Here is a 72,089-nt window from a genome sequence, read left to right as displayed (position 1 = left end):
CAGGTGATAAGAAGGCTTGTTAGCTCTCATGCATTGAAGGAGGTATGAGCTCGGCTCTGGGCTCTCCCGAGGCTGGCAGAGGGAGTGTAGCGCCCAGGATTACTTAAGACAATTGGCTCCGGGTGAAAAAAAAGACTGGGGTTGCAAAATCGTGGGATAAAAATTGAAAATAAAATAATGAAAAAAGATTAGTTACTGGTCTTTCTGTCTCCATTAGAATAGTTTACTAGTCTGTCTGTTTGCCAACTACAATCTCCATTTACAACCAGTTATATTAGTTACTGGTCCGCCTGTCTCCATTATTCACCTTATTCTTGGCCCTTATTCTTGGCCCTTCTTCAGGGGGCGGCGCCATTTATAACCAGTTAGATTAGTTACTGGTCTGTCTCCATTCTAACCAGTTAGATTAGTTACTGGTCTGTCTCCATTCTAACCAGTTAGATTAGCTCATGTGGGATAGGGCCAAACGGCCACGGGGCACTTTTTTCTATTTACTATTATCAGAGAGAGAATGTAAAAAAAAAAACTAGTTACATAGTTTTGTTACAGTAACACATTACTTTCACACTGTTCATTCTGCAGGAGTACTTTTACGTTTGGTACTTTAAATTCATTTTGATGCCAACACTTTGTACTCAAGTCAAATGTGTAACATTTAGTTGTAAGATATTATTTTTGCATTGTGGTGTTGCTACTTTTACTCTTTTTTAAGTAACAAAAGAAAAGAAAAGTTGAGGTACTTCTTTGGCCTACTGGGAACTTTGCACTGTTTGTTCCAGTGGTTTGAGAGATTAGCTCCGGAAATAAACTAACAGACAGACAGACAGACAGACCCTCTTATAGACGGCTAGCCTCCAACACAGCCACGCCATTAAAAAAAAGGTCATCGTCATTTATTTAACTCGGGTATGGAGCACAGAATCATACATTGACATTGCATGATGACAATATCAGTACAAACGTTGCAAAAGTCATGGCTCATGACTTGTGTGAACTCATATGGAGATGAGTGATGTCATATGGATGACGTCATCACCTGTGAATGGTGGGTCCTGCATTAGTTTAGTGATGAACGCACCAGCAGTGATACTGATTTGTCTCTTTGTCTATTTGTCTGTTTTGTGGGCTATCTTATTTATTTCTGTTGTTGGCAGTTCATGGCTGCTAGTTCCCACCTGATGTCGTGTGGGAGTTCAGACTGCTCCAGACCATACTGCATGACTGATAGCTTGCATAATGTCTTCAGTGTAGGACTTAAATCTAAGATGTAGAGGTCATCAGGTGTATCCCATCCTCCAAAGACGATAAAATGATCTCCCACCATGCAGCAACCCATCCAAGACATGCTACTTGGGCCTTTCCCCTTGGGATCAACTTTCTTCCAGGAGAAGGTCTCAGGATTGAATTTCCACCCATCATTGAAGGTCTGGCCACCAATTATGTACAGCTCTCCATTGAAGGCAAAGGCTGAATGACCCCAACGTCCTCCTGGAAGAAGCTGTGCAGAAGGTGTGCTCAGCCAGCAGTTGGTCTCTGTGTCAAACACTCTGATCTTGTCCTGGTGTCCCCGACCGCCAAATACAAACATCTTTGTCCCAATGATGGTGGCAGAGTGACTTGATGAAGCAGGTGCTGGCGAGCCTCTGGCGTTAATTAAGGACCAGACCATTGTGGTGGTGACCAACTTGTAGATGTCATTAGTGCGTTCACACAGCTGGGTTACTCCTCCATGGATATACATGACCTTCTCCAAAACACAGGCTGAATGGTAACTCCTCTCCTCTGGAGCAGACCCAGAAATCTGGGGCTTGAACCATCTGTGGGTGTCGACATCAAATGCATAAAGCACGTTGCAGTAAGGATCCCCTCCCCAGATGTAGATGATATCTTCTACCAGCACAGCTGTGTGGCCATGCACTTGGGGGGGAACCTCAAGGGGACGTTCTCCTCTTCCGGTTGTCACTTGGGGCAACTTCATCCAGCTTAAAGGCACTGTGTTGAAGACGTGCACATCAATGTGATCCGTGATATTTATGTTCACGTCCCTTCCGAATGAGTACACCTTGTTCCCGACTACCACAGCAGCATGGCGGTACCTCTTATGTGCTCCTTTCAAATGTACCGTCCAGTGAAACATTTCACACACCAGCACCACTGTGAATCAGCGCAACTAATCAGCAGCGGTTGTTTGAAGGCAGGTCAATGCGTTTGGTACAAATTGCCAAATGATGTTTGGTTTATTGGAAAATCCATTTTAAAGAACTAATTGTCCTTTTGTGATGACAATTTTGCGATGTCATTGTGTAGAATAGTTAACTGACGTCATCTATAGACATAATGTGGCCCTCGGGGAAAACTAATTGGGGAACCCTGCCCTACTTGATCATACTACAGCGTCACACAAAAGCATCAAAAGTAGCAGATCTACAAGCTGGAAACGCGGCGCGAAGCGACGCGTTTCGAGCTTGTAGATCTGCTACTTTTACTATTTTTGAATTTGAATCCTGAAAAGTAACAGTTTAGGACTTTCCACGATATACAATGTTTCGGCCTCAGCCGTCTTTGTCAGGTACAGTTCATCCAGATAAACCTTCTTTTCATGTTTAACTAAAAACTTCTCCTCACACAGGGTCAAGGCCCTCATGGAAATCAGGTGACCTCCTCCCACTGCCACTAGAGGGCACTGCAACGAACGTTCCCCTTGTCTCGTGGCAGATGGAAGGTAATGTCATGCCGCATTAGGTGGCTGTTAAACTTCCAGCTCCGAATTAATAGCTTAATGGACTCTCACTAGTGCCCGGGGAAAACATGCCTTCGCTCTCCCGCACGCACGCACGCACGCACACACACACACACACACACACACACACACACACACACACACACACACACACACACACACACACACACACACACACACACACACACAATATCTCTCTTGCTTTAGCCCCTTAGTCTCCAGGCTGTCGGCAAACCGGTCACAAATGGTGCATTTGTTCCCGGAGGTTTGTGCGACGCCGTAGACAATGACTTTGAGGCGTAGCTCATGGATGCTATAACCTGCCGCGCTGCAGACAGTCCACTGCAGTCTGGACAGATCGTCATGGTTACAGGGATAGTAATGAGCAACGGTGGGTGTACACCGGGGTCAAACACAAAAGTTGACTTCTTGGTGGCAGTTTCACCCAAGTATAGCGTAATGGGATTTAACCCATTCAATCCGGGAACACATCTGGTTTCTGTGTCATTGTAGATTTCTTTGAGCTATTCAAAAATAGCAGATGTACAAGCTCATAGCTATGAACTTGTATATCTGCCATTCTTGAATACATATATGTTTTAAAGCGTACATTTTTTACTCCGATCTGTGCTTCTGGGGGTCCCTGGAACAACATATTTTGAGATTCAGGTCCGCGGCCAAATACATCATCATTTTGGGGGTCCTTGACATGGAGAAGTTGGAGCACCACTGCATATAGCAACATACTGTTATGATTTAGAAAAATATTTTTAGATACAGTATGTATTTGGCCGCGGACCCCCATTGTTCCAAGGACCCCCCTCCCCCCAGAAGCAAAGATTTGAGTTTCAAATGTTCGCTTTAAAAAAAAATATATATATATTCAAAAATGTGCACACATTTTCACGTTTTATCAAAAAATAGCAGATCTGCAAGCTCATAGCGCTATGAGCTTGTAGATCTGTTATTTTTTTATAGACAAAGACATTTAAAATGACACAGATGCGTTCCCGGTTTTAACGGGTTAACAGGCACATGTAGCCTGAAGGTTAGGAGAAGCAGCCCAGCTCCAAGGCGTGAAGGTTGACAGTATTAATCCAGAGATCAGGTGTGAGTATTATCTCTGGTCAGGGAATGTGAATAAGTCACGCTCTCCACCGTGTAACAGCTTATTATGTCAAAGAGCATAGCCTGCTACTACCCAACGGCTGCTGCCAGGCTAACATTGGAACACATGCACAGTCATACTGGGTCTGGGCCCAGTTGACTAGTATAGAAATTCTCAACTTGTGGGCAGAGGTGGAAAAAGTACTCACATTTTTGACTTAAGTAAAAGTATCAATACTGTAAAATGGAAATACTCTGTTACAAGTAAAAGTCCGGAACTCACAATGTACTTACTTAAAGTATTGGCATCTAAATGTACTTAAAGTACCAAAAGTAAAAGTACTCATTGTGAATAATGTCCCGTTTCAAGTTTTCAAATGTATAACAAATCTTTTGAAAATAGCAGATCTACAAGCTCACAATGCGTCGCATTGCATCATAAATTAATGCCCTACTTGATCATACTACATTGCCACACAAAAGCATCAAAAATAGCAGATCTACAAGCTCAAGTTTTGAGCTTGTAGATCTGCTACTTTAGCTACATAATGAGGTTTCCACCCGACAGAGACAATTTACTCAAGTACTGTATTTAAGTATAATTAAATTACTTAACTTGAGTATTTCCATGTTTTGGTACCTTAAACTTCTCCACTACATCTCAGAGGGAAATACTGTTTTACTCCACAACGATCACTTGACAGCTCAGATACTTTGCAGATTTAGATTATTAATGCAAGACATACATTAACTGATAATTGATGATGTATTATTATAGGTTAAGCTACCCAGCAGCACATGAAGTCATTAAAATCATCCCCACTTTTACCAGCTGCAATTAAAGTTATGAACACTTGAATGCATTACTAATTACAATCCAATGATAGATTGTGAAATGGGCCCTTCTGCACTTTTTACGTTCTGCACAGCGAGTATATTTTCATGCCAATATTTGTGTACTTTTACTCAAGTAAAATGTTGGACGCATGATCATTTTTTTTTACGTTTGATTGAGCTTTTCTAAATTGTGTTTACTTAAAGCTAGGGTAAGTGATATTTTCGTTTAGTTTATTAAAATAGCTCTATATTCTGATACTCATTACTATAGAGTGTTTGTTCAGTAACAGGATCGAGGCTCCCTGTCTCTCCAACTCTTTAGGAAACTAAAAGTACATTTTCAGGTCAGGATACCAATATTATCCAATCAGGAGTCTGAACATAAGAGGTTTCTGCCCAACAGGAACAATAGTATTCATCCTCAGTGGAGGAATCAAGTATGTTTTTGAGTGTCTTTACTTTAGTGTTGTTGTAAGATTGTAGATCTGCTAGTTTAAGCATTATTGATTTATGTTTTGGCTTTGTCTTTGAAAAATCGTTGAATTTTTGGGGGAAAATATAAAATTTTCATTGCATTGATATATTAAAAGATAAAATATGTGTAATTTGTAGGCTACTTTTGAATACTAACTTGTATTGCCGGCGGAAAGATGCTAATGTCTCCGGTAGGAGACTCTATAGACCATATTCACACGGCGGCCATATTGCCATTAAGTCAATGAAATGCCACCCCAGTTGCCACCCCAGTTGCCACAGCAACGCAATGCTAAATTCCAAAATGGCCGCCATGTGAATATGGACTATGGAGACTATGGAGACTCTTTGAGTCTCCTACCGGAGACATTAGCATCTTTCTGCCTTCAAATTATTGGCTTAGGAATGCGACAAAAACAAAAACATCTCCATGAATTCAATGCTTCGTGGGGTGAGTAATTGATAGAAAATAAGGGATTTTTTTGGTTGAACTACTCCTTTAATCCAAGTACCCATTTGACAGAGGCAACGTTCATTCGTAGTTGAGTAATATTTGAAGAAGAGTACTTGCCCATACGACTGGTGTTCATCCTGTTCAAAAAAAGAACAAGTCTTTTATCTGTAATAACTACAATGTCAAGTGGCCGACAGTACATTTTGGTAATTGCGGCTGAATCGTGGTTGAGTGTTGGCGGAGTGTGACTCCTCTTCACTTCCTGCTAGGACGACATACTGACTGACAGAAAGGTGCTGACAGTTATTATTCACAGGAATCTTTTTTTAAATACGCATAATACATAACACACAATGTTGAGGAGACAACTGTAAGGCTAGATTGTCTTTTAGTATAACCATGGATCCTTTCGACATGTTACAAAAGAAGTAAACTCCAGGCTCTCCTAAAAAACTGGCGAATAAAAAATCGAGTTCACAATCAAATCCTCAGCGTTCCTCTAACCCATTAAGACCGGGAACACATCTGTGTCATTTTAGATTTATTTGGCTATTCAAAAATAGCAGATCTACAAGCTCATAGTGCGGCACCGAGTGCCGCGCTATGAGCTTGTAGATCTGCTATTTTTGAAAAATCGTGAAAGTTTGTGCAAATCTTTGAATATACATATTTTTTAAAGCGAACATTTGTAACTCAAATCTTCACTTCTGGGGATCCCTGGAACAGAATATTTGACAAATGTTTGCTTTAAAAAAAAACACACACACACACACACACACACACACACACACACACACACACACACACACACACACACACACACACACACACACACACACACACACACACACACACACACACACACACACAGTTATAATATGGAGATGGGTGGTTTCTGCCCGACAGCAACGATAATACTGTATAATATATACGTAAAGTTAAAGCTCTATAAAGTCACTTTAAGGGCGCGCTCCCACCAAGAGTTGGCTGGCCGCTGTTAAACGCAGGTTGTGCGCGGCCACAGTTTTTTGCAGCCAGCGGATTCTAAAAAACGGGAGTCTCCGTAGCCCCGTAGCCCGCACCGCCTGTGCCTGCTGCCTTGAGCACCATGTTGCTTCCTGAGTCTTGAGACAGTCCGCCTTCGACTCACCCGATTGGACAGAGGGAGAAAATCAGCGCCTACCTCCAGCAGTTTTATGCTTAGTCGCGGAGAGCAGATAAACGCAAGGTCTGCGCGACTAGCGGAAAAATCTGCTCTTGCGTGAATCAACGCATTTGCATTGACAATGCATTGGCAGATTCTGCAAACAGCGGCCAGCCAACTCTTGGTGGGAGCGCGCCCTAAAGCTCACTTTAAAGTCTTTCCCGTCATAATTCAAAGAAAAGAAAAAAAAACAGTGGCCTTTCATTTGGTGAGTCGTGTATCTTTGAATCCTCACGGTGTTTACAACCAGCATACAAATGTGTTTATCAAGGCCAGTGACCATGAATGATTGCACCTCTAAGTCGTCAATGTCAACACATTCATTGTCTGAATATGATGATAAGGACCATGTGAATGGTTGTAATATGCTTTGTGTATTCCGCAAGCCTCGTAAAGATTTCCCCTCACTTCAGTGCAGTTCAAAAACCCATCGTTCTGAGGATTTCCACGGTTCTCTGTAGCTTACATTTTCCAGCGGTATAGATTTCCCACTCACCATCAGAATAGGACATTAACTCGAACTATTAAACACGATCAATACATTTGATACCATATATTCACTGAAGGCTGCATCAGAGGGAAGATCATGGAAGGGGTAATCAATATCTCTCTGCCAGCTGCCTGTTAAGATTATGAGATAGCTTGTGTGTGTAAAGTTGCTATTTTGGCCTGAGGGTGGCGCAAGAGGCAAGGCCGTGGGGTCAGTCAAATGGTCAGGGGTTCATCCTCCAGGGGGCATGAAGAGTAATCTAGCCAGTAGTTTAAGAATCGCATTATTTGGAAACAAAGTCCTCGACTAATGTTGATTTCATAATGGTTATAGGTGCAAACAACACAGGTATCAGCATGGAGTTTGTGATATACAGTGATTGATTTTTATGTCCTAGTGCAAAACTATGGCCTATATGCAGGATGAAAAATGAGGATTTGATGTCCAAATATTAGTCGTTTTTTTAAGCAACAGAGCCACAAAAAAAGAGCCAAATCCATGCAAGAACCACCTTTGTTTGCACGTCCAACACACTCACATGACATCCATTCCCTTCCCCTACTTGCACATTCTCGGGTGTGATGTCATTGTATCTCGAGATATAAATGCATGGAAAACACATTAAAATTCCTGTTTAATCAACTAACAACGTCTTGGTCAACTATAAGGCCAAACCAATCAATGAATCGATTGCTAAGGGACAGCCGCAAGTCCAAAGATTTGGATAGACAGACTGTGCGGACCAATACGTCCTCAGAGGCACATTAAAGAAATATACTTGTGTTAATTAAGTAATTACTTGTAAATGATGTACTCCTCATCCCTTTCAGTGTGTAGTGTATGCGAGTGTTAAGACAAAGCAGACAGGAACAAGAACCAGCTGGTCTGGTCTGGCCGCTTGAAACATTAATGTCTAAAGTTGGTAACAAATTACACCACTTTCTCTGTGAATAATTGACAAGCAGAGCGAGCTGCAGCATATTTGAGGTGCTCACATGTTGACCTTAAACATGGCATGAGGTTTTTGGAGGACAGGTTCTAGACATATGGTCTGGGGACCCTCGGGGGTACTTTAGGGGTTGGTCCAGGGGGTCCCCCCATCTAAATGATTGATACGTCAGGAACCAAATGGACCCTTATTCTGTAGCGGGCCGTCCACAGCAAGCACGTATAACTATGTTTTTTTAATTCCTTTTACTCAAGTGTGATGGCACAGTCCAGACCACAACTACAATGCCTGAACAAAATAGTTAGTGCTTGGTGTGGGTGTCCCTTAAAGGGATAGTTCACCCCCAAAATGTCATTTTTTTCTATCAATTACACACCCAGGAGAATTTATGGATATTTTTTTATTTGATGACCGCATTTACATCTTTCCGCCGGTCATCAAATTATTAGCTTCGGAATGCGACAAAAGCTAAATGATCTCCATGAATTCAAGGCTTCATGGGGTGTGTAATTGATAGAAAATAAGACATTTTTGGGGTGAACTATCCCTTTAACATTGAGAGAGTACACATGTGTACGCTCTCAAAGTCAATCGAAATTGGGGTCCCAGTGATAAAAAATAAGAAATTGTATTAAATGGGGGGTCCGTGGCCTCATTAATGCATATTAACACATTGAGTGCCAAAACCGTACCGGTACGGTTTTGCAAATCCACCCGTGGAGTGCCAACTTTCCTAAAAAACGTATAAATATGTGAGTTTTATCTTTTTGTTTTTTTCGTTTATTTCCATGCGGGAGGGGCTAGAGCAGCTCTGGGATCCCCCTAGGCGATTCTGAGAAGGATAGGCCAGATGCATCACCGTGTCAAAAACATGGCTCCCCATCCGCTTCCGGTCTATTTACTTCTCTAAAACGCCTATAACTCCGAAACTTTTTTCTATGGGGAAAACAACTCATTTTGCATCCGCGATCGCTCCGCCATTGTTACTCGCGTGAGCCGTTAGCCAGCACCATCGGGTAAAATGGAGGCATGCTTTTTTTTTCATGGATTGCTCGTCATGGAGTCTACAGCTTTAAACAGCACAATGGAGGTTAACGGTGAGATTCCCGGCACCGAACGTATTCTGTTATTATAAAATTCTGGCACCCAATGTGTTAAAGTGGGGGTCCTAGAATGTAAAAAGATAGTGAATCATTTTGACTGCTTTTGGGTGATATCAGCAAAGCATTTATAACCCGAGAGATACCAGACATGAGGTTCAAGACCTTACTAAGTTGCTAAGTTGCGAAATGATATCGATCAATAATTCATATTATGGAATTACCATTAATTTGAATCACATAATACTTATTGAGCCAATTTGCTACGTTGATATGCTGAGCAATATCCCATTTCCATGGCATTTTGTGCCAAAGTTCTTTCAGCGCATGGAGGTCCAGAGGGAATATTTAATGTGTGTGGAACATTTTCTAGGAATCTCTGAGCAAAAAAACAATGGGTAGAGTAGCCAAAAACTGTACTCAAGTAAAACTGTTACTTTAGAATAATGACTCAAGTAGAAGCTAAAGTACAGTAGTCATCCAAACAATAGAAAGAGTAAGAAAGTATCTTGGCCTGGCCGCTGCAGCGTGTCGCGGGTTCGACTCCCGATCCCGAAAGTATCTAGTGAAATATAGTACTGAATTACTTCAGGGTGTCCTTTATTGTTTGAATAATAAGAATGTAATTGCAATGTGTAAAATATAACATTATAAATTAGTGTCCAATAGAAATAAAATAATTATTTTTTAAAAGCCATGTGTAAACTATATACAGTATGAACCATAACATTTCGGAGCGATCATTCGGCTCGCAATCTGACACGTTGTGTGCTTGTAGGTCGGACATTTTCGGTGCATTGATTTATTTGGTGTAGGGAAAAAGGAGGGAAAATGAGCCTTGGGGCAAGGGATACAAAAAAGAAAAAAGCTTGTTGATGATTCGATTTATCGAACGAGTAATCAATAGAATAAACGATAAGAAAACAATCTATATTTGCAGCACTAATTTAATTCATAATATCAATGCTGAGATATCTTTCTCCACATACACAGCATGCATCCCCATGGGGGCCACGGGGTATGCGTTTCCGCTTGGACTTGCCGTGCCCTTTGCGTGAACTTACTGTTAGCTCGCTCTCACCTCCAAATAAATAAATAAATGCGGGTATTTCCCCTGCACTGAACAAAGGATTTTCTCACCCGTAGCCTAATCCCACGAGTGAGACCCATTGGACACAGGCCGTATTGTTTGTACTTTTCTGCAGAGTACAGCGGGGGGTGCTGGCACGGGTTCGAAGGCACTCCACATTACCAGCCTCTCTCTCAAGCCCATAAGACACTGCAAAGAGTCTGTGTGAGCTGGCACGGCCGGCTGGCTTTGATGTGCCTCTGGGCTTATGTAAACCTGGGCGCTTTGGCCAGAACGCAGGTAAACAGCCTTATCACCTTCCCCACTGGCAGGTTTTTGCAGGTGTGCACGGGGTCTCTTTTTCCCCTCTCGCTTCAATCCCCACGAGTGGCACGGGAGCGATCGCGCTAGCCCTTTCAACACCCCCATCAACCCCCCCCCCCCGCAGGCTCCGAGGGGAAAATTATGCAATTTTGCGGCGCATGTTTTATTTATCAGCACACACCGACTGCTTGTAACGGGAGAGAGGTAAAGCGAGAAGCTGCTGAAGTAGGGGAATTCAGATGTACCGACTGTGGCGGCGTTTGTCACATGTGATTAAGTGTGATACGTTTGACTTGTAGCATGACACAATTATCACACACACACCGTCAGGATGTGACATATTAGGAGAGTGCAGGTCTGCTCGGGGACCCAACAGGCCTGCATTAAAATGCTGATAAAGTACTTTTAGAGATTATCATTTGGGAGGTTTGTGTGGAACTGTATTTTAAATCTGAGGGTTTCAACTCTAAATGTGTACTTGCAAACCCATTAGTGAAATGCAAAAAAAGTATTCGGTATTAGTAATGTGTTAGTATATTGATGCATTGTTCCTGTTTTATCACAGAAAGTTATTATCTCTTAATCAAGGTTCAAGGTTGAGTTTTGTGTACGGGAACATAAGAGTAAAACTTTTTTTCCCCGGCTTACAATGCAGCAACATAGTAATAATAATAATAATAATAATAATAATAATAATAATAATAATAATAATAATAACAATAATAATAATAATAATGTAATGTATATAGCAGTAACACACTAGAATAATAATAATAATAATAATAATAATAATAATAATAATAATAATAATAATAATAATAATAATAATAATAATAGTAAATTAAGAACCAAAACAAGAGTGCAAAAAAAAGCAAAAAAATAAACATCAGACAATCTCAAAGTGCTACAATAAGCAAATGCATTAAAAAACTGAACAAAACATTTATAACATGAGGGCATAAAGCCTGGAGGTAACACCAGAGTATAGCTAAAAAAAAATGCTTTGTTAAAAAGGTAGGTCTTTAGTCCTCTCTCTTTATGTAAACAACTTCACAGTATCATCTATATACAGCAGTTTAGGTATAGGAACAGTTCAAGCTTATATTGAAGTGCAAGAAAAACACAGGAGAGGGAGGAGGTGTGAGGGATGGGATGTTGATGTTATCTATTATATAATGTTATCTCTGAAGGGGGAGGAGAGTGTGGACATCTGACATGGGAGATGACCTCAAGAGGCGGCTGTCCGTGGCTACAGTAGAATCAGTACTGCTGTACAGGGCCCAGACATGGACACTCACACTAGTATAACAGGAAAAAAAGGCCCGTGATGGCGTCTACACAAGAATGCTATAGGGCATAGCAATGGCGGCCATTTTCTGGTTCCACTTCAAAATACTCAATGCATTTTTCCCATTGACATTTCCAAAAATATTTATATCAATTAATTGAAGTCTAGAATCAAGCCATCCAGGGTCCTGGTGAATCATGACCATAAAACGTTTGATTCTGTGAAAAAACTTTTTTGAAAACGGCAAAACAAAGGGTATTTATTAAATATAGTATATCATATAATTAAATATAAAATAAAATCACAGAAAAACATGTTTTATGGTCATGATTCACCCTGGATGGCTTGATTCTAGGCTTAAATGAATTGAATATAAATATTTTTGGAACTGCTCTGCCCTATAGGAGCAGTGTTGGAAAGTAAATAAGTACATTTACTTAAATACTGTACTTACAGGTAAGTACAATTTTGAGGTATTTGTACTTGAGTATTTTTACTTACTAGTTACTAGTTACATTGTAGATTTAGCTGACAAAACATACACACAACTTCAGCCCTTAAGCTCTGGCTATTCGAAAGCCGATCTACAAACTCACAACGCGTCGCATTGTGAGTTTGTAGATCTGCTATTTTCAAAGGATTTGTGTACATTGTATACTCTAGAAAACTTGTGAAATGGGACATTCTGCATAATGAGTACTTTCTACTTTTGGTACTTTAAGTACATTTTGATACCAATACTTTTGTACTTTTACTCGAGTACATTTTGAATTCCGGACTTTTACTTGTAACAGAGTACTTCTACATTGCAGTATTGATACTTTTACTTCAGTAAAACATGTACTTTTTCCGCCACTGGCTGCTGGATAGGAAGGAGGGCAGTTGGCGTTGACTAGTCCGCACTCTCGCATTGCGTCATCGCATTATCTCTTGTGAACATATCACATGTTTTGTAATCTTCAACTACCAGTAAAAATTCCAGTCAGCCCGCAAATTAACGACTTTTCCCACAGCTAATTATAACCTTTTGTTGTTTTCCTTTGCATTGATTTCAACCAAAAAAAAACGAAACAAAACACTAGAACTCAAAGGAAGTCTACTGTACGAGTTGACAAATGACCCTTGTTATCCATCAGAGAACTTGCTTGCTTTAATCGAGCAGCTGCCCCAGAATTAGAACATTGTCAGCATTAGGCACGGCAGCGATTCATGGCGTGGTTCATACAGTGGAATGGCGTTACAAAGAACCAGACATGTGTGACTAACGAGAAAATTAGCAAACTTCAAGTCTAAACATATGCCTCTCTCAACGAACGTTTGCCCAATTAATAACAGTCTCTGTCATCATGCCCATTAGGATGTCAGTGGTGCAGTAGGACTGTACGCATGAATAAAATACATACATCCACGTCTTTGTAGTGTCTGTCTGATACTTACTCGCAGAGGTGGAAAGGAACTACTGTAAGTACATTTAGTCAAGTACAATTACTGTACATCAGGGCGTTTTAGGTCCTTTCGCTTTTCTTGGGTAAGTCAAATTTTCAATTTATACTTATATGCTCCACAACATCTCCGAGGCAAATATTGTACTTTTTCCTCCACTACAATTATTTGAAAACTTTAGTTACTTTGTAGATTTGGATTATTATTACAGAACATGCAGTAACCACTTCAGCCCCTATATACATTTCAGCCATTTGAAAAAAGGCGATCTGCAAGCTCACAATCGCGACGCATTGTGAGCTTGTAGATCTTCTATTTTCAAAAGATTTTTATCACAACGGGACATTCTGCATAAAGAGTACTTTCTACTTTTGGTACTTTAAGTACATTTTGGAGCCAATACTTTTGTACTTCTACTCAAGTAAATTTAGAATTCCGGGACTTTTACTTAACAGAGTATTTCTACATTGCAGTATAGATACTTTTACTTAAGTAAAACATTTGAGTACTTTTTTTTTCCACCATTGCCGCTTATTATCTGTGTAATTGATGGGAACTGGGATGGGCTACTTTCCATCAGACACGTGGTCCATGTTGTTTGATGCGGGGGACACGCTGTGTGCCAATGAGAATAGATGATCACGGCTCGCCGTGAAATATACTTCCAGATCATTGATCCGAGCCTGGCACCCCGAGAGGGGGAGAAATCTTTATGTTTTCAAAGCTGTCAAGACGGCATTGAAATTTATGGCAGACGCCGGTGCCGTGTGCGATATTGAAATGTTTGAACGGAGACTCTGAGAATGAATGAATGTGCCATTGTGTCCCTCGTCCGTCTTTAGAAATCAATCAAGATGGATCATTAATGTATTATAGCGCTGGGCCAATGGAAAAGTGTGACCCCTTGTAATCCCTTGGCCACAAAGTAATGGGAAAAAAAGAACTTTACCTGATTTTGATCAGCACATATAGGGCCATATTTTCGCCAAAACTTATCTATTTTTTACTATTTTTAATAACATTTTCAAATAGTTCAACTAGCCGATCTACATCGACACACTGTGAGCTTGTAGATTGGCTATTTGAACTATTTGAAAATGTTTTTAAAAATAGTAAAACATGGCAAAGAAGTGTAGGGATAATGGGTAAGGCACCGGCAAAAATAGGGTCCAAAGTACTCAACCCCAGTACTTGAGTCAAAGTATAGATAGATACTCCTGGTCAAATATTTCTCAACTACAAGTGAAAGTTGCCCGGTCAAATGTGTACTTGTACTCTGTAACTGTTCACCGCTGATTATGAAGCATTGTGTGGAGGGAGACTTTGATCGCCTGTTGATCAGCGAGTTATGCCAGTTCTAACACTGAGATTACACATCATGTCTGTGGCCCTGGACAGTCCAATCAATATCTCATAAATAGCATTCTCCTGTCAAGTGAGAAACCGACAGGTAAGATCACAATAGTTATACACATTCGGGAACAGCTTTTACTTCACAGATAATACATTCAGATTGATTTTGTGGACTCGTATGATGTTCACTCCGACATGAAGGGCACGGTATCCCACAGCTAAGGAGCCTGTCAGAGATAGTTTATTTAACTTTTTTGATGACATTGGTATATCAGCAGTAATGTAGCCGATGTGTCCAGATTTTTTTACCCGTTGTCCCTATTTTGGGCATGTCATTAAAAGGCCTTACAGGTTCAAAGGTTTTTAAAATTTTTTCAAAAACAGCCGATCCCGGTTCGATCCCCGCAGCTCCTCCTGTGCTGGGTGTTGGAAGTGTCCTTGAGCAAGACACTGAACCACTAACTGCTCCCGATTGAGCAGGTTGGTGTGTTGCATGGTTTCCTCTGCTGTGTGCGTGTGTGTGTGAGAATGGGAGAAATGCAGATCATTTATCTCTCTAATGAAAACAGGGTGTGTATCTAGGAGGGATACTTAACGTGAAGAGGAACGGGCAGATCCAGATTAATCTGTGCAACATGGCCGTGTCATTTTCTTTCACTTTTAGCCTCTGTTCTAAAGGAGTAAACAAGACATTCAGTGGCTAATTAATATCAAAGAATGGGTTTGTTATCATATAGGTGAAAAGGACAAAAAAAGACCAAAATATCAATTCATGACTTGGGCTTCTTGCTTAACAATTATAGCAATTATAGTATCACGGTGCATGACAGTAACCTCTCATTTCTCCACAATGTTTACAAGTATCCTTTTTAATAAACTGGGTTACACTTGCAGTATGCACTTACTGCTAATAGAACGTTGACTATCCACTATCAGGTTTGTATTTCTATTTAGAACATGTGAGTGATATTGAATTCTATATTGTGATGCATGTCTATGTATGTGATTACCAGTGGCGGAAAAAGTATCGACATTTTTTACGTAAGTAAAAGTATCAATACCACAATGTAGAAGTACTCTGTTACAAGTGAACCTGTGTTCAAAATGTTACTTGAGTAAAAGTACAAAAGTATTGGCATCAAAATATACTTAAAGTACCAAAAGTTAAAGTACTAACATGTTTGAAAATAGCAGATCTACAAGCTCACAACGCGTCACGACACGTTGTGAGCTTGTAGATCGGCTAATTTCAAATAGCCTGTGTAGAAGTGAAGTGGTTAATGTATGTTTTGTAATGTAATAATTTATATATGCAAAGTAACTAGTAACTAAAGTTTTCAAATAATTGTAGTGGAGTAAAAGTACAATATTTGCCTCTGAGATGTAGTGGAGTAGAAGTAAAAGTATTGAAAATTGGAAATACTCCAGTAAAGTAAAAAATCCTCAAATGTGTACTTAAGTACAGTACTTGAGTAAATTAGTTTAGTACTTAGTTACTTTACACCACTGGTGATTACCTTGCTTATAGTTGAACTAAATGTATAAGAGTGTCTGCTAAATGCCCACATTGTAACTGTAAGATGTACATTTATTCAACATTCCTCATCACTGTTACCAATATGCAGTGGTGGACAGCAACAAAGTAAATTTACTTGAGTTTCTGTACTGGTGTATTTCTATTTTTGGACACTTATGACGTCAAATCCACAACATTTCAAAGACAGATATTGCACTTTTAAAGACGGGTGCCGTGATTCCCCCCCCCCCCCTAAAACATAATCATCAGGTATTATGGTTATACTAGGAGGAAGATTTTTTTTTTTAAGTGTACAGAAAGTGTTAAAATTATGTTTTTATGTGAACACGCCTCCAGTTCATTAAGTATACCTGGTTCTCACCTTAGCACCTCCTCCACCACCTTAGCACCACCCACCTGTCCTAGTCCCTCCTCCTCCTCATGCCCACACCTGTTGTGTTATGATAATGAGGGGGAGGATATCATTTGACTGTGTCATTAAAGTTCTGTTTTTCTATTGGCACGTTTGACCCTCAAGGTTTCAGCCTCCAGGAAGAAACTCAGAATAGTCAGAGAAGACATAAAACACCATAAAAACACCACCAGGGGGCTTAATGAAGTTCTATCAACCTCATAGACACATGAAAAACAGAAAAAGTGCAAAACCATGGCACCGCCTCTTTAACTTCACTACATTTCTAATAAGGGGAAAAAAAGTACATCATGAATTAAGCACTTAAGCCCTATTTCAAATCTACAAGCTCACAACACGTCGCTTTTGTGCAATCCAGCGGCACCTTTTGTGCCCTTGAAAAATCTAATGCGATGCTATTGCAAATGCTCTCTATACCAACCACGCAGGAGAGAACATGAATTGAAGCGGCCTGTCAACCCTGTCAATGTTCAGGTTTAAGTTGTCTGGTGTCAGCATGCAGAGGTACAGCATATAGGAAGGGAATAATCATAATTCATATTTGCATATTTTCTAATGTAAGCCTGTGTGAGACCCCTTCATGTTGTGAACTGCTGGAGGCGGCGTTGAGTCACAATTTTCAAGGTCAACAAGTATGTAACAACGCTGCTGTATGTCTGGCGTCATTACACAGTCAAATCCAGTGGTGGAAATTAACTAAGTACATTAATACTCAAGTACTGTACTTAAGTACAGTGTTGAGGTATTTTTACTTTACTTGAGTATTTCCAATTTTCAATACTTTTACTTCTATTCCACTACATCTTAGAGGCAAATATTGTACTTGTACTCCATACAATTATTTGAGAACTTTGTAGAACTTTTAGATTGTAGATTGTAGATTATTATTACAAAACATACATTAACCACTTCAGCCCTATATATACATTTCGGCCATTTGAAAATAGCAGATCTACAAGCTCACAATGCATTGTGAGCTTTTGTTACTTTAAGTACATTTTGATGCCAATACTTTTGTATTTTTACTCAAGGAGATTTTGAATTCCGGACTTTTACTTTCTATATTGCAGTATTGATATTTTTACTTAAGTAAAACCTTTGAGTACTTTTTCCACCACTGGTCAAAATCCTGAGTGTTAATTTAACTCAGAGCATGTACAAATAAGTGATAGTTAGGAACCAAATGGACTCCTTTGGGTCTGTAACTCTGAGAGTCAGTGTGTATATACTCTCAGAGGTAAATTAACACTCAGGATTGCGTATGCAGCAGGTTTTGCTGAAGCCAACAGAGGAATTTTCAAATTGCATTCAACAAGGACATGGTATTTCACAGACAGACAACCCCGGCAACCTTCCACATACTGTCAGTAAATGAGTTTGTTAATATTTCATTAACAAATCATCGCTAGACTCTCCCTCCTTGCCTCAGTGTGCGTGTGTGCGTGTGTGCGTGTGTGCGTGTGTGTGTGTGTGTGCGTGCGTGCGTGCGTGCGTGCGTGCGTGCGTGCGTGCGTGCGTGCGTGCGTGCGTGTGTGTGTGTGTGTGTGTGTGCGCGCGCGCGTGTGCGTGGTGTATGAGCACATAATGGAAGAGGGTATTTGGGTCCATTTGTCTACTTGTCCAAAAGTGCTGATGGAATTTTAAAACAGTTGCCCCCCCCCTCCGCCAGCGAGTTTGAGAGCCATGTCAGTCAATAGGCAATATCTTCTCTTGACATGTGAAATGTGGGAAGGTCACACAAGCTGTTGATGGAAATCAATTCTCATTCCTGAAGTCTGGGAGCCACACAGTTATACCCAGACAGGGGGACGCGACGTTTAACGGAAAGGGATGGAGCGAGGCGAGGGTTAAGACACAACTCAAAGTTGGGGAGGAGGATGATTGCGCGGTATCGACGCCAGGCACGAGCTTTAACAGCGAATAATCCTCAGCCTTGTAAAGGGCACGGCAATTGGCTTCATGTTGAAAGGCCCTGCCATTTTAAGCTATAACTTATCGATACAGTAATCCGTTGTTAATTGGCAGCTTTGGCCAATTTGGTGAGCGGAGAAAATGTGGCCTTAAATTCTCAGAATGCCTACAGTAGATAATAATAATAATAATAATAATACATTTTATTTGTATTGCACTTTACATTTGAAACAAACCTCAAAGTGCTACAGTACATAATAAAACAAGATGTGCTTTAAGTAATGTTCTCATTACATTATACATTGCTATTTAGATGCTATATTATTATTATTATTATTATTATCGTTATAGTTGTTATTATTATCTTTCAATGCCTTTAACTCTTTCACTGCCACTTTTTTTTCCCAAAGGCTCAGACCGCCAGAGACGACTTTTAAGACTAGTTTTTTTTGGGGTTTTTCCACTAGATGGCGCTTTTCTCTAACACATGAGTGACCATTTCATCCCCAGATACAAACAGATCCAGGAGATCACGTGATCCCAAGATTTACTGCTCCATTGACTTCCTGTTTAACGTCTTTGGGAAACCGTCTGTATCTCGCCTCCTGTGTTTTTACTATGCATTTTGGACGAGTGAATATAGTATCAAAATCAGTTTAACCACTTTAACCACATTTTATACGTTGGCTATTTAAAAAACGGCAAATCTACAAGCTTGGGCCAAATACATATCCATGTGTGAGTCTGTGAGATGAAAAGTGTTTAAGAACCATTGCTTTAAACAGCCAGATGTAGAAAACATTGTTTATTTCATAGAGTATACTATCTCCACACACCTCCGTGTAAACAGCCGCCTTTCTTTCTCTTTCTTTCTTTCGTTCTCATTTCGCACCCGTTGGAGCGTGTTCAATAGCTCTCAGCGTTCGTCTAATAACGCGGCGGCTTCGATTGTAATTATCTACCGGCAGGAGGTTATTAGAGCGGGAGGCCTGCGTGATTGACTGGATTCCTTCCAGGTCTGACCCGGTGCGTGTGAGATTCCATATCTGCAAACATGTTGAATTAAAGGATCATATATTGGATTGGGGGGATTTCACAGAGCGCTGCCCCTGTAATCAGAGAACAGATTGAAGATTTCCTATCAATCTCAGATGTTGAATTAACCCTTTTAGACCGGGAACGCATCTCTGTGTGTCATTGTTACATTTCTTTGACTAGCAGATCTACAAGCAGATTTAAAGCCAACATGTTTTACTCAAATCTTTGCTTCTGGGGATTCTACAATTGTCATTGTAACAGTTTTTTATTTTATTTTTTTACTTATGTTGCTATATCAGTGGTTCTAACGTTTTTCATGTCAACCCCCAAAATGATATGTATTTGTCCGCCCCCCCCCCCCACCATCTCAAAAATATTTTGTTCCTGGGACTCCCAGAAGCAAATATTTGAGTTAAAAATGTATATATTCAAAGATTTGCAAAAATGTTCACTATTTTTTTTTAAATAGCAGATCTACAAGCTCATAGCACGGCACTCGGTGCCACGCTATGAGCTTGTAGATCTGCAATTTTTGAATAGCCACAGATGCGTTCTCGGATTGAATGGGTTAATGTATGTAGAGAGAGAGAGAGATGAGGGCAGTAATGACTTTTTTCCTGAGCAACGTGTGGAGATTGCCTTTTCTTGGGGTCATAAGATCCGGCGGCTGGACTTTTCTTTTTTTTCTCCATTATTATCCCCCCGCTTATTTAGAGGTGAATATCGGTTCGGATACATAGAAATGTATTAACCCGATGACCTTCCATGGTGTGGAAAAAAAGAGTTATCTAATGACAGTGGTACTGATGAAAAAGTTGCCCACAGAAATCCTTTTTGTCCAAGGTCAAAGTTTCTCCACAGATCCAATGGAAGTGGCTCAGAGGTAAATGCACGATCTACGGTTCAAGAGTTATAACAGGCCAAAACGCAAAGCAGCCTGGTATAGTGTCACTATATGAGGCTGATATGAAAGAAAATAAAAATGGGTTGGAGGTTCTTCCTTTGGCCTAGTGGGAGTTTGATGCCGATCGGTCCAGCTGTGACTGACGCGCGCGCGCACACACACACACACACACACACACACACACACACACACACACACACACACACACACACACACACACACACACACACACACACACACACACACACACACACACACACACACACACACACACACACACACACACACACACACACACACACACAGGCCTGGCAAAGATTAAAATACACAGCGAGAGAAACTTGATGAACTTCAAAGAAAGGCAGAGAGAGAATTGCATGTGGGATAAATCTCCTTTGGTTAAGACCGATAAGCTCCCCATCTTTGAGCAGTCGACGTTGCGTCAGGTCCACCAGCGATCTGTAACTGAAGAGATACTAGACAGTGGATCCTGGGTTATTGATTACTTGGAGACGGGGGAAGGAACTAGATAAGGCTGGAGGGTAATCCATGAAATGGTTCAAGTGTAGTTTTTTTTTAGTAGTTTTTTCTTCTTTTTTTTCTCCCTTCTCTCTCTTATTGGAATGCCATTCATGGCCGTTTAAACTCAGGCAAAACAACATTAAAAAGATATGGGCATCCTTACGAAAACAAAACACCACCAAGGCGTGGGGCCACAACTTTGCAAAACGTTCCCCTTTTTTGTGTGCTAATTAAAGATTAGCTCACTTTCTGTCTTTGCCATTCACACATACCCAGTAAAATCCTCAGTCCATCTGTACGCTCTCAGAGTTAAATTAACTAAGGATGTTCCTGCATACACACTTTCCTCACACTAAAGAAAAATGGTGAGAAAGCACGGTGAGATTTAAATTATTATATTATAAAACATACATTAACCACTTTAGCCCCATTTTATACATACTGTAGGCTATTTGAAAATGGCCGATCTACAAGCTCACAACGTGTCGTGACGCGTTGTGAGCTTGTAGATCTGCTATTTTCAAACATTTTAGTACTTTTACTTTTGGTACTTTAAGTATATTTTGATGCCAATACTTTTGTACTTTCATTCAAGTAACATTTTGAACACAGGCCTTTTACTTGTAACGAAGAGTATTTCTACATTGCAGTAATGATACTTTTACTTAAGTAGAAAATGTGAGCACTTTTTCCACCACTGATGCTTGGTTTGTCCGGCCTCTTCCAGGTTAACTGATTCACTGCCAATCACGTGGATCTACGCAAACCGATTTAAAGCCGCCACGTGCCAATCGCGTAGATCTATGTGAACTGAAAAAATCCAATTTGACCCAAAGACCAAGGAGATATGATTTGTTGAAGATCTAGACTCCTATCCACTTCCTTGTTAACTTAAAACTTAAAAATTCTGTATCTCGGCTCCTGAGTACTTTTTTTTTTCAATGAAAAACTCTGGCACTGGCTAAAAAAATATGAAAATACCTCTGGCAGTTAATTGCTATTACTCCTTTAGCTTGTAAAAGACAGATATCTAAACATTCGTTCATTGCGCCACTTTATTCTGTGTCCAACTTGACGGAGCAATTTTCAATACTTTTACTTCTACTCCACTCCTCCTTCCCAAATCTTGCTGATTGAGTTATTAAGTTCTCTGAAGGCAAATAGAGCCAGATGGGGAGACTGCGGCAGATCCAATCAAGTGCTCCTAGATGTGGGCATCAAATCCCCCCATCAAGGAGGAGTAAATATTAAGCCTGCCGTCCTAGAATGGGAGAGTGGGGATCGTTTGTTTGTTTGCTCATTTGAGCGCTGTATATTTCCCCATCGCCACAGCGGTGTGTGCATATCAGCAGGGAGGCTGGCTGACTGACAGACTAAACAAGATGTGAAAATAATCCCCCGACTTAATCGCCGTACGTGTTGATGGTCTGCAAAATACTTGATTTATGCGGCGCTTCGCACTTTGATATCGTCTCTGTCGGGTGGAAACCTCATATAGCACGTCCAAAACTGTTACTTTTCAAGATTCAAATTCAGAAATAGCAAAAGTAGCAGATCTACAGGCTCGAAACGCGGCGCGAAGCAACGTGTTTCGAGCTTGTAAATCTGCTACTTTTGATGGTTTTGTGTGACGCTGTAGTATGATCAAGTTACAGTAGGGCGTTAATTTACCAAAAAACACAAAAAGTTAGAATGTGGAGATAAGAGGTTTCTGCCCGACAGCAACGATGTACAACAAGGAGGAGGGGATTAAAAGGGTCTTTCAGGTGAGAAACGAGAGATGGCCTCATGCCTGTTTTAATCAAGCCGGGCCTCCTGCCACAAGAAAAAAGAGGCTTTAATGGAGAAAGTGGAAAAGCGTGCCTGCATTTCGGGTCAAATTCATTACCGTTATATGTGGTGGAAGAAGAAGTACTCGAGGCGGAAATGTTTAATGTGTTTAATGAATGCTTACCAGAGAGCAATGTTGGCCTAACTGTAAGAGGTTAGTTGAAAATGTTAATTGTCTCCGCCAGGCCGAAAGGCATGGCGAGAGAGTATGTTTTGCACCCTATCCGTCCGTCCTTCCGCGTGCGTGCGTGCGTGCGTGCGTGCGTGCGTGCGTGCGTGCGTGCGTGCGTGCGTGCGTGCGTGCGTGCGTGCGTGCGATTCTGATTGTGTACAGCTAATCTGTGGTACCGTTGGCTTGATCGCAGTGAAACTGTGCGCACACACTCCCTGGATGCCAGAGCAGAAGCTCTGTACCAAATTGTTCAAATAGGCCTGTTATAGCGCCACCAGGAGGCCGATTTTGGCAAAACAAATGTCTTGACAGTACTCCCGACAGATTATGTCCAAACATCACGCATATCGGTACACAGTATCTCTATAGTCATTAAACCAAACTGATATAAAAAAAAATCATATTCCATTCCTTCTGATTGGCTAAGATTGGCTTCCAAAGTTTGCAGGAGGGCTCCGTTTTGAACAAAATGCCTCAAATCATGAACACATATTCCCACTATGCCGAGGACGAAATGCCACTAGATTTTTAAAAAATCAGCCTCATGGTGGCGCTATAACAGGCCGATTCGTGTTTTTACCTATAACTGCACCGATCTGTGTAAAACCAAGAAAAGACCTTTGCCCTGCATCTTTCACATATGCCTTCTATAGCGCCACCAGGAGGCCGACTCATGTAAAACACTTTTTTTTTAAATATTTCTCCTTCAGATTGTATCAACATTTCACGCAAATCGGGACACATGATCTCTATAGTCATGTGATCAAGCCAGATCTGTTTGATTTGTCATATTCCATCCTGATTGGCTAAGATTGACATCTAAAGTTTGCTGGAGTGGCTCATATTGAACAAAATGCCGCAAATCATGAACGCAGCGTCCGATTGTGGTGAAACTTTGCACGCATATTCGCACTCGTCTTAGAACAGGGACGCCCGGGTTCACGTGGTTAAGTGTCTTACGTTAAAAACAATTGCCTACTGTTTTTTAGTCCACAAAACAATCTCGGTCTGTTCCAGTCTCGCTCTCGCATGATCAGCCTGCAAAATAGCCAGCTTCTTCTTCTGCATTGTGCCTCGAAACGCTAGGACACACAACAAAGCCGTCAAAAACGAAACGTCCTTTTCAATGTTCTGTTCTCTGCAGATACGCCCACATCAGAAGACGTGTAATGATACGCATGCTTGAGTTCAGCACTGAACTGCCTGGGTCTACTCTTCCTGCATTTGTAAAGGAAAGCAACACAACCGTTTACAATTTTAACATAATGAAATAACTAAACATTAAGGGTGGCACACTCATTAGAAGGACAATTATTCATGAGAAGCAGGGATGTGTGTTTACAGTGAGTCTAACGTGGAGCTTGAAGTTGAATGGGCTTATGTAGGATGGGGGGGGAGTGCTCAAATGAATAACTAGATATTGATGTAAGCAACTTAAAAACTGCCTGTGGAGGTGTCCTTGGAGTGTCTTTGAGCAAGACACTGGCTCCTACCTCGATGCTGCTCAGTGGCTGCCTACCACTCATAGTCTCATAGTTAGGATGGGTTAAACCACTGCTCCTAATAGTTAGGGTGGGTAGAAATACTCCGTTACAAGTAAAAGTCCGGAATTAAAAGTGTCCTTGAGTAAAAGTACAAAGGTATTGGTATCAAAATGTACTTAAAGTACCAAAAGTAAAAGTACTAAAATGTTTGAAAATAGCAGATCGCAGATCTACCAGCTTGTAGATCGGCTATTTTCAAATGGGAAGGAGGAGTATAAAATACGACTAAAGTGATTAATGTATGTTTTATAATAAGATCATTGACAATTGCAAAGTAACTAGTAACTAAAAGTACAATATTTGCCTCTGAGATGTAGTGGAGTAGGAGTAAAAGTACTGAAAAAATTAAATACTCCAGTAAAGTAAAAATACCTCAAAATTGTACTTAAGTACTAACCTGGCTCCACCCGCATTCAGGGTCTGGTGACGCTGTCGAAGGCGGGCTTTTCTCGGTTGAAAATATGTAGGCCTACGACGAATCGGGATCGGGATAATCCAGTATGAACCAATCGCCAAAGAGTCCAACTTTGGCCACGCCCCCATCTCCAAAATCGGCTGCACTGAGAGGGCTTTCAGACTGAATAATGGAGTGAAACGAAATGAAAATTCAGGCTGAGTGTCAGGCTACTTAAGTACAGTACTTGAGTAAATGTACTTAGTTACTTTACACCACCGGTTAAATCACTGATTCTAATAGGTAGGATGGGTTGCACGAAGAGGTAGAATTATAAGTGTGTTAATGTTAATGTAGTTGACTAAATAGATACATTTACTTTGCATGGTGTTAGTTTAGGGAATTTAAAGTCTTCTGGTTTGCCGCAAGGCACAAAACCTCAAAAGAGAATATGTACTGTGCATAGAAAACACAAGAATCAAAAGCCAACTAAAAACTAAAAGGGGCGAAATGTGACAAAAGTGAATGGAGAGTGCAGGCACACATTTGTTTAAAGGTTTGTGTAGCTTTGTGTAGTTACCTTGCCATGATGTAACTCCAAAGGTGGACATGAAATCAAAAATAATTGCTCCATTGATTATATTATATTATATTATAAGAGAGACTTTGAGAGCTCTTTCAACGTACAATGTAAGTCAATGAGGAGCATATTTTGAATTATCAATTTCTAATCACTGGAGCAATTATTTTAGATTTCGCGCCCACCTTTGGAGTTACATCATGGCAAGGTAACTACACAACAAAAACCTGTACCAAAGTCATCTTGCCCTTTAAGCATCACAAGGTTATGTTTTTTCCCATTGCTTCATGTCATGCTTTCTTTGTTTTCTCTTTCATCATGAAATATTCACCTCCACATCTAATTTCAGAAACGTCACTTCTGAACTACTCCTTACTTGTCTTCTCCCTCACCAGATTTGTTAGCCTATCTTTTGACTGACTCCTTGTGTATCGTAGCTTTGTTCCCTAGTTCTTGCCAGAATTGTTTGCCTATCAATTTTCATACAGTAGGTGACATTCACTGCCAACATTTTCCCCCTTTTCTCCTTTGTAGATAGTGTTTTATATTTGTTGATGATGTATTATTGTGTTATTTTTATGCCATTTTGATGAATTGAATACACAATGGAAACAAGTCCCCAGGACCTTTTTGTGTTATCCTTTTAGCCGAAATGTCTGACTATACCTCGTGCTGTTTACATTTCTGACTAATAAAGGAATCAATCAATCAATCAATCAATCAATCTTCTGACTCCCTTGGTACTGAACATGTGCAAGTTTTGGATACATAGTTCTGCCTCCGAGTTGTGCATTTGAGTCCTCTTGCCCGTAACTCCACCAACCCCTGCAGTGCCAGAGGACATCTTTCACGCGATGTCGGTTCACATTGTCACTGAGACACCATTGCCTTCAGAGAGACAATTATCAGCTTTGTAGGTCAAGCCATGTTTTATGAAGGCTGATAAAAATCATGAGACAAGACTCATCAGCTCATGGCATAAGCACCAACATCAGGAACCCCATAACGGCTAGCGCACAGAGAGCCCATGGAGAAAATATAGGTCAGAGTTAGAGGGCTTTATCTGAAGATGATACTCCACACGCTGTCTCTTGTTGTGGGCTTATAGAGCTTCCAGTCCATTGGGAAGCGCGCGTGTTCCTCTTTGAAGCCACCGGCGGCGACACCTTCAAAGTGGGGCTTCGTCTTTGAAGATTTCCCAGCCGTCTCTCCCTCACAGGCGACACTGCTTTATTCAGATGAGGATAATAATTATGCTAATGCACATACATCTCACAGCATTATGATGGCTCGGCTTGACATTCCTTTTTTCTCAGCTACGCAACGTCTAAAGACTTGACTTCTCTTTCTTAGCGTTTCGTGGGATCTGTGAATCCTGATGGAGTAATCCCCTGGTAAAGACATGTCAGCTGCCTGGGAGAGAGGCGGCAAGTCGCTTTGCAAGTTGAACACCAACCGGTTCAACAGGACCTATCCAATATAATGGACCAAAAGCCTTGTCATTGGTCACAATTCCAATTTGTACAAGTAGGCATTTAACAGGACTCAAGCCGTGCATGGCCGGAGGAAGTGCCATGAAAAAATCAAAGTAACAAAGAACAAAGAAAATCAGGACATATATATATATATATATACACACATATATATATATATATATATATATATATATATATATACACATATATATATATATATATATATATATATATATACACACACATATATATATATATATATATACACACATATATATATATATATACACATATATATATATATATATATATAGACAGGATTAAGCTATGTTGAAGCTAAATTGAGTGTTGCCGCTGCCTGTATCCATGGTTTCCAGTCCTCTGCAGTATTTCATACATGGTCCAGCCATATGCTAGGTTTTGATCCAGAAATAAGCACTGAAGCTTTTTTGAGTTTTATCCTTTTGACAGATATGTACAAGTACTTATGTTAATGTATATACATTTTTGTCAATAAAAACTACAATCAATTCATCAATCAAAACTGTAATCTTGATTTATTTTCTGCCCGTTTTGTTCTACTTCTTCAGCGAGGACCTTTCCATTAGCTATATTGATTGATTGATTGATTGATTGATTGAATACTTTATTTAGAAAGACATGGTAAAAGTACATGGAAGTACAATTCACAATACAAGGTCCTCTAAACTGGATCGCTCATAAAAGCACTTGGCTTATTTAAAATGAGATCCCCACGCATTCAAATCACGATGACATTTAAGAAGACATACAAATATACAGAACGTCATACAATCAGCTTACAGGTTACTGGTATGAAAAACAAGAAATATGTACAATACATGAGTCTGTAGTCTATACTTGGTAAAACGGACATACTGCAGGTTGCAACTGTATTTCGTAAGATGGTTTTTCACTCTCCACCAAATTTCTTAGCCAAAAATTGCAGAAAACTAGCTTTTGGCAAACGTTCCCCCCAGAATATGGCTGCTGGGGTTCCAGTTTTCAAACAAAAAAACGTCACAAAAGACAAGAATGTTACTTGGATAGTCTAGACACTGCGTTGATCCTTAAACTATGTACTTTGAAGAGTGAGTGAATGAGCATCGTGTCTCTCTGAAATATTTGATTTTTCAGTTCCAGTTCTCCTTAGAGCTGGAACTGAAAATAGAATGATATAATTGACTCTGTTCCATCTATAGTCTAGACGCCTCGTTGATCCTTTCTTTATCTACCGCTGTACCGCAGCACTTAACCCTTTAAGACCGGGAAGAACGCATCTTGTGTCATTGTATATCTTAGCCATAGCCTATTATCTTATACTTGAGTATATCTGCTATTAAAAAAATAGCAGATATACAAGCTCATAGCGCGGCACCGAGTGCCGCGCTATGAGCTTGCAGATCTTCTATTTTTTGAAAAATCATGACAATTTGTGCAAATCTTTTTATTTATTTTTTTAATATTTATTTTTTGGCTTTTATGACTTTATTGATAGGAAAGTAGGCTGACAGGAAATGGGGAGAGAGATGGGATCGGGACTCGAACCCGCGACATGCTGTCAGGCTGGATTACCAGCCTATAGGACAAGTTTGAGAACAAACTGATATTATATTATAGCAACATAAGGTTGTCAGAAAACTGTTAGGAGAAGACATGTGTAGATGCGTTGCAGGATTGAACGGGTTAAGAGTGAGTCACCGTCTGAACACCTGGCCATCAGCTAACAGTCTGAGATGTAAAGGCCTTTCAGACATGTTCTTTGATAACTCATACTTTTCACTTCCACTTCTGCCAGCAAAGCAGGTAAAAAGTTACAGAATACAGTATAGGTCCTAATTAAAAGTCTTTAACACTTCTACTGTTTTTCCCTCTGTTTTCTCTCCTGTCAACAGGCAATACCCAGCATGTCCCCCTATATGCATACATCTTGTACTGCATGACAGCCAAGAGTTTCAAAGAAATGAAAATATGTCTACCTCTACTGAGGTTCTTTAAATTTACATGTAAAACGTCCCTATTCTGGGGGCAAACATTCTGCGAAAATCGCATTGTGAGCTTGTAGATCAGCTATTTTTGTGTGACACTGTTTTTTTTACAAGTATAAAATAGGTCATAAGTGGTTAATCAGACAAATCGATTTAGTCAATCATAAAAAGATATTTCACATTGATTCGTTGGTATACTGTATAACAAAACAAACTAACTAAACAATCATGCTTCTGGATTATCTGATCAATCAAAAAAGTAATCAATACATACATAATCGTTAAGAAAATAAACAATAGTCGCAGGCCGACTTGACCGAAGGCCGTATTGCTTCCCAGTCATATCGTTGCTGTCAGCCAGACGCCTCTTATATTCAAACTGTTTGTGTTTTTTCATAAATGAACGCCCTATACTTCGATCATACTACAGCGTCACACGAAAGTATCAAAAGTAGCCGATCTACAAGCTTGTAGATCGGCTACTTTTGCCGTTTTTGAATTTGAATCCTGAAAATTAACTCTTTCCACCCGACAGAGACGATAATGATTTCCATAAATGTCAGTCTACTACTGTGCCTCGTAATTTATTCAAAAATAACTCCCTCCTGATGTGCCTTTCTGACGCGAAAAAATGGGAAACATATTGAAATACAAACGTCTGACAAAGGGATGTGTTTCGTGCATAGAGTTGAAAATAATAGAGTAGCCTAGAGTAACGAAAATCCCCGCCCATTCACTTGTATGGAGTTGTTCACCCAGCTCCCTTTTCACCCCTTCTTCTTCCGGGTTGGCTCTGTGACTCGTGAGTCGAGCCCATTGGTCGAAACCGTTTTTGCGCGTTCATGTCCAGCCATAATAAGCTGCAGTACCTATGATTGGCCAGCATGTCCAATGCGCCTCACTGCTACCTCTCGGTTCTGAGGGCTTGGTTTAGTGACTCAGCAGAAAAATTGCATAGCATAGAAACCTCTTACCTCCATAATTTAACTGTTTGTGTTTTTTCCCCGTAAATTAATGCCCTACTTGACCATAACACAACGTCACACAAAAGCATCAAAAGTAGCAGATCTACAAGCTCGAAATGCGGCGCGAAGCGACGCGCTTCGAGCTTGTCGATCTGCTACTTTTGGCGTTTTTTTAATTGAATCCTAAAAAGTAACTGCTTTGGACATAATGAGGTTTCCACCCGACAGAGACGGTATAAGAGTCTGACAGGCAGAGCGGCGCTGCCAGTAACGTCTTCACCGCGTATCGCTCCAAAATTGTGCCGCGGAAACAATACCCTTCACCTCGCCGACCCCCACAGACAATGGAAGTACATTCAATAAGGCTGTAATTACATGGATTGACAAATAGCCGCTTGGCCCTGAAATCTAGTCAACCCGGTCGTGACTCCATTATCTCCAGGAGTGGTGCAAGGCTTAATTGTTATTACGGCGGCGTTTTTGCATTCCCCCCCATTATGTCACGGAGGTTTCTTCTACCGCTTATCTCTTAACCCATTAAGACCGGGAAAGGCATCTGTCATTTTAGATCTTAACCACTTTAACCATTATCTTATACTTTGGGCCACGCTATGAGCTTGTAGATCTGCTATTTCTGCTTGTAGATCTGCTATTTCTGCTATACAAATGTTCGCTATTTTTAAAGCGAACATTTGTAACTCAAATCTTTGTCTTCTAAACAGTTTTCTGGAAAAAAAAACGTATGTCGCAATAATCAGTGGTTCTCAAACTTTTTCATGTCAAGGGCCCCCAAAATGATATGTATTTGGCCGCGGACCCCCATCTCAAAACATGTTGTTCCAGGGACCCCTAGAAGCAAAGATTTGAGTTAAAAAATCTTCGCTTAAAATAGTATACATTAAAAGATTTGCACACATTTTCAAGATTTTTCAAAAATAGCAGATCTACAAGCTCATAGCGCGGCACTCAGTGCTTTGAATAGCCAAAGTAAAAAGAAATGGTTAAAGTGGTTACATAGATGCGTTCCCGGTTTTAACGGGTTAATTGTGCTTTTGATGTTAATCAGATTGGAGATTTTCATTCGCCGCGGCATGCAGTGCCGAGGATGGGGACCCGCCATTGATTGGTATACGCTGTCATTTTGTCCCCCTCCTTCCCTTCAACAACCCCTTCCCAGCTCCCTGCCAGTAAAGACTTCACAATGGCATCTTTAATGCGATCTCGCTTCCGAGTGATATTATGGTTATGCATTTAAATGACGGAAACGTCGCAGTGTTCTGACTGCAGTTTTTGTAATTTTGGGAGATTGAGGTTTAAAACCGGGAAAGCATTTGTGTTATTTTAGATTTTAGCTACAGTAGGTGGCCAGTGACTTTGACCAGTTTCACTTTCCAAACCTTTGCATCATGCATGTCACACATACTTACAGAATGCGATGCGTTTTGTTGATATAACAAGTTTTTTCATATAGAGTCCTATCCACAAATCCACCATTTAACTTCCACAATCCACATGATCAAAACCATTGGTGTTGTGTGCCGCATTATGTTGGTGTGACATGCATGATGCAAAGGTTTTGAAAGTGAAACTGGTCAAAGTCACTGGCCACCTACTGTATATGTGAAAAAGACTTCCGCACACCCAGTCCGTTTCAGAGCAGATGCGTAAACGACAGTATGAGATCAAAATGGAGAAAGATACCCGCACACTGCCACATGCACGTTCAAGAGAATAGCTATATGTAGAGCAACATAATTTTTTCAGAAAACTCTCAAAGACGGGGTGCCGTGATTTTCAGTGATCCCCCCCCCCCTAAAACATAATCATCAGGTATTATGGTTGTACCTGATGATTTTTTTTCAAAAAAGTGTACAGAAATTGTTAAAATTATGTTTTTATGTGGAAACGCCTCCAGTTCATTAAGTATACCTGGTTCTCACCTTAGCACCTCCTCCACCACCTTAGCACCACCCACCTGTCCTAGTCCCTCCTACTCCTCATGCCCACACCTGTTGTGTTATGATAATGAGGGGGAGGGTATATTTTTACTTTTTAAAAAAAAAAATTAAATGGCTGTTTTTCTATTGGCACGTTTGACCCTCAAGGTTTCAGCCTCCAGGAAGAAACTCTAAATAGTCAGAGAAGACAAAACACCATAAAAACACCACCAGGGGGCTTAATGAAGTTCTATCAACCTCATAAAACAGAAAAAGTGCAAAACCATGGCACCACCTCTTTAAGATTTAGAACAGTGGTTTAGAACGGTGGTTCTAATAAAATAATATGCAGATATACAAACTTGCAGCGCGGCACGAATGACCATTTTTTGAAAAATCTTAAAAGTGTTTGAAATGTTTTAAATATCATTTTAACACAAATCTTCTCTTCTGGGGGTCCCTGGCGCGAAAAGGTTTGAGAACTATACTGATGATTTACTGTAGAAGGCATTTAATCGGCCTCAGGTCTTAATGGATTAAAGGCCTGTTTATACCACGTCACACGATGCACAAAATCACAGCCTGATATGATGGTATTACGTCTTGCTTTAAAATAACATGACTATGGCTTTTAATCTAATTACTTTCTTAATCCATTAAGACCGGGAAAGCATCTGTGTAATGTTTTGATTTATTTGGCTATAAAAAAATAGCAGATATACAAGCTCATGATCTTTAATGCCATCTTGCTTCCCAGTGATATGGTTATGCATTTAAAATGTCGTAAACGTCGCAGTCACGTGTCTGCCAGGCTAGTGTTCTGCCTGCAGTTTGTGTAAGCTTCGGGAGAGTATACGTTTAAAACCGGGAAAGCATCTGTGTTATTTTAGATTTGAGCTATTATGTATAGCAACATAATCTTTTAATAAAACTCTTAAGATTGAGAACAGTGGTTTTAGAACAGTGGTTCTAAAAAAAAATGCAGATTAGAAAATGTCTCCGCCAGGTCAGGTACGTTATTGTGGCCTCCTGGTGGCGCTATAATAGACCAATGTTAAAGTTGTGCCATTTATTCCTAGGCTTTTCACGGCAAGCGGACACTGCATTCAGGATTTAAGGCATTTTGTTCCAAAAATGTGTTTTGCTAAATTAGACCTGCTGGTGGCGCTATAAAAGGCCATTGTGAAAAGGGTGGCATTTCTTCCTCTGCCTAGTGGGAATGTGCGTGTGAAATTTCACGGAAATTGCAAACTGCGTGCATAATTTGAGGCCTTTTGTTCAAAGCGGACCAATCCTGCAAACTTTGGAAGCCAACCTTAGCCAATCAGGATGGAATATGGGAAATCGGACAAATCCGTGTTGATCACATGACTGTAGAGATGATGTGTACCAATTTGCATGATGTTTGGATACAATCTGTAGGAGTAATGTCAAAAAAAATAATTTTGCACAAATCGGCCTCCTGGTGGCGCTATAACAGGCCCATGTGAAAAATTTGGGGCAGAGGTTCTGAATTGGCATCCAGGGAGTGTGTGTGCACAGTTTCACAGCGACCGGGCCAACGGTGCCGGAGATTAGCTGCTAACGGACAGATGGACACACACACACACGGACGTACGGACGGACAGGGGGTAAAACATACTCTCTCGCCATGCCTTTCGGCCTGGTGGAGACAATGAATAAGCTGTAAATCTGCAATTTTTTTTGAAAAATCTTGAAAGTGTTTGAAAAAAAAAGCAATATTGCAGTGTGGGCTTGTACTTCTGCCATGTTCGCCCGCGCAACACCGCCAGTACCACGAAGCATAAATCAGACATGACTCTCCGGCGTATGCAAATTGGATCAACTGTGGGGTTATTTGAATGGTAGCTCTGTGGCAGGCTGAACACAGCGGTGCTGATGGGTAATCTAAAGACCTGGTTCTCAAAGGAAATCACAGCCTGATAGGATGGTAGTACGTCTCGCTTTAAAAGAACATGACTATGGCTTTTAATCTAATTACTTTCTTAATGACATAATATGTCATTAAGTGGCATACTCCCCCCCCCCCTTTTCAGTTATGCACCAATCCCTTTCCCCTGCTCAGTCAGGACTATTATGCATTATTTACAAACGGGCAGCTATGGGAGAGAGTGGGGACGTCTCACTATAAAGCAGTAATGCCACAAGCAAAAAATCCTGCATTCAAAATGTTACTTGAGCAAAAGTACAAAAGTATTGGTGTCAAAATATACTTAAAAGCAGTGTTGGAAAAGTTACTAAAACATAGTAATATATTACTTATTACATATTACTTGTTTAAAAAGTAATAGTTACTCTACTTATTACTCCGTGCCAAAAGTAATTAGCTACTTTAGTTAATGGAAAAAGTTATATATTACTTTAAGTTACATATTACTTTATAGTTAGCCTACTTTCCAACAATGTGTTGGAAAAGTTACTAAAACATTACTTTCCAACACTGTGTTGGAAAAGTTACTAAAACATAGTAATATATTACTTATTACATATTACTTGTTTAAAAAGTAATATGGTTACTTTACTTATTACTCCCTGCCAAAAGTAATTAGTTACTTTACTAGTTACTGGAAAAAAGTAATAATATTACTTTAAGTTACATATTACTTTATTACTTTCCAACTTAAACGTACCAAAAAGTACACAGAACTCAGAACTTTTAAAACATCTGTGAAAAATAACAGATATACAGTACAATGTGTCGCATCGTGATGTGTTGTGAGCTTGTAGATCTGCTATTTTTGAATAGCCAAAGTATAAAATATAGGGCTTACAGTAAGTGGTTATTGTTTTTTTTATTTGGGAAGCTTTGGGACAGTGTACCCTTCCCCTCGACACACAGGGACACCTGTGTGTCTGAAGGTCTGGACAGAAAACGGTCAACTGAGGATGTTGTTTTGTCTTAATGGATTAAAACACAACTAAAGACCTTTCCGTTTGCCACTGCCTTTGGTCGAGTTACTTTCATGTTTTCTTTTTCTCTTTCTCTTCTGCACTGTAAGTGTAAACGTTATTTATTTGATTTTTTACTTCTTTTGTTGTTATGCATCCTAATGTCATTGTATAATTGTGCTTCCTTTGCGTGGTGTTCTGCGTAAAGTACATTTAATTGCCTTGTTGTTGAAATGTGCGATACAGTACAAAAAAAAAACTGCCTTTGCCTTGTCTTACGCCCACCGATGCCATACCAGCCGGTGTATTTATATATATAGCGCCTTTATCTAAAAGGACTTAACAATTTGCATTACATTCACACACAGACGGTGGCAGTAGCCAGGCACCCAACCTGCTCATCGGGAGCAGTTGGGAGTTCAGTGTCTTGCTCAAGGACACCTCAGCCCGGAGGAGCCGGGGATCGAACCGATGACCTTCCGATACCCAAGTGGCCGCTCGGCTCTACCTCCTGAGTTACCGCCACCCCGGGGTGCACTGTCACTCTTACGTTGATAGGATTTATTTCCTCAAAACCATTTGGTTAAATATCTTTGGTATTATTGAGATACATGTTTGTACATCTGCCTATTCATGAGTGTTAATGAAGACTGATAACATAACGCCTCAAACACCTCAAAATCACACAAAATGTATGACACGTCATCAATATGCTATTCTGATGTTGGTGTTCTTTCTTAGACTTTGTAATTTAGGCTATAAAGTGTGTCCCATATCGTCTCTGTGGAGTGGAAACCTCATGTCCTAAACTGTTACTTTTCAGGATTGAAATATAATAATGTGTCAAAAATAGCAGATCAACCAAGCTTAAAATGTGTACTTTACGTAGATATGCATGTACTTTATGTTCATGTATGTTTATATCTAGAGTATCTAAATATAGATAATATATAGATAGGCGCAAAATCCTATGAGAGTTAGAGTGACGAAAGGCCGGTATGGTCCTTTAAGCTTCCCAGACAGGAGACAGTGATTAGCACCTGTAATGTATTGACCCCAATTCCTTTCTTTCAGCCGTCTGTCTACAACACAGCGTTCTGATCTAATCTCCTGTCATATAGTGACAACGAGCTGAGACTGTCTGACAGCGCCCGTCAACTCCACCACACAATGATTACTGTTTTTAAAACAAATAAAGAGAAAGGAAAGCATATATTTCCCACAGTCACAGTTAACAACAGTAACTTAACTTAATCACCACATAAAAAATTGATTTGCTTTTTGGGAATGTTTTGAAAAAGGTAGTTTTTTTCGTTGTTGCTTACTTTACTATTAAAGTAAGCAAAAAACGTTTTATATTAATAAATACAAATTAAAAAAAGAGAAAGAGAAAACAATGCAAATGATGGACTGGACATTGATGCACAAGTCAGCATATCGCAGGGTCCAGCTTGACAGGTTTTTCTGTTTCTTGGGACAATGATGCAATGATGTCTCAGGAGGAGGTAGGGTAGAACCGGGACGAACGACGCGCAGGGACGGTTGCAACACGAACCTTTTTTCATGCTACACTTAAATTCGTCACATCCGGAGACGTCACCCTCTTCGTCTTCGGTCGAAAACATCAGACACGATTTTTTTCCCAGTTCTGATCAAAATTGGCAGAGTTGAAGCCACTTTTGTGTATTTCCACACTGTAGTAAAAAATACCCTATTTGAATGTTTTCCATTTGTACTGCTGTGTTTATTTGGTGCCGATTGTAAATGGATTTTGTCTGTTAGGCTAATCTGTGGGCTAACTCTCAGTGAAGGTTCCATTGAAAAATATTCATTAGCTTTTGTGCTAGCTAGCAAAACATCCGGGGAGGGCAGGGAGGGACGAACGGCGCATTAAGCCACTCGATGCATTACGGACAGGGAGGGACGAACGGTGCATGTGTAAAACACAAAGTTGAGGAAACAGACAGAGGGGACATTAACATGATACATTTATTTGACTATCAGCATGGTCATTTGCTCGTAGGGTTCTACTGAAGCATCAATGAGAGTTAGATGCCAGAAATGTAACGTTTGTACTTGTTATAGGACATTTCATCCGACCGTGCCGTCCGACCCCCGTGTATGCACCGTTCGTCCCGACTGGCGGCCGTGTGCGGAGAGTAGCGCAACGTCACTTTACTTACCGATTGCGTTCGACTCGTTTCACTAAAATTAAAACGGACTGCGGGTAATGGGAGAGGACAAGTGTCTCTTGTTCACAAAAAAGTATGGTTACATGAAATTAAGTAATCTCTGTGCAGGGAGGGAAATAGAAAAGGGTGCGTCGTTGAACCCCACTCTCCCCTACAGTAGAGCCCATTTGGTAACCCGGAAGTGTGCGTGTGCGCGCGCGCGCGCGTGCGTGCGTGCGTGCGTGCGTGCGTGCGTGCGTGCGTGCGTGCGTGCGTGCGTGCGTGCGTGCGTGCGTGCACACGAGCGCATGTGTGTGAGCGTGTGTGTGGATGGGTAAATCTAATTAGTACATGTTGTTGGCTGTACTAGGAGTGATTCACAACCATTTTAATTTCAAGAACCCCCAGTTTGACATGCATTAGGCTACGGACCACCATTTAATTACATTTCTAACTCTGGGACCCCAACATGGACCCGTTAGGGTTTGGTTCCATGTGTACACTCTCTGAGTTACAGACCAAGGGTCCATTTGGTTCCTAACTATCTAACACTTAGCTAGGGACCCCCTGGAATTCCCTCAGGGACCCGTGGGGGTCCCCGGACCCCACTTTGAGAACCACTACTTTATGCAATGATCCTGGGGGTCCTAATAAGCTATCATGCTCCACTGGCTTTTAGTTTGAATTATGTATCATAACCAAAGCTAATATGTAACATTTTAACAAGGACATGAATTCATTGTTCATCTATGTATTCATTCATTCATTTTTGACAAATAGTTTAAAAAAATGAGTTTGTTGGTTACAGGAGTCAGTATTCATGTTTGAGGATGCATTTGTGTTTTGCCTTAAAATATTTGATCTTTGAAAAAAAGAAAGACAAATAATTCAGCTGGTTCCACTGAAGTTTAACCCCTTAAGACCTGAAGGCCGATTAAAAAAAAATTCTTCTAAATCCTAACAGTTTTCTGAAAAAAAACCTATGTTTCTATGTCAGTGGTTCGCAATCTTTTTCCATGTCAAGGACCCCCAAAATTATATGTATTCGGCCGCGGACCCCCATCTCAAAATATGTTGTTCCAGGGACCCCCCAGAAGCACAGATTTGAGTTAAAAAATGTTTGCTTTAAAAATATATATTATTCAAAGATTTGCACACATTTTCACGATTTTTAAAAAATAGCAGATCTACAAGCTCATAGCGCGGCACTCGGTGCCGCGCTATGAGCTTGTATATCTGCTATTTTTAAATAGCCAACGTATAAAATAATGGTTTAAAGTGGTTACACAGATGTGTTCACGGTTTGAATGGGTTATGAGTTCAAACCACACTTTACCAGGTACGAAAGTCAAAGCAGAGAAAACAGATCATCTTACCGAGGCCCATCGGGGGCGTTAAATCTGCAAGTCAATGAATTAAGAAACACCATCTTCACTTGCTGCTCAATAAAGAAGAAAAAAACATGTTTAATCGGATGCAACCTTTTCGGTCAAGGAGCTTCAGGCATCTCTTGAAACATTGCATCCGATTAAATATTTCAGTGGGTGGAAGAAGTACTCGATTGCAATGAGTACTCTATAGCCGGAGCTCTCATTCAACGTCATTTCTACTCTGCTTGCACCTCATGGTTCACTGACGTCTCAATGTCACTGACATTTCAATGTCACAAAACTGCAGACTCTCTCAAAACAAACTAATACAACCACTACTAGTGGTGGAATAAGTATTCAAATGTTTTATTTAAGTAAAAGTATCAATACTGCAATGTAGAAATCCTCTGTTACAAGTAAAAGTAAGGAATACAAAATTAAGAGTAAAAGTACAAAAGTATTGGTATCAAAATGCACTTGAAGTACCAAAAGTAGAAAGTACTCAATACGCAGAGTGTCCCTTTACACAACGTGTTACTCATTCTACTACTCTGTCACCAAAATGTGGAATGCCCTGACAGTGACACCATCCATTAAAGTAGGCTGTGTGTATGTGTATCACTGGTTTCTTTCAAAATTGGCCTGAAAAAACATTTATCAGGAGACCACAAGGGGAGGAAAATGTAAATTCCCATAGAAAGGATGTCATTCACTGTGTTTCATTTTCTCCTTTGTACATCATAGTGTTTATATGTGTTGATGGCATGTTGTGTCATTTGTTAAGCTGCTATGTTGATGAATTGAATACATAGGCTACGGTAGGGCCACAATGGAAACAAGTCCCCCAGAATGTAAACAGCCTTACTGACTAATAAATAATTCAATCAATAAAAAAATGGCATCTCATAATAGTGTGTGTGTGTGTGTGTGTGTGTGTGTGTGTGTGTGTGTGTGTGTGTGTGTGTGTGTGTGTGTGTGTGTGTGTGTGTGTGTGTGTCTGTGTGTGTGTGTGTGTGTGTGTGTGTGTTGGGGAGGGGGGGGAGGGGCTTGCAGGATTATGCAAAGGCTAACATGTCATTTAGATAGCATGTTATGTAGACATAGTATGTATAGTTTCTATGCAGGCTACATATGTATTAGTTATTATTAGATTATTGGTTTACTTGTATTACTTTATTATTGCTTACTGTAAGTCACTCTGGATTAAGAGCGTCTGCTAAATGCCTAAACTGTAAACTAAACTGTATGTGGTGGGGGTCCTGTGGGGGGTAGTGGTGGTGGTGGGGGGTGTGAAGGTTTACACTACAGTATGGTGTGGCAGGTGAGACGGGTGATGGTGGTAGGAGGTGGGGGGGGGGGGGGTTGAGGGGGTGTTGTGGTGTGGGGGGGGGGGGCTTTCATGTAGGAACTGCTTGATATGGAAGATTGGGGAGTGTGGGGGGTGTACCCCCCCCCCCCCAACTGTACATACTTTCTCCATTTTCTTCTTAAATTGTTTTTAATTATATTTTGACACCTGCTTTGGCAATGTAAACATATGTTTGCTCATGACAATAATAATGCTCCTTTGAATTGAATTGAATTGAATGTGTGTGTGTGTGTGTGTGTGTGTGTGTGTGTGTGTGTGTGTGTGTGTGTGTGTGTGTGTGTGTGTGTGTGTGTGTGTGTGTGTGTGTGTGTGTGTGTGTGTGTGTGTGTGTGTGTGTGGGGGGGGAGGGGGGGGGGGGGAGGGAGGGGTGCGAATAGGGACACTTCAGGGTTTAAATGCACCTTTTAATCATTATTTGAATACACTGTTCTGAGATGTAGGCAAGTGTGCACTGCAAATGTGACGATAAATAAATGGAAAATGTAATCAACAAAAAGGCTGCAGTTTCAATTGACGTCTTATTATATAATGAAACATACGGCACGTTTACATTCATTGTATGGTGTGTTTTGCTCTGGTAATCCACCCCTCCAGTGGGACCAAGGTGATCCTGGATCAAACTGAAATATTTTGAAGATTTTTGATCCAGAGTAAAGCTTGGATTTGATTTCCTGATCGGAGTGATCCCAATCCATATTTTTTGTTTGGAACTTCACCCAAAATCCAAATCTGATCCAATAGGGATTCAAAGTTTTTAACTTGTGGGTCCAGGATCAGTGACCAGAAGAGAATTGTGCAAATCTTTGAATAAATATTTATATTTTTTTAAAGCAACATTTTTAACTCCAAAATTTGCTTCTGGGGGTCCCTGGAACAAAGTATTTTGAGATGGGGGTCCGCGGCCAAATACATATAATTTTGGGGGTCCTAGAAAAGAAAAAATTGGAGCACCACTATAGCAACATACTATTAGGATTTTAGAAAACATTTTTAGATATGCATTTGGCCGTGGACCCCCATCTCAAAATATTTTGTTCCAGGGACTCCCCCGGAAGCAAAGACGATTTGAGTAAAAAAAAAAAAAAAGTGCTTAAAAAAATATATATATTATGTATTCAAATATTTGCACACATTTTCAAAAATGTTTTCAGATTTTTCAAAAATAGCAGATCTACAAGCTCATAGCGTGGCACTCGGTGCCGTACTATGAGCTTGTATATCTGCTATTTTTGAATAGCCCAAAGAAAGCTTGCTACATTTGCCATTTTTGAACATTTTAGAAAAATGTGTTAAAGTGTGAGAACTAATACTGATTTAGAAAGGTTCCAAATGTTTGATGAGTCTCAGCTGCTGTGATGGTGGTGCTGGCACACAGTGGGGGAGAAAACACAATGGGGGACAACAGGCCTAAAAAGGACTGAACAGGTGTGTGTATGCATGTTAAAACTGACCTGAAGAGAGCCATTGCGGACAGAAAACCTTGTCAAACGTACTCAAATAAAAGTTGCTCTTTTACCTACAGTTGGAGTGTGTGCTTTACCTTTCTCTCTCTAAAAAAAAATATATACATATATAATAATATATATATATACAGTGGTTTAAGAAAAATGTCATACATTTGACTAGTTTTCATAGGAATTGTGTTTCCCAAGGCCCTTTGTTCCTTCTTGATCTGTCAAAACAGCTGTCTCTCAGGCAGTGTGTGTGTGTGTGTGTGTGTGTGTGTGTGTGTGTGTGTGTGTGTGTGTGTGTGTGTGTGTGTGTGTGTGTGTGTGTGTGTGTGTGTTTTACCTTCACACTAAATGCAGTTAACATTAGTGGCATGTAGCCCCCTGTCTGTTCTATGAAATAATCTGTGTCATAATAACTTGTTTCTAATGAGCTGATGAACACATGCCTTGCCACTTTCTGTACAGTATACAAAAGGTGTAATTGTATTGTCGTAGCTGTAATGAAACAATACATTACATGTATGAATGCACACACACACACACACACACACACACACACACACACACACACACACACACACACACACACACACACACACACACACACACACACACACACACACACACAGTGAAATGCCTCAAAACAGTGTTTACGTGTACACTTGCACATTTTGTTGACAGGGTTTATTAGACAAACAGTTTTCTATTAACCCATTAAGACCTGAGGCCGATTCTACAAATGCCTTCTTCATCAGTGGTTCTCTAACTTTTTTGTGCCAAGGACCCCCAAATTGATATCTATTTGGCCGCGGACCCCCATTTGAAAATGTTTTGTGCCAGGGACCCCCAGAAGAAAATATCTGTAAAATTCACTGTGAGCTTGTATATCTGATATTTTTTTCAGAACCACTGTTCTAAATCCTAAGTGTTTTCTGAAAAATGTATGTTGCTAGGTAAACATTTACAATGACAGATGCTTTCCTGATTTTGATGAGTTAAATTACAAGCAGAAATATAAATATATGACATTCTGGGTGAATCTGACCTCGTAAATTAATTGTATACTGTAGGACTTTGTTGACGTACTGTAAAGAACACTTTAGTTCAGTTTATCTAAAAAGAGAAAAATACTATACTGTGTTTGCAATTTGCCTCTTTCATCTCTAATGTCAGCTCAGCTGCTACTGTACCTTTCACATTACAGAAGGGGGACCGTATTCACACCCATACCCCCCACCCACCCACCCACACCACACACACACACACACACACACACACACACACACACACACACACAGAAAGAGAGCATTTTGGTCACAGGTGTTGGGTGTGGGCATGTCACCAGAAATAGTGAAAGAAGCCTTACAAGGTATGGCCCTCCTAGAATCTGCATCCCATGATGCAACAGACACTTCAGTATAAAAGGGCCCTACGGTGACATGGTTGAGTACAGAATCTTCTACAGTTCCATTCGGTGGTGAGTGACTCTTCAGCTGACTGTCATAGTAAGTACAACACTGTAAATGCGTTAGAGATGTTGTTAGCTGCCTGGAATTTTGCTTAGTTTCCTTTGACAAACACATTCTGCAACCTTCATTTCAGTGGTGTAAAGTAACAAAGTACATGTACTCAACTATTGTACTTAAGTAACATTTTGAGGTATTTTTTACTTTACTGGAATATTTCCAATTTGCAATACTTTTACTTCTACTCCACTACATCTCAGAGGCAAATATTGTACTTTTACTCCACTACACTTATTTGAAAACTTTAGTTACTAGTTACTTTGTAGATTTGGATTATTATTACAAAACATACATTAACCACTTTAGCCTTATATATACTTCGGCTATTTGAAAATAGCCGATCTACAAGCTCACAACGCGTTGTAGATCTGCTATTTTCAAAAGATGTGTATACATACTGAACTTGTGAAATGGGACATTCTGCATAATGAGTACTTTTACTTTTTGTACTTTAAGTATTTTTTGATCCCAATACTTTTGCTTTTACTCAAGAAATGTTTTAATATCAGACTTTTATGTGGAACTGAGTATTTCTAGATTGTGGTATTGATACTTTTACTTTTTCAGTACTTTTTCCACCACTGCTTAATTCAGAATAGGCAATTGAAAGTGTGTATATGAGAAGAAAAACAAACGGGGGGAAAAAAAGTTGCTAAAGTTAAGAATCATTCTGGGGGGGAAATGACTAACGGATAACAGTAATTACATTTCATGGCATAAGTATACTAAAATGGATCACAACGGAGAACTATTGAGACTCTCTTAGCAAGTGGTGTGTTGCAAGAATTAACATTGACTCATGTATTGGGATTTGTATCATCTAATTTCATTCATGTATATACTGTAAGTGTATTGAAATCTATCATTCAACTCATGTAAGTCATCATCAACATGTGTTTTTCTTTGCCCACAGTTAAGGGTTGAAAAGGTTCCAAAGTTACTGCGTAGCGGGGAAAACAGTGAGTGTTCATTATTTTTCTATTAACCCTTTAATACCTGGAATGCATCTGTGTCACTTTAGATTTCTTTGGCTATTCAAAAATAGCAGATATACAAGCTTATACGAGCTTGTAGATCTGCTATTTTTGAAAATTCTTGAAAAAACATTTTTCAGATTTATTTTCCAAAAACTGTTAGGATTTAGATTTTTTTAAAGAATTGCCTCTTAAACCTACACTATATCAGAATAGTCTTACAGAGTCATACTGTTCTCTGGTCAGATCTTAAAACCGCACAGCACTATGTAACTTTCCTCTTCTACCCCGGATTTGAACCCGGTTTCCCGCACAAGTGCTGACATTTTTTACCATTGAGCTAATGGAGCCTGCCTGGTTACTGTCTCAATAGAAGAGCAGGGAGACAAAATACAACCACCCCAAATTGTATAAGTTAAATATTGTATTAACACACTCTACCATACAGATTGGACAAAATCACATTTCATTCATTAAAGAAAAAAGTTACATAGTGAGACTTTTAGTCAGCAAAGGCATCAACACCATCTACTTGTCTGTCTACAGAAGGCCGCCAACATGAGTACAGACGCAGAGATGCAGGCTTACGGCAAGGCCGCCATTTACCTCCGTAAGCCAGAGAGGGAGAGAATCGAGGCTCAAAGCGCGCCCTTTGATGCCAAAACTGCGATGTACGTGTCTGATGCCAAGGAGCTGTATCTCAAGTGCAAAATGATAAAGAAGGACGGTGACAAAGTCGTCGTGGAAATACTTGACACAAAGGAGGTACGTACAGTAGGCCGATGTGTAACTGAAATCAAATAGTAACATTCACTTAAAAGTACAACTGTGATCGCAAGACATTATTCTAAAGTGTTGTGTTTTGAATTTTTAGGAGAGAACTGTGAAGGAGAGCGATCTTAACCCCATGAACCCTCCCAAGTATGACAAGATTGAGGACATGGCCATGATGACCCACCTCAACGAAGCCACTGTCCTGTATAACCTCAAGGAGCGTTATGCAGCCTGGATGATCTATGTAAGCTTTTCTGCCTGCTGAGAACAGTACAGTATTCTGGTCTGATCTGTCAATAGTAAAGAAAAACAAAAGAAAACAATTATGAATTCACTTTAAAATGTGACAACTATTTGTAAATAGTTTGCCTCATAGGGCAAGGGTTCCAAAACCATTTCAGGCCGCGACCCCCCCAACAAATAATCATATTTCAACCTCGGGATCCCCCCACCCCGACAAGCACTTGGAATTGTAGCCATTACATTTAGTCTGACTCGGTTCCACAGATAAGCATTGTGAAAATAGCCGATCTACAAGCTCACTGTGAGCTTGTAGATCGGCTATTTTCACAATGTTTGCCTCTTTCTCGCGTAATATTGGACAATTTGGCCAAATTGGTACAAAAAAAGTCTTAAAAGTGCTTAAATTGTCCATTTAGAAATGTGCAGATACCCTGTATACACTTATCCTGTATGTCGGTTTGTTTACCGTTGAGAGAGAAAACAATGTTGCACATTAAGCTAATCATCTGAGGACCCCCCAAAAAATCCTTTGGGGACCCCCCTGGGGCTCCCGACCCCAGGGGGGACCATTGTCATAGGGGACAACACTGTAAAAGCCCACGGTGCTGAAGTTAAGATTCTCATTATTTGATGCCACTTGTAACCCTGTGACTGTACTCCCAGCTACAGTGATCTGTTGAGCCAGATATGTGTTGTGCTCGCTGTTACAGTATATGTTGTATGTTGATCTTAATGTTCTCTCCCCTATCCCCATTCAGACCTACTCCGGCCTGTTTTGTGCCACTGTGAACCCCTACAAGTGGCTCCCAGTGTACGACCAGGAGGTCGTAAATGCCTACAGGGGCAAGAAGCGCGTGGAGGCGCCACCCCACATCTTCTCTGTCTCTGACAACGCCTATCAGTTCATGTTAATCGGTATGTGCTGGTCAGAACCATGTTTAACAAATATTTGATTATACTGTGGTGTTGCGCTGTAATAACGAGTACCTTTGCTTTACCTTTTACAGATCGGGAGAACCAGTCTGTCTTGATCACGTAAGTTTCTCTACTAGGCCTTTTTAAAGAACAAAAAACAAACATTGTAATCACATTCACTAACTGTATTTCTCTCTTGCATTTTATAACCAGTGGAGAGTCCGGTGCTGGAAAGACTGTGAACACCAAGCGTGTCATCCAGTACTTTGCAACAGCAGCTAGTACAGGAAAGAAGGCCGGGGAGGGAGGCGGAAGCTCTGGCAAAATACAGGTATGACATGTCTAGTTTTGTACTTGATCAAATTACAATACTTCAACAAAATGCAAAATATCAATTTACTGTATAATACTGACCATTATTAAAACTGTGCTGATTTATACAACATTCTAGGGGTCACTGGAGGATCAGATTATTGCAGCCAATCCCTTGCTGGAGGCCTACGGTAACGCCAAGACTGTGAGGAATGACAACTCCTCTCGCTTTGTAAGTATAAAGCAATTAAACTTCTGAGAAAACTTGCAATGACTTTACAATGTAGAGAGGGATGCTAAACATTGTGCTACATCAAACAGGGTAAATTCATCAGAATCCACTTTGCCTCATCGGGTAAACTGGCCAGTGCTGATATTGAAACATGTAAGTATGAAGTTCACAGATGATAAATTGCATATCTTAGAGGATTACATATTGTTTTACTTACATTAATAATAATAATGATAATAATACTAAAACATTTTTGTAACTCACTTTATATTTGACACACAAATATTCCAACCCTTATAGATCTGCTGGAGAAGTCGAGAGTGACCTATCAGCTTCCTGATGAGAGAGGCTACCATATCTTCTACCAGATGATGACAGGCCACAAACCTGAGATCATTGGTAAATTGGATCACTAATCATATACAATGAATCTACATCAACGTACAGTCTATACAGTACATACTATGAAATCAAACTACATCCATGAATACAAACGAATCCTTTTAATCCCTCTTAAGAAATGTCGCTGATCACCAACAACCCATACGACTTCCCATTGTGCAGCATGGGTCAGATCACTGTGGCCAGCATTGACGACAAAGTGGAGTTGGACGCCACGGATGTCAGTAAACATATTTTAACATTTTGTAACGTTCAATGTGCATTGATTATCTGAAATTATCTGAAGTGATGTTTGTTCATCTAATGCTTAATCTCTTTGTCCCCTTCTTTTTTTTAAATACAGGATGCCATTGATATTCTAGGATTCAATGCCGATGAGAAGATGGCAATCTGGAAGTTCACAGGGGCAGTGATGCACCACGGTGTCATGAAGTTCAAGCAGAAGCAGCGTGAGGAGCAGGCCGAGCCCGAGGGCACAGAGGGTAAGCATGATCTTCAAACAAGGAATACGGCTGTATGAAAAATAATAATGAATAGTTCATCACAAGAGTAAACATTTGATGTTCTTACATACTCTAGTAAAGATAATGAAATGTGTTTTCATGACTTATCTTAGAGGCCGACAAGATCGCCTACCTGCTGGGTCTGAACTCAGCCGACATGCTGAAGGCTTTCTGCTACCCCAGAGTGAAGGTCGGAAACGAGTACGTCACTAAGGGACAGACTGTGCCACAGGTGAGCCACACGCATTATTTTCTTGTTCTGATTCCATGCACTTTGAGATTCATTTAAAATGTAAAGTGCATTATAAATTAACACCATTTTCTATTGCCATAGGTAATGAACTCAGTGGGTGCCTTGGCCAAGTCCATCTACGAGAAGATGTTCTTGTGGATGGTCATCAGGATCAACCAGCAGCTGGACACCAAGCAAGCGAGAAACTACTACATCGGTGTGCTGGATATCGCCGGTTTTGAAATCTTTGACGTAAGCATTGGACTTGTTTTGAGTGGTAGACTAATTCCCTTCGTCTCAATGCCTTCAAGAGATTTGACTAATCACCATATTTCCACTTGCAGTTCAACACCCTGGAGCAGCTGTGCATCAACTTCACCAATGAGAAACTGCAGCAGTTCTTCAACCACACTATGTTCGTTCTGGAGCAAGAGGAGTACAAAAAGGAGGGTATCCCATGGGACCTCATTGACTTTGGCATGGACTTGGCTGCCTGCATTGAGCTCATTGAGAAGGTATGCTATTGTTTTGTATTTTGTACCCATTAAGCCTACGTTGCTATAACTTTAAAACGGGGAAAGCATCAGGTCTAAATGGGTTAATGGAAATATAAGAAATCTATATTGTTTTTGTGATTGTACTAAGTTTTTCTTTTGTCTCCCTTATAAAGCCCTTGGGCATCTTCTCCATCCTGGAAGAGGAGTGCATGTTCCCAAAAGCTTCAGACACTACCTTCAAGGACAAGCTGTACGCCCAGCATCTCGGGAAGAACAAGGCGTTCGAGAAGCCCAAGCCTGGCAAGAACAAGAAGGAGTCCCACTTCTCCCTGGTCCACTACGCCGGCACGGTGGACTACAGCATCACAGGCTGGCTGGAGAAGAACAAGGACCCCTTAAACGACTCCGTCATCCAGCTGTACCAGAAGTCTTCCGTTAAACTGCTGGCTGTCCTGTATCCCCCCGCTGAGCCCGAGGGTAATACATTTAGCTTTTCAAGGTTTCTTTCTGTAATAAATACACAGTGGTGGAAAGTAACTAAGTCCATTTTTAATTCTGAACTAGAGTATTTCTATGCAGTATTGGTAATTTTACTTAAGTAAATAATTGTAGTACTTTTTCCACCACTGTAAATACCTAAATCAAAAACAACACACATCATTTAATAAATGATCAAAAGGCATTTTCTCTGTAAAAACATATCCGCTGAATTTTTCCGAATTAAGAATCTGCACAAAAATGTCCAATTGAATTTCTATTTGAAAAAACATTGTTTAACTGATCCGATCATGTTTCTAACCAATAAACAGATACCACAAAGAAAGGAGGCAAGAAGAAGGGTGGTTCCATGCAGACTGTGTCTGCAGCCTTCAGGGTAAGAATCAGGCATCAACATCAACAAATAGGCATAATATCTCATGCACGTTGTAATTAAATAAGTTGTACTAACGATATGCCTTGCTTGTCTTCATTGTGTGTCTCTATAGGATAACTTGGGGAAGCTGATGACCAACCTGAGGAGCACTCATCCTCACTTTGTGCGTTGCCTCATTCCCAACGAGACCAAAACCCCAGGTACGCTCAGAGACAGTATGAAGTTGTAAATAATGATTGTGAGGCGGTCATTTAACCCCATTTAACCCCAGCATCCGTATAGTGGGGGGAGCTCTCGCCAACAAGAGCAGATTGATAAGCTGAAAATTGATTTCCATGCCTGTTTTGAAGGAAGACAGTGATCTACATTTTTCTAAGGGATGGGGTCAGGGCTTTCCACACTTTGGTGCCGGTGCAGTAGAAAGATAATTGACCCATGTTTGTTCTATACGTGGGTGGTACCAGACTGTTGTTATGCGTCGCTCCCTCTAGTATTCCCCACAATAACCGAAAAAGACCCTAGTATTTAGCCCTGAGGGACTCCGACCAACCATATGGGGTTTGAGTGGTTAATGCAACTTAGACTGTATTTATGCTGTCATAATAACAATGAAGCGACCTCTTTACAGGCCTGATGGAGAATTTCCTGGTTATCCACCAGCTGAGGTGCAACGGTGTGCTGGAGGGCATCAGAATCTGCAGAAAGGGCTTCCCCAGCAGAATCCCCTATGCTGACTTCAAGCAGAGGTAGCCTATCAATGAGTTTTTACAGATTTTACCGTTTACTGATACAACTTCTAGTTCCATACCCATTAACAGCAAGTGCACAAAATGACCATGAACCTTTGCAAAAACAGGTACAAGGTACTGAACGCCAGCGCATGCCCCGAGGGCCAGTTCATGGACAACAAGAAAGCTTCTGAGAAACTGCTCGGGTCCGTTGATGTGCCTCATGACGAGTACAAGTTTGGACACACCAAGGTAAACACACCGAAAATCTTTATCAGCGAGGATTAAACAGAAACATTAACAGTTTCAGGAAGTGAACTAGGTTGTTCCTGTTCACGGCAATGAACTAGTTATTTTCAACAAATCGATCATACCTATTACCTGTCTAAATAAAGGTAAAATAAAACACAAAAATAACATAGTTTGTAATATCCTATTTAGGTGTTCTTCAAAGCCGGTCTGCTGGGTGTCCTTGAGGAAATGCGAGATGAGAAGCTGGCTAGTCTGGTTGGAATGACTCAGGCTCTCGCCCGAGGTTTCCTCATGAGGAAGCATTTTGTCAAGATGATGGCGACTAGGTATGTTGAAAATATAAGTCATTTAATATTGGTACAATTTCTTTGAAAACGTTTTCGTTTGAAGGTTTCTTCCAGGGCCAAGGACCCCTTAGCTGAGAGAGAGATGCAGCAGGGACCCCGACTACATATTGTATATAATTGTTGTGTTGCAGATGAAAACATCTTCATAGATTTCATAGATAGCTTTGTAGACTTGTTTGACAGCACTGTCATCAGTGTTTAGCAAATTCATGTTTTTTGGTGTGTTTGTTTACACATGGTCTTTTTTATTACTATGTTGGATTTATGTTAACGAATATCTTTTAGACATTTAACCACTTAAAACCCTCAATACTTTGAGGGTTTAGGTCACTGCAGATCCCCCTGTAGTGACTGAGGACCTCCTAGGGGTCCCGGACCACCCATGCACTACATTAACTGTTTATTTTCCCCCACAGAGACGCCGTTTTCACCATCCAGTTCAACCTCCGCTCGTTCGTCAACGTGAAACACTGGCCCTGGATGAAGGTCTACTACAAGATCAAGCCTCTTCTGCAGAGCGCCGAGACCGAGAAGGAGCTGGCCGAAATGAAGGAAAACTACGAGAAAATGAAGACCGACCTGGCCGCTGCTTTGGCCAAAAAGAAGGAGTTGGAGGTGAAGTTGGTGTCTTTGGTGCAGGAGAAGAACGACCTGTCCATGGCGGCATCATCGGTAAGTACACTTCTCCATGAGTTCTGTTAATAGCACGCCATCCATAAGACATGTGCTGAAGAGGCCTTGCCCACTAAAAAAGAGACGACATTCCAGGCCTATTTCTTATACCGGTTTTCATTTTTTTCATCGACAACCAGGGAGAGGAGACTCTGATGGACGCCGAGGAGAGATGCGAGGGTCTCATCAAAAGCAAGATCCAGTTGGAGGCGAGACTCAAGGAGACCACCGAGCGCCTGGAGGACGAGGAGGAGGTCAACGCCGAGCTGACCGCCAAGAAGAGGAAGCTGGAGGACGAGTGCTCCGAGCTCAAGAAGGACATCGATGACCTGGAGCTCACATTGGCCAAAGTGGAGAAGGAGAAGCACGCCACCGAAAACAAGGTTTGTCGATCATTGAAAAAGTTATTTACAGTGGTGCCCTGAGCCAAAAAAGTTTGAGAACCACTGCTCTAGGGGTTTTATCAAGTTAGAAGTACAATAATGATCTTATTCATGACAACACATTCTGTTCTGCTCATTCAGGTGAAGAACCTGACCGAGGAGATGGCCTCTCAGGACGAGAGCATCGCCAAGCTGACCAAGGAGAAGAAGGCCCTCCAGGAGGCCCATCAGCAGACCCTGGATGACCTGCAGTCGGAGGAGGACAAGGTCAACACTCTGTCCAAGGCCAAGACCAAGCTGGAGCAGCAAGTCGACGACGTGAGTTCATGTGAAGCCGATTGGGACGTTTTGAACACGCCTATAGTCTACGGGGAAAAAAGTGGCATTGTTTTAGTCAACACAATTAACAGCGGTTTATTGTTGTACTGAATAATTGGATTTCTTTGGTTATTGTGCAGTTGGAGAGTTCTCTGGAGCAAGAGAAGAAGCTCCGCATGGACCTGGAGAGAACCAAGAGAAAGCTGGAGGGTGACCTGAAACTGGCCCAGGAAAACGTCATGGACCTAGAGAACGATAAGCAGCAGTCGGACGAGAAGATCAAAAAGTAATGTGGACAACCAAACAAAATGCTATGTGCAAAAACTGCCTTTATTTTATTGAAGTATTATTATCTTTTTTTTTTTTACCAGGAATAGTCCCATTGAGATAAAAAAAAACTCTTTTTCAATTATGCATTATGTACTTGGACTTTCTATCAGATCTCAGGTTAAAAAACACTAGTGGGCATTGGCGTCAATAAAGAACGAGTAAGAAGGCAGTTTGTTCAACACAGCGATATAAAGAAAATGATACCAATGCCCCATTCTCCGATATCGCAATGAAGACCAACCAACCTTCAGAATGTACACTAAAATTTGATCCGTTTCACAGGAAGGACTTTGAAGTGAGCCAGCTTCTGAGCAAGATTGAGGATGAGCAATCCATGGGTGCTCAGCTCCAGAAGAAGATCAAAGAGTTACAGGTGATTACAGAGAATGGTTTAGAATTTATATCAACAAAGATATTCATATATAAATATGTTCATCTCATCTATATCGTTGCTGTCGGGCAGAAACCTCCTATCACCATATTCTAACTTTTTTTGTGTTTTTTCGTAAATTAATGCCCTATACTTGATCATACTACAGCGTCACACAAAAGCATCAAAAGTAGCAGATCCGCAAGCTTGTAGATCTGCTATTTTTTTATTTTGGACATTATGAGGTTTCCACCCGACAAGCGACGATATTCACATAAACACGTTAATCTCATCTATATCGTTAATTTTCTTTTAAAAAAAAGGCCCGCATCGAAGAACTGGAGGAAGAGATCGAGGCCGAGCGCGCCGCTCGCGCCAAGGTGGAGAAGCAGAGGGCCGACCTCTCCCGGGAGCTGGAGGAGATCAGCGAGCGGCTGGAGGAGGCCGGCGGCGCCACCGCCGCGCAGATCGAGATGAACAAGAAGCGCGAGGCCGAGTTCCAGAAGCTGCGCCGCGACCTGGAGGAGTCCACGCTGCAGCACGAGGCGACCGGCGCCGCCCTGCGCAAGAAGCAGGCCGACAGCGTGGCCGAGCTGGGCGAGCAGATAGACAACCTGCAGCGCGTCAAGCAGAAGCTGGAGAAGGAGAAGAGCGAGTGCAAGATGGAGATCGACGACCTCTCCAGCAACATGGAGGCTGTCGCCAAGGCAAAGGTGATAACGGAATGCCCTGTGTATAGTTCTTGAGAAATTAACCCATTAAGACCTGAGGCCGCTTCTAAACATTTTCAAAAATCCTAAAAAAAAAAATCGGAAAAAAATATTTTAGAAATAATTTTCACGATTTTTTCAAAAATAGCAGATCTACAAGCTCATAGCGCGATCGAGTGCCGCGCTATGAGCTTGTATATCTGCTATTTTTGAATAGCCTAAAGAAATCTAAAAGTGACACAGATGCGTCCCAGGTATTAATGGGTTAACTTATCAATCAATAGACCATTGAGAGTGATTCGTAGAATATTGAACAACTGTAAGCAATGACAGAGGGGATAAATGCACGTAAAACGCAATGACTGAATATGTCCAATGCTTATTAACAGGGAAATCTTGAGAGGATGTGCCGTACCCTTGAGGACCAACTCAGTGAAATCAAGTCCAAGAATGATGAGAATACGCGCCAGATAAACGATGTTGGAGCTCAGAGAGCAAGACTGTTGACAGAAAATGGTAAGAAAATTATGCTTTCATGATGCTTTCATTAACAATTATCCCAAGCCATTTCAGGAAAATGAATCATCATTTAAGATCATTTAAACATTAAATGAATGCATAAATGAATGAATGAAAATAAACTAACAAATGAATAAATTAATCCAACTTCTAGGTGAGTTTTCTCGTCAACTGGAGGAGAAGGAAGCGCTCGTCTCACAGCTCACCAGAGGCAAGCAGGCCTTCACCCAGCAGATTGAGGAGTTGAAGAGACTCATGGAAGAGGAGGTTAAGGTGAGGAGCAGTCCCATTTCACAAGTTTCCAAATGTATAAAAATGCTTTGAAAATAGCAGATCTACAAGCTCACAAGGTGAGCTTGTGAGTGTTGTGAGCATGTAGATCGGCGATGTTCAAATAGCCTAAGTATACATAGGGCTGAAGTGGTAACTAGTTACTAAAGTTTTCAAATAATTGTAGTGGAGTAAAAAAAAGTACAATATTTGCCTCCGAGATGTCGTTAAGTTGAAGTACAAAGTATTGAAAATCGTAAACACTCCAGTAAAGTAAAAATAAATCCTCAAAAGTGTACTTAACTACAGTAGTTGAGCCAATGTACTTAGTTACTTCACACCAGTGTATATATGATTGTGCTATTGTATTCACTCAACATCATTTTCTTCTGTTCTGACAGGCAAAGAATGCCCTGGCCCACGCTGTGCAGTCATCTCGCCACGACTGTGACCTCCTGAGGGAGCAGTTTGAGGAGGAGCAGGAGGCCAAGGCCGAGCTGCAGCGTGGAATGTCCAAGGCCAACTGCGAGGTGGCTCAGTGGAGGAGCAAGTATGAGACCGATGCTGTCCAACGCACTGAGGAGCTGGAGGAGGCAAAGTAAGTCATCAGTGATTCACACCAAGTTAGTTCCTAAACAGTTTTTTTGCCAATATTTATTTAGCTGTGGAGCCCCATCTGAAAGAATAGCAGATATACGCTTTTATATCCTCTTATCTAATTAACGACCTACTTGATCATACTACAGCATACATGGGCAACTGGCAGCCCTCACCTTCACTTAATGTGGCCCGCAGGTTAATATCGGAATACTGATATATTATTAATTTCAGCTGTTACAATTCCAAACATGCAAACATGACCTGCTTTAATTACTTCAGTCTATATCAGTAGCTTAATGACCAGTATTAGAATTCTATCGTCTTTTTTATGTCCAATGTATTTGTATTTAAGTTCATAAAGTTAACATAAGTATGCATAACTAAATGCATTTGACATTAAATAAAAATTTTACTTTTCAGGATTCCAAATCATAGCAAAAATAGCAGATCTAAAAGCACAAAACGCGTCGCACAAAACACGTTTTGAGCTTGTAGATCGGCTATTTTTGCTACTTTTCTGTGACATAGATTGGCCCGAAAGTATATGCGATGTGGCCCTCTGGAGTGAGTGTGGAAATATAGTGGCCCTCTCCATCATCAAAGTTGCCCGCCCTTGTACTACCGCGTCAAACAAAAAGACGAGTATGACATATTGCCCACGCTAATTTGAATCCATTCATAACTTGACTAACAGGAAGAAGCTAGCCCAGCGCCTTCAGGAGGCAGAGGAGATGATCGAGGCTGTGAATTCCAAGAGCGCCTCTCTGGAGAAGACCAAGCAGAGACTCCAGGGCGAAGTGGAAGACCTCATGATTGACGTGGAGAGGGCCAACGGTATGGCCGCCAACCTGGACAAGAAGCAGAGGAACTTCGACAAGGTCCTGGCGGAATGGAAGGTGAAGTTCGAAGAGAGCCAGGCGGAGCTGGAGGGAGCGATGAAAGAGGCCCGTTGTCTCGGCACCGAGCTGTTTAAGATGAAGAACTCCTACGAGGAGTCTCTGGACCAGCTGGAGACCATGAAGCGCGAGAACAAGAACTTGCAACGTAGGTTTTCTCTACAAAATACTTAATAACGGTTCATTTGATTACATATTTGTTTGTGTATCTTCTTTTATAGTAGGTCAAAAGGGTCATCGTTTTAACCAGGTTATATCTCAAAGTTACACAACTTTGGCATATGAGTCTCAAATGCATGTGTATGATATTCATCATAATTCTGTCAATATAAATGTGGCTTTTAAAAGTCTTTAAAAGTTCAAGATTAACTGTGGATTAGGCTAGACTCACGTTTATGAAAAATAATACAAACCATGTTTTGCTGATTGAACCTTTCCTCATGGATTATTTTCAATCAACTTGCAGAGGAGATCTCAGACCTGACTGAAACGATCGGTGAGAGTGGAAAGAACATCCATGAGCTGGAGAAAAACAAGAAACAGGTGGAGACCGAGAAGTCAGAGATGCAGACAGCCCTGGAGGAAGCTGAGGTAAAAGCTTGTATTGCGTTGTTGTCAGGTTGTCTCCATATTCTAACTTTTAGTGTTCGTTTTCGTAAAGTGCCCTAAATAGCCGATCTACAAGCTCGCGTGGGCTATTTTCGGTGCGCGGCACGTGGCTCGTCTTAAATGTACTGGATCTCTTCTCCACTAGTCCCTCCCTAACATTTTTGTCAGGTTTTTATATATGGACAAAATTGTCAGTATATTTAATCTCAGTTTTAGTCACCATTGCTTTGTTTTTATTGAGTTTTGAGTGAAAAAAGGTAGTCGATGATCATTTTCCGTCAGTTTCAAGTAGACGAAATTAACACAGGTCCATATTAACTTTTTTTTAAATCCTATATTCAATTATTTTAGGGTACTCTGGAGCACGAGGAATCCAAAATTCTCCGCGTCCAGCTGGAGCTCAACCAGATCAAGGGCGAGGTGGACAGGAAGCTGGCGGAGAAGGACGAGGAGATGGAGACCATCAAGAGGAACAGCCAGAGGGTGATCGACTCCATGCAGAGCACCCTGGACTGTGAGGTCAGGAGCAGGAACGATGCCCTGAGGATCAAGAAGAAGATGGAGGGAGACCTGAACGAGATGGAGGTTCAGCTGAGCCACTCCAACCGCCAGGCCTCTGAGGCCCAGAAGCAGCTGAGGAACGTCCAGGGACAGCTTAAGGTAAAAAAACAAACAAAAAAAACACAGTAGTTAGAGTTAGGTTCTCAAACTTTTTCATGTCAAGGACCTCCAAATTGACACATAATTAGCCCACGGACCCGCATTTGAAAAGATATTTCAAGGACCACCCATAAGAGAAGAGTTTTTTTCACGGCTAGAGCAACGATTCACAAACATTTTACATTTCAAGGACCCCAGGTGTGATATGCATTATTAGGCTACGGACCCACATTTGATCATCAGTGTTAATTTAACTAGTTACAAATGGAACCAAAAGGACCCTCATTTGGTTCCATTTGTAACACTCTCAGAGTTACAGAACCGTAAGGGTCCATTTTGGCCAAGTGTGAAATGGCACCAGGTGCGAATTGGCCTCTCTTCGCACTAGGCATAGAGCAGGTATGACAAAGGGGGGGGGGGGGGGACTTTTCAGGAAGAGTGAAGAGAAGTGTGAAGAGGTCAGATATCATGTCTGTAACTATCAATCATTTGGCTGGGGACCGCCTATAACCCCTTCAAAGACCCCATGGGGACCCCACTTTCAGTAAGACATAATTCAAACTGTGGAACTGCTCTGAAGAATGAGTGGCCGACATACTGAATGTTTCTCCAATCATGACACCATCTCAAAATGTTTATTTATCTTTTTTTAGGACGCCCAACTGCACCTCGATGATGCCGTCAGAGCTCAATCAGATCTGATGGAGCAAGCTTCCATGGTGGACCGCAGGAACGGCCTCATGATGGCCGAGATCGAGGAGCTGAGAGTGGCTCTGGAACAGATCGAGAGAGGCCGCAAACTGGCCGAGCAAGAGCTGGTGGATGTTAGCGAGCGCGCTGGACTGTTGCACTGTCAGGTAAGTCAAAAAAAAAAAGAAGAAAAAAAAACTCCCACCACTCAAGAATCATAATACTTCACATACAAGCCACATCACAGTTCTATTGTTAAACGGAATCTTATTTTTTTTTATAGAACACGAGCCTGTTGAACACCAAGAAGAAGATCGAGACTGACCTGGTCCAGGTCCAAGGTGAAGTGGACGACACTGTCCAAGAGGCGAGGAACGCTGAGGAGAAGGCCAAGAAAGCCATCACTGATGTAAGTTAGAATTCCCTCCTCTAATACATCAGATAGCCTCATGTCTGAATATAGACGACATACAATACAATCATTGTCATAGTCGACGACATTAACACTGTACAAAAATGACTTTCCAGGCCGCCATGATGGCTGAGGAGCTGAAGAAGGAGCAGGACACCAGCGCTCATCTGGAGAGGATGAAGAAGAACCTGGAGGTCACGGTCAAGGACCTGCAGCACCGCCTGGATGAGGCCGAGAACCTGGCCATGAAGGGAGGCAAGAAGCAGCTCCAGAAACTGGAGCAGAGGGTGCGTGAGCTGGAGGCGGAGGTGGATGGCGAGCAGCGCCGCGGAGTGGATGCTATTAAGGGCGTCCGCAAATACGAGAGGCGGGTGAAGGAACTCTCATACCAGGTACTGTATATACCGTATATACTTCACTGTTCACTTCATGTCACCTCACTTTATTGCACGAACACACATCTAAATGTGTATAATTTCACTCTCACTTTCAGACTGAAGAGGACAAGAAGAATATGGCCAGGCTTCAGGATCTGACGGACAAACTGCAGCTGAAGGTCAAGGCCTACAAGAGGCAGTCTGAGGAAGCGGTAAGAAAATACACAATGATGTGTTTTTAAATGTGTGTGTGTGTGTGTGTGTGTGTGTGTGTGTGTGTGTGTGTGTGTGTGTGTGTGTGTGTGTGTGTGTGTGTGTGTGTGTGTGTGTGTGTGTGTGTTTGCAACCAAATTAGTGTGGCTGCCATTAGTTGCCATATACAGTAGGCAACCACACTAAAGGAGAAATCATAGGAGACCATTTGTAGGATTTTTGCACCATTTGGGATGGCGTATAATAATTTAACATCTTTGATTAGGCGCAACCACACTTTACAACTGTGTAGTTTGGACTATAGTGTTAAGATGCTCCATTCAAATACTCATGCTTTGAACCATCTTCTCATATTCCAGGAGGAACAGGCCAACACCCATCTGTCCAAGTTCAGAAAGACTCAGCACGAGCTGGAAGAGGCTGAAGAGCGCGCCGACATCGCTGAGAGCCAGGTCAACAAGATGAGAGCTAAAACCCGTGACGTGAAGGTAAATACATGATACATGCAATATGAAAGCACATTATGTTGATAATCATTAACTGAGATTTAACTAAAGATGTGGTTTGAATATTGTCTCATTATTCTCAATATTCATATTTTCACAGGGAAAAGACTGTGCTGAATGAGTTCTCCAAGAACTTCTTCAATTCAAGTCATCATAGAAACTTTGATAACTTCTTCAAGACAAGCCATCATACACAGTTACTGTATTATGAAATGATACAATAAAGGTTTCAACTAAAAGTATTTTGTTATGTGTTGTATTCATTGCATTTGTCTTGTCAATGACTTTTTATTGTCAGATGTGTCAGAGAATATTCTAGGTCCAACTCACATGTTCACTATTAGTATACTATTGTGTAAAGCCATTGCAAAGATAAGGACATAAGGCAAAAAGAACACAAAAAAACACATGATAGAAACAGATTAAATAATCAAGATATAGGCATATATATTGTATACGTAGTATACAATATATAGTATATAGTATATATAGTATAGCAGGTATGCACATGATATTTAGAGTATTAGCATCCTATGCAGGTGTGTACATAGCATGCCTGCGAGGTTAAACACAGTAGCAGCAGGTACAGTGTTCTTAACCTTGACCTGAAGCCCATTCTACAAAATGTCTTCTAAATCCTAACAGTTTTTTGAAGAAAAAAATAATCAAGATTTTTCAAAAATAGCAGATCTACAAGCTCATAGCGCGGCACTAGTCTAGTCTCGCCACAGCATAGGCGAGACTAGACTGACTGAAGGGGAAAGTATTCCAGTGCAGCGTGCCAGTCAGCCCTTCCAGTGTTCAGGCCTTGTCAATAGTCTGATGGTAGCCGGCTAGAACCGGTTTGTTGACAGAAGACATTATAATCCTTTTCATGCACAACCTCAAAACATTGTCATTGCATGTCCCCCATAATTTTCTACAGGATTACTACTGTATGTGACAATGGCTGGGTTCACTTAGGAATTGGGTAGAAACAGATTTGTGTTGTGTTGTCCCAGTTACTTCTAAATCAGTGGTTCTCAAACCCTCAAATGGAAAAAAAATAAATGTAATTGGCCGCGGACCATTTGGTCCATCTGAAAATGTTTTGTGCCAGGGACCCCCAGAAGAGAAGATTTGTGTTAAATTATTCAAAATGTTCCAATACTTTCTAGATTAAAAGATATATAAAAAATAGCAGTTGCACAAGCTTGTATATCTGCTGTTTTTGTATAACCAGACCACACTTTGAAAACCAATGTAAGTAGTTCTCAAACCTTTTCATGTCAAGGACCCCCAAAATGATATATTTGGCCACGGACCCCAATCTCATAAAATGTATTCCAGGGACCCCCAGAAGCAAAGATTTAAGTTCAAAATATTCTCTTAAAAATGTATATATATTCAAAGATTTGCACAAATTATCACGATTTTGCAAAAATAGCCAAAGTATAAAATGGCACAGATGCTTTCCAGGTCTAATTGGGTTAAGAACAGGGAGATATACAGTATATGACCCTGCATTGGAAAACAGAAGCAGAAGCCCCACTGGTGGTGCTATGGGGTCCATGGCGGGGCAAAGAAGCACATACCAACCTTCAGTGACAGAAAGTAGAACAACAAACAGTGTGAATGAGGTGAACGTAAATAGACCGCCAACGTGGTCAGCTGCTTCAAACGTCACAGATGTTGTTGTGCCACGTCACAAACGTACACCTCACACGGTGGTGTGCAGCTGTTCATGCATATAAACCTCTCGAGTATCTGCCTTAACTAGCTCACAAGCTATGCATCTTTTAATAGTGTAGTGCAGGAGAGAATGATGAGCCTTTGCCTAGAAGGGATGTTTCAGCTTTACTTACTGAAGGTGCAGTCCTAGAAATGCTAATTATTGTTTCGTTCCCGGTCCAATGGGAGCACTGCAGCATTAGCAGAGGTTTAGCGGTGGACAAAGTACTCAACCCCAATACTAGAGTAAGGTCAAATATTACTTAACTACAAGGGGAGGTTCCTCAGTCATATGTGTAAACAAGTTAAAGAATGCGATGAAGTTATTAGTGGCGTAGAGTTTCAGGCCCGAAGGCATGGCCGAGACTATGTTTTGCATCCTGTCCGTCCGTCCATCTGTGTGTATGTGTCCGTCCGTCTATGTGTGCGACACTGTGCGTCCATGTGTCTGTGAGCAGCTAATCTCCAGCACTGTTGGCCCGGTCGCTGCGAAACTGTGCACACACTCCCTTGATGCCAAAGCCGAAACTCTGCCTCCAATTTTTCAGTTTGGCCTGTTATAGCGGCACCAGGAGGCCGATTTTTTACCAAACACATTTTTGGATATTACTCCTACAGATTTTGTCCAAACATCATGTAAATTGGTACACAGTATCTCTATAGTCATGTGTCACAGGGAAATTATATACAGGTGTGATTGCAATGGTAGATATACAAAAAAGATCAGTTCTCGCTTGTTTTCATGTTGCAGTTCATCCAGCAAATTGGAAAGACTTCTAAATCAGAGGAAACTGCTGGATACAGAGACTTGAGATTTCCACAGGATTTCTCAAACAACCATCAATTCAAATGTTTGTCTAAAGTACACAGCAGTGACAGCGAAAAATACCAAATATCGTATTACTTCCGAGGCGTACTTCTGCAAGCTGTGATTCATTCCGAATTGAATCACAGAAAAACCCTGTACCCTTGGGCCTAATCAACTTTTTGGGATGTGAAGCGGTCGAGAGTTAAGTGTATGCAACAAATCTGAATCTGTGCAAAGCACACGTGTGGTGTTTAAATATTTAGCAGCTTATTTTGGTCCAATTTTAGACCCTCTTCCATGCATCACAGGAGGGATTAGTCCCTCGGTTAGAATTATTTTCACTTTGGCTTATCACATTGACAGAATGTCAATCTGACCTTAAAACTGACTGGTGACAATTAAATGGAAGTTTCACTTTGATGCCCGCAAAACCGGGAGTAGGAAGGGATATTGAAATACTAGTGGAAGAATTGTTACAAGTAACAATACCACAATATAGAAATATTCTGTTACGTAAAGGCCTGTATTAAAAATTGTACATGAGTACAAAAGTATTGGCATCGAATACTTACAGTAACAATGTAAACATACTCATTTATTCCGTTCTCTTTTTAGCGCATTGCATCGCTTGTAGATCTTGCTTTTTTTGAAAAGCCTAAGTATAATATAGGGCTTAATATTAAAGCCTCACTATGTAACTTTTTTTTTAATGAATAAAACGCAATTTTGTCCAATCTGTATATTAATAAAATATAACGTATTCATTTGGGGTGGTTGTATTTTGTCTCCCTGCTCTTCTATTGATGGTCAAGATTCAATGTATCCCCCGAGCAAGCAGGCCGGCTCTATTCGCTCAATGGTAAACATTTCAGCACTTGCGCAGGACACCAGGTTCAAATCCGTTGTAGAAGAGGAAAGTTACATACAGTAGTGCTGCTTTAAATAGTAATGTATGTTTTGTAATGATCTCTAAAAATCTGCAGTAAGTAACTAAATATTACAAAAAAAAATTAGTAGAGGGAAAAAATGCAATAGTTGCCTCTGAGATGTAGTGGAGTAGAAGTATAACACACTTAGTAAAGTACCTCAGAATTGTACTTAACTCTTTGGCTGCCAGAGTATTTTCATAAAGTACTCCCCCAGTGCCAGCAATTTTCGTGTTTTTTATTTTTATATTTTGTCATTTTTCATGAAAATATATTATCAGAGTGCTTTTTTTAAAGACAGCGCACAAATCCGCCACTAGAGAGCAGCACATGACAGCTTGATCAGCTCTTTGAGCCACCTCACACACACTTTTAAACAGTTATATACATCAAAACGGATGTATATCACTGTCAGATTGTCCGATCGGCCAAAATTACGATGTGATACACGACGGCGATGACTGATCGTCACCCAGACCATAGATTATAGAAGAGAACCTGTCCGTTCGTTTGTTATATCGTGTGAAAAACCGTTTGTTTACCTATCCTGGACGAAAATGACCGGGGGAAAAAAATCAAAAACCGGAAACGGAACCCAGGTCATGAAACCGGATGCAGATGTGGGTGAAGTAAGTGGAACTCGAAAATGACATTGAATATTAAGCAGCATAGCGCGATCAGAGATTAAACAATGAACGCGCGTCCGTCCAGCGCGTCAAACGCGTCGACGGCCAACTGGACAAAGTAGCAATTGACGCGTTATCGCGTCAAGGGCAGTCAAAGAGTTAAGTAGTAATATTTGAGTATTATCGTCTCTGTCGGGTGACGATTAACCTAATACTGTATGTCCAAAACTAATTAAAAAATAGCAGATCTACACGCTTGAAGTATGATCAAGTAGGGCATTCAATTACGAAAAAAACACAAAAAGTTAAAATATGGAGATAGGAGGTTTCTGCCTGACGATAAATAAATGTACTCAGTTACTTTGGGCCACGGTTGGAATGCAGGCCTAATGATGACTGACAGATGCTCTGGTCTGTCACCATGCTAGTGATTGATTGGTTCTCTGGGCAAACAGCAGTTCAACTATAGAGCAGTGGTCCTAAAACCTGTGGGCCGGGGACCACTGGTGGGGCCGTGAGGATACTGCGTAAGTGGGCCCCCCAAAATAAATGGCAAAACAGTAAGATGTTAATAATGATAATATAACATTAATATTAAGCCATTCAATCCAGGAACGTGTCATTTTAGATTTATTTGGCAGTTAAAAAATAGCAGATCCACAAGCTCATAGCGCGGCACTGGGTGCCGCGCTATGAGCTTGTAGATCTGCTATTTTTTTTAAATCGTTAAAATTTGTGCAATGTTGTATAATGTTCCAGGAGTAGTAAGGAGGTACAAACAACTTAATAAAAATAAAAATAAAACTCATTTTATTTCTCTGAAGTTAGAGAAAAGGACAGTGGTAAAATATTGAGGTAATTTGACATTAAATTAGTAAAGTATTGTGCGTTCTTACTCCACTACAATAATTTGACACCTTTACTTCCTAGTTACTTTGCAGATGTAGATTCATCACATATTGTCGCTGTTGGGTGTCCAAAACAGTAACTTTTCAGGATTCAAATACAAAAAAAATACTGTAGCAAAAGTAGCAGCTCTACAAGCTCAAAACGCAGCGCCAATGCTTTTGTGTGACTCTCTAGTATGATCAAGTTTGTTAATTTACGGGGAAAAAAACACAGAAAGTTTGAATAATTATGGAGATAAGAGGTTTCTGCCCGACAGCAACGATATGATAAATTATGTATTATTATATTATATTATATTATATATTAATCTACCCAGCAGCACATGAAGTAATTAGAATCAGCCCCACCTTCACAAGTAAAAGTGATGAACACATTGATGATGAATTACTAATTACTTTTTGGTACTGTATTTTGATTCCATTGCGTTTAGAAGAAAATAAATTATAAAACAAAGAATGCAGGACTTTTAGGTAAAATATTAACACAATATTTGTATATTGTAATAATAATAATAATAATAATTCATCCACCACTGAAACAGTATGGTGTGCATGTAAGTGGGCCACTAAGTACTATTCCAGGGCTGGTAGACCAACAGTTATATTTCTAGAAGAGAATATTTATTGTGGTCTTTCCTGTGAAAGATCTAACATGCCTTGCCAGTCCATTTAGCCATAGAAGTGCATAATAAAGGCATGCAATAAACCCATTCGTAGTCCGGAGAGCTGAGGATGCAAAAAAACACAATATTTTGGTCCATATTATTGTGTCAGTATGTTGATGCCAGTATTTACACAGTTATATTATCAAAATATACATTCACAATAGAAGATTTACTCACGAAACACCTTACAATGATGCCATATAATGTTCCTAAAGATATGTGAGGTGAGCAAAAAAAAAACACTGTAGCCGTTAAAAGACCAATTTGAATTCAGAGAGACTTCACGGCTGTAGATTAATTGCTTTTAAACTCATAAATATTATTAGTATTTAATAGGTAGGCTATATTAGTCTACTCTAGCTTCTTATGACGTTCAACTGAATTAAGGTAAAAGGGTACCAAATAAGGACAAGGGCACTGTAATATTGCATTATTGATCTCCAATGCTTAAAGTAATCTTCCTATAATTTGAGTAACCTCTGTCTGTCCGTCTTGGGTCGTGGTCTGTGTCGCGCCTGTGTTGCGCATGCGTCGCATCCACAGAGGGTGGAACTGCGCATGCGCGACACACTGTTGCCCGTGTGTGTGCGCACACGCTGGCTCTGTGTGTGCGTGTGCGCGCACGAGACGACTCGCGCTAAACGTTGCGTGTGTGTGTGTGTTTGCGACGTGACCCGGGGGGTTCCAAAACGGGGGGGTGTGTGGGGGGTTGCCCGTGGGGCGGGGGGGGGGGGGGGGGGTTGCCCGTGGGGAGGGGTGACCGCGGGGGGTGCCGCGGGGGGACCGCGCTACAGGACGTGCAATAACCTTCACCGGGTATGGTCTAGTACTAGGTAACTTTTTTAACAAAACTATAATTAAATGTTATATATTTTGTGAGCGGCAACACCCACTCCATGAATTTCACCCCTGAAAGCCTTTTCTATTATAATTTCTATTGAAAAGGTGGCTGGGTGAGCCTTTCCCGCGAAAATGACGTCATCCGGCCGGAAAACGGAAAAGGAAATGCACCGGTTTCCTGTTTGGCCAGGAACTAATAACTAAAAAGGAACTAATAATAAAAAGGAATCTCACGCTGTTTTTAAGAGATTGTAGGATTTGAAGATCGAAAAACAACAGAAAAATAAAAGTATAAAACAATTAAAAGAACACTTTTTGAAACGCTTCCGTCTTCCGGTGAAAACAAATGGAATTCTGGGTAACGCAGGAATAAACGAACGGCCTGCAGTGACGGTAATGACCAGCAGAGGCCGCTAAAAATCGTTATTTGTGGACCTGCATTGTACCTTATTATACTGTACCTTGAGGAATATACTGTACCTTGAGGAATCTGGTGAATCAGACATCTGCTTATCACCAAGGTTTGCTGGGCTACAGTTCTTATTCCCAACACGTGGCACTACACACACATTTACACTCAGTTTACACACACATTTACACTCAGTTTACACACACATCTACACTCTTTTTTGTCAATCGAGACCTCAATTAAATCAACTCAGAATCAATATGTTGTTGGTATAATTACTGACACTTTGACTTGTCCACATTATATTATGTACAAGCGACCGTGTTTGTCACAAAGTTTATGATAAAAGGTCCTTTTGTACAGCTACTGGGACAGTAGGAGCAGGCAAAGAAACTGGACAAAATGGAGATCCCGCACAATGTCTTCACTTACAGCAAAAAAAAGTAGTTTATTAGGCTACAACGTTTCGGTCCAACAGACCTTCATCAGGTATCCCACACAGTTTAACCCATTAAGACCTGAGGCCGATTCTACAAATGTATTTCAGAAATCCTAACGGTTTTCTGAAAAACGTACAGTATGTGTCATATATCAGTGGTGCTCAAACTTTTTCATGTCAAGAACCCCCGAAATGATGTGTATTTGACCACGGACACCCAACTCAAATTTCTTTGATCCAGGGACCCCCAGAAGCAACGATTTGAGTAAAAAATGATTTTTTCAAAAATAGCAGATCTACAAGCTCGTATATCTGCTATTTTTGAATAGCCTGGTTTTAATGGGTTAACCACCTGAGTGTACCCATTCAGGGGACTAGAACTTCGGCCGCGCTGCGCGCGGCCTCAGCTCTAGCGCCCGCGCCCACATAGCGCCCGCGCCCAGACAGCGATCTGTGCGCCCGCCGTGCACCCCTCCTCCTCCCCCAATGTGCAGTATTGAGAGCCCTGACGTCACAACATTTGGAGTGATGGCCACTGCACTCTGGTTGGTTGGAATACACCTAGGGCCCAGGTAGAACCCACTTATAGCCCACATGGGCATCCCAGTTAAGAACCACCTCGGCCCCACATAGAATTGCCTAGGTGGGGCCCACCTAAGGCCCGTTTCGGTGGTCACAAACGGTGGTAGGGTGACCACCTCATTTGGTAGCATGCAGGGGCCTTAAGCAGCAGTAATGTAACACAAGCTTAACACAGTAGAATCGAAATGAGCAGAAATGACTACATTTCCCATGATGCCCTGTGATGGTCAGCAACGCGTCGCTGCCATTACGTTACATTGTGTGACAAAAACCCACAAAATACACTAAAATGAAACTCTTCAACGGGCTAATTAGGTAGCATTGATGACATTTACCAGACTAACGTTCATACAGGTTGTTGGTAAGATGTGTAACATAGCCGTTTCAGTCACGGCAACAGCGTTAGCATTAGCCGCATGCTAACGCTACCCGTTTGTTAGCTTAGCTACACACTAACGGCTCATTATAGGCAGCGCTTGGCTTATAGACCGCCGAAGTCTGACGTCATTTACACATCCTTTGTTTGTCTACCTGGTTCGCAGTTTTCCACCCCCGTTCTGAATCCCATAGACGTATTTAATATCGCGTCAAATAAGAACTGTGTTCCAAAAATAAACAAATGACCCCGGCGGGTTGACTCTTATGGATATGAAGCATCAACTGACGGTGAGAAAACGCTAATGTTACTTCCGCCGAATTAGTTACATTTTCGCCAGAAACAGACTGTATCAAATATAAGTGACTGACTATGATAAACGATACAGAACCTCCTCCCTGACAATAACGCCGACACGCAGTGTTTATTTTTGGACCACAATGCTTATATGAGACGATTCTAAGATGACCCAATGTTATTCTCCATAGAGAAATTACTTCCGCAAACCTGGGGATGAACGAGTGACGTCAGGACTTCGGTGCTCTATAGTCATGTAATCCAACTAACGACATGCTTTAGACACTATTAGCATGCTGCATTAACAACCAGCAGCAACAGAATCCAAGTAGCAGGCCACGTTAGCAGATAATGCTGTGTGTACGATGAGGGTTGGCAGGTCTGTTTGTCGTATAAGCGATTTTGGGCTTATGTGGGCGCACCATCTACAATGGACTAACTGAGCAGGAATAGTAACATTCACCACACTAACTGTCATTGTTGACAACGTGATTTCACAGCTGCGTCAGCCACGACAACCACATTAGCGTTAGCGACATGCTACGGTAAAAGTGCTTTAGCGTTAGCCGCATGCTAACGGCTCATGTTAAGCACCCCTGGCCACTAATCATTCAAATACAACGAACGCTATCACAGTAGTGGACACTGGACATAAACATTCGTTACATTAGTAGCAGGCTGCAGTGACCTAAAAGTGTTGACAATAGGAATGACAGGGCGATTGATTAGATAAATGACGGTGATTGTGCTGTCCAACTCAGCTCGCCCAACTATCACGGAGCCCTGCCGTTACTGCGTCTGTGTTGTCGGCAGGGAGCTGCTTGGGGCTCGTTTGCATAGACCACGGCAGCGCTTGTTTCTTGCCCGTTTCACGGATGTGGCAACGAAGGTGCTCAGTTTTGGTCGCAGATGATGATTGGCTGTTAAAAGAACCATCCGGAAGTAAATTGCGAGCTGGCGAAGTGATTTGCATAAGTATTGGGACATAATGCGTTTCATATTAATTGTACATCGTGCAAGTACAGTAACGGTATGGGAAGCAGCTGGTGTTACAGGCAGAATATTGAGGAATTTTGGGGGAAAATGTGGAGTTAGTTGGGCTATGTGTGTGCTTGGAAACTGCCTCCATAGACTTGTGTAGCCTCCATGAGTTTGGCCGCCAATTATGGTAGGAGGATGTCATAATAGGCTAACTTTAGGCGATAACAGACAAACTTTCGGCGCAAATTAGGCGATCTACAAGCTCATGACACATCAAAACGTGCCGTAACACTTGCAGAACGGATTTTTCCCTCAAAGACATTTGGTGTGGAGGGGAAAAAAGGAAGGGGCCCAGGTACAGACCCCTGGGGGATCCCGGTCAACAAAGTATATAGGGTTAAAGTGGTGAAAACAATGGCATTCTGCTTTGTACAAAAAAAACAAGTATACTCCTTGAGATAAGGAGACAAAAAACTAAGGAGCGAGAGAGTAGCACACACGTGCACACACACGTGCACACCAGGCAGGTGGTTGCACAGTTCATGTAATATGTGGAACTGTGAGGGGATCATTGCCCGGTTTCATGTGATTTATTGCTACACGGGTCCAACAGATGGATCCACTGTGGAGTATCAAAGTCAAGCTATAAATAGACAACACACACACACACACACACACACACACAGTACACACAATTATATTACTATACTTGTATGGACATTTTGGGATGTTAATCGTATACATGCTATGCCATTTGTAATGCTAAACACTTGAAAAGCTAAAATAGCCGATCTACAAGCTCACGTGTCGTGCTGCGTAAATCCAACCCTAACCTCAACCCCTACTGTAAATGCCTAATCCTAACAATAATATTTTCCTAATGTGTAAGCCTAACTAATTCTACTAAAGTTGTGGGTACAGAAATACATGTATTTATCACTCACTCACACGCACGCACGCACGCACGCACGCACACACACACACACACACACACACACACACACACACACACACACACACACACACACACACACACACACACACACACACACACACACACACACACACACACACACACACACACAGCTAGGCAATCAACAACTCAAATTGTTCCTCTCTCTCTCTCACACACACACACATTAATGAGCCATGGGGAAACTGTGGCAGTGCATTTCCTGCATGCACAGTTCATCTCTAAGTTATGGGGCTTAGATAACTTGCCATCATGGAAATGAAATGTTAACGTCTCGTTATATCGACCATCTTGCATGTATTACCACTGACAGCTCTCATGTGTGCCATTTAAAGCCAGTGGTTCTCAAAATGTTTTTTTTCCTTTTCAGGTTCTCAACCTGTGGGCTGGGGCCAACTGGTGGACTGTGAGGATATTGCCAGTGGGTCCCCTAACTAATTGGCAAAACACTACAATTATAATGACAATATAACAATAACATAAACATAATAATAATAATAAGGACCCGAGGGGTCCTTGAAGGGGTCCCAAGCAAAATGAGTGATAGTTAGGAATCAAATGGACCCTTACAGGTCTGAGAGTTAAATTAACACTGATGATTTTACAATGTAAACTGGGGTCCCAGAGATAAAGCAAAGTCATTGAATGGGGGTCTGTGTATTGGCGAACCTTTGAATTAAAAATTAATGAGAATAACTGATATGGCCGTAAAAGATCTTACGTACATTTTTGAGGATTTTTTACTGTAGCCTACTGGAGTGTTTGAAATGTTCAGTACTTTTACTTCTACTCCACTACATCTCAGTCACGATGCGACGTGTTGTAAGCTTGTAGATCTGCTATTTTTAAAAGATTTTTATACATTATAGACATATGATAACTTGTGAAACGGGACATTCAGCATAATGAGTACTTTTACTTTTGGTATTTTAAGTATATTTTGATGCCCATAGGCTACTTTTGTACTTTTACTCAATAATATTTGATTACCAGACTTTTACTTGTAACAGAGTATTTCTACATTGCAGTATTGATACTTTTACTTAAGTAAAAAATGTGAGTACTTTTTCCACCACTGGTTTCATGTTAATGTTTTCGGAGAACTGAAAAGTTTTCTTTAGAGCAGTTCTATTTCGTGTTTTGTAACCAAGCAGAAGTGTGTGGGTGCGTGTGTGTGTGTGTGTGTGTGTGTGTGTGTGTGTGTGTGTGTGTGTGTGTGTGTGTGTGTGTGTGTGTGTGTGTGTGTGTGTGTGTGAGAGTGTGAGTGTGTGTGTGTATGTTTTACCAAAATGAGTGATCATCATAACCTCTAAGTTCAAAGCCAGAAGCCCCAGTCGTACCCGTGACTCATGCAGAAAGCAAGACGAGCTCTTCTCTCACTAAGGGCGGAAAATTCATTTGCATTTGTTTACTTCCTCGCATCTAGTCGAGTTTTGGAAAACGATCCCCATTTGTGTTTTCTACAAACACAATCTGGGGAACCAATTGGTGAGTATGAATCTCAGGATACAATGCTAAGGTTTACTTAAGATGACATGGCAAAAGAGTGAGTCATTACAGACAAACAAGTAACTTGCAACTAAAGTTTTCAATGCATTGGAGTAAAAAGTACGTTTGCCTCTGAGATGTGGTAGAGCAGACGTACAAAGTATCAAAAAACATTATATACTACAATAAATTGTACTTACATACAGTGTTTGAGTACATGTACTCAGTTACTTTCCACGACTGCTTAACAGCATCTGTGTTATTTTATATATATATATATATATATATATATATATATATATATATATATATATATATATATATATATATATATATATACATACATACATACATACATACATACACACATACATGTATAGCTCCATACGTTTTTCAGAAAACTGTTAGGATTTAGAACAGTGATTTAGAACAGTGGAACATTTTTGAAAGATCTTGTGTTTGAAATTTGTTTTAATCATTTTCTGGGGGTCCCTGGCACAAAACATTTTTAGATGGGGGTCCGCGGCCAAATATATATCAATTTGGGGGTCCGTTCGACAACTGCTGCTTCAGAAGGCATTTTGTAGAATCGGCCTCGAGTCTTTAATGGGTTAAAATGACAAGGCAAAACAGTGTTATTACAGTCAAACAAACAAGTCAAGTGAGTCATTGGAAGCGTGATTACATTTGGCTGCAAGACGCTCAGAGTCGTCCAGTGTTTTCTCGTCTTGCGAGACACGAGGCCTCCTCACCGAACCCAACAAAGGGGCCATTTCGATTGTTCATCCTCACTCTAACCCATTAAGACCGGGAACTTATCTGTGTTATTGTACATTTCTTTGGCTATTCAAAAAATAGCAAATATACAAGCTCATAGCACGGCACCGAGTGCCGCGCTATGAGCTTGTCGATCTTTCTCGATTTTTTAAAATATGTGCAAATCTTTGAATACATATATACATTTTTAACTCAAATCTTTGCTTCTGGGGGTCCCTGGAACAAAATATTTTCAGATGGGGGACAAACGCATGTAATTTTGGGGGTCCTTGACATGACAAAGTTTGTGAACCACTGATATATGTAGCAAGTTTATTCAAAAAACTAACTGTTAGGATTTAGAAGACATTTGTAGAATCCCCCAGAAGCAAAGATTTGAGTTAAAAATGTTTGCTTAAAAAAACATTTATATTCAAAGATTAGCAAAAATGTACATGATTTTTCAAAACATAGCAGATCTACAAGCTCATAGCGCGGCACTCGGTGCCGCACTATGAGCTTGTATATCTGTTATTTTTGAATAGCCCAAAGAAAGCTAAATATGACAGAGATGCGTTCCCGGTCTCAACGGGCTAAACCAATTTCGAGATTTTCCGGGATGAGCCCAG

The 72,089-nt window shown here is 40.9% G+C and overlaps 1 pseudogene across 1 annotated transcript; it reads left to right on the top strand.

The window, feature by feature from the left end:
- The first annotated feature begins 44,388 nt into the window (after positions 1-44,388).
- Positions 44,389-56,362, top strand: LOC308073594 (myosin heavy chain, fast skeletal muscle-like; annotated as a pseudogene). Its single transcript has 31 exons — positions 44,389-44,595; positions 44,705-44,848; positions 45,606-45,762; positions 45,855-45,882; positions 45,976-46,093; positions 46,214-46,306; positions 46,396-46,459; positions 46,607-46,705; positions 46,825-46,928; positions 47,052-47,190; positions 47,325-47,443; positions 47,546-47,695; positions 47,788-47,958; positions 48,114-48,417; positions 48,750-48,814; positions 48,927-49,014; positions 49,443-49,560; positions 49,671-49,794; positions 49,984-50,120; positions 50,558-50,813; positions 50,954-51,196; positions 51,338-51,514; positions 51,655-51,800; positions 52,127-52,217; positions 52,538-52,927; positions 53,314-53,440; positions 53,598-53,716; positions 54,115-54,311; positions 55,008-55,357; positions 55,676-55,800; positions 56,170-56,362. The product of its transcript is annotated as a myosin heavy chain, fast skeletal muscle-like (transcript).
- Positions 56,363-72,089: the final 15,727 nt, after the last annotated feature.

Source organism: Gymnoscopelus braueri, assembly GCF_963280865.1.
Source record: "Gymnoscopelus braueri genome assembly, chromosome: 18".
In the NCBI taxonomy this organism is placed as follows: Eukaryota; Metazoa; Chordata; class Actinopteri; order Myctophiformes; family Myctophidae; genus Gymnoscopelus; species Gymnoscopelus braueri.
The sequence above is the reverse complement of the archived record's forward strand: the minus strand, read 5'-3'. Positions and strand labels throughout refer to the sequence as shown.